This window comes from Mauremys mutica, chromosome 11 (genome assembly GCF_020497125.1).
Source record: "Mauremys mutica isolate MM-2020 ecotype Southern chromosome 11, ASM2049712v1, whole genome shotgun sequence".
Lineage (NCBI taxonomy): Eukaryota > Metazoa > Chordata > Testudines > Geoemydidae > Mauremys > Mauremys mutica.
The window spans coordinates 15438991-15511079 of record NC_059082.1 but is presented as its reverse complement, the minus strand read 5'-3'; the positions used below and the strand labels follow the sequence as shown (position 1 = coordinate 15511079).

Sequence of the window (72089 nt, the reverse complement as noted above, 5' to 3'; positions counted from 1 at the left end):
CAGGCATGAGGCCTATTCAATGAACTACACTGCTCCAAAGAAACACCGTTTTGTATCACAACAGTCATAGAAAATGGTGAACCTCCTCAATGGAGACTTTCAATAACATTCTCATGACCCATATTCAGCGACTGAGTGGAGACAAGATGGAGACTCGACTCCACATCTGTGGGTTAGTGCAGGATGTCTAACTTAGTGTTGTGCAGTGGCCAAAGAGCAGCAAAGAAACCTGTTCCCACTACTGAGCACGGCACAGATTTCTCTGCCCTATAGCGAATCCGCTCACAGATACTTAATAAGCACTCCACTCTGAACATTTACACTTTGGCTTGTTTACAGTGCTGAGCAGACTTCAGGACTGAGCCCTTGGACCTGTACGAGAATTATGCATGTGCTTGCATCCTTGTATTAACTCTTTGTAGCTATGATTGCTTATCTGAGTTTAATTTTTATTCAGAGAACCTCCAGCTGCTCTAGTTTGTCAGGTTTCAGGTTTTGCCGTGTTAGTCTGTATCCGCAAAAAGAACAGGAGTGACTTTAGAGACTAATTTGTTTGAGCATAAGCAGTGGACAGGCTTGGCCTAGGAATCCATGGGTGTCCAGATCATCAGTTCAAGCCTCCTGAAGGGGGAGAATGGAACACCCACAGAACCTAGGAAACGGTGGCTCAATAGTTGCACCTTTGTAGTCTACGGGTGGAGGTTCCGTCTCACTCCTGCATCCATCCCATTTGTACTTAAACTACATCTGGGGACTATGGTTTGGTCTCAAGGCCCTTCCCACCCCATCTTCACTGCTCTTTTTAGCCACAGCTGCATTAAACAATCCCCGAGTGTTTAGTGTTAAACCGGAGCCTGTTCTAAGCCTTGAGAACAAGAAAGGAAGCCTAGTTCTTTCTAGTTTGTCAGTGCCCTTGAAACTTTCCATTAAGGATATTGGATATTATTCTTTTCTTATTTATTCTCTAATTCTGTTGGAAGTCTTGTAATTTCTAAGTGCCACACTTGCATTGGGCAGTCCTGCATAGCTCTCATTATTCTGCTCTGAACATAAGGGTCTATTAAGAATTCTGCCTTTTTAATTCACATCTTAGGAATGCAAATTTCTGCAAATTGGAAATTTTCTCTAATGTTCCGGTTTCTTTGATTTGCACAGAAACAAACTTTCTAGCAGTATACACTGTGACCTTATTCTAGCTCTGAATACTTGAAAAACTATTTAAATCACTTGAATTATTTTTCCTTGGGGCCAAATTTTTGTCACTTGCTTTTTACTGATAATAGTGAGGCCATAAATCTAGGTTTCGTGCATGCCTCAGAACCGCCTCAAAGGTAATCAGGAGAAACATAACAAAGGTGTCATGCTATATACACTACGAAACAGAATTATGTCTAGCCTGGGATACCACTGCTGCATTAATGACATTTGTTCCTTTAAATTTTCCTTGCTTTTCTCCCACTTTCCCCATTAAGCATCTCTGTTTAGGTCTCTACTACTTTAGGCAGAGTTTGCTCTGAAAGTAGCAAGGTGTTAATTGCAGACAAGCCAAACTGTCCAGCTTTTCTCACTCGTCTCAGCTAATTCTTGCTGGGCATATTGTGCAAAACTGCAGCTGCCAGCTGTCCAATCAATATGAAATACTTTGATACATCATTCATATGTCCAATGCTATGCTTGGTGGCATGTGGCAGGAAGAGATTGACTTTGCCTGTATCTTTTATTGCTAGAATTAATTTTTCTATGATACATTTCTTGAGCAATGTTTTTAAAACAACTCCAAAACATATTGAATCCTCCTCATTGCTTGGTGCTTTAAACATAAATAATTAAGTTACCCCACACTACCTACCTACTAGCTGTGAGGAATTGGAAACATAAGGTTAGAGGGCAAAAAAAGATGGAGAAAGTAAATATAGACATAATATAATTTTGCACAAAGCAATAATTTTCTTAGCCCTCAGTGCCTTCATTATTGCATAACTTCCTTTGAGCCAAACCTATACCATCACAATGCATGGATTATGGCACCAAGGATGTTTTGCTATTTAGAGTTTAGCAAATCTTCATAGCAAAATGAGTTTAGTTGCTTTTTCTGTTCAGAGGGCCCAATCGTCTACCACTGAAGTCTATGGAAATGTTGTTATTGGTTTCAGTGGTTGCAGGATCGGGTCCAGAATAGCCATGGGCAGGTTGCATTGACCTTGGAGTTATGTGAATGTACTCAGTGGATGTCATGTAGTAATTTTATGAAGGGGGGGGGGGGGAAATCCTTGCTCTTTGGATTGATTGCAAACAGGTTGCTACAGTACTGGATATATAAAACATGAGTTGTGCTTGTGAGCTACAAAAGTCGCATGTTTTAATTTTCTGCTCCCCTATTGTATGAGTGAACCTCAATTTGGAGGAGGGCTTGAAGAAACCACTGAGGCTTGAGATTTCTCAGAGAAAGGAGGCACTTTAGGGAGAGGAGGCTGATAAGCAGAAATAAGGATTATTTTTTGTGTGTGAACATTTTGAACTTCTTCCTTTCTGGGCCTCTCAAACCCGTCTGAAGCATCATTCCTAGAAAAATTAGACTATAGGATCCATTTCTTTAGTGCAGGGTTTTACATTTTCTCTTGTCACTTTCACACACTTACTGATCCCCTGTTGGGGACCCTATATGCAGATGGATCCCTATCAAAGAGTCTACATAGTGTGACGGGGCAAGGCCAGATGGCTACAGTAAAGTAGTGAGGAACAGGTATGTTAGCCCCAGGCTAAACAAATCCCTGGTACCATGGCAACCAAATGTCAGTTGCTCCAGGTTAATCAAGATACCCGGGGCCAATTAAGATTCTTCTAGAAGGCAGTGGAGATAGCTAGGTTGACTGGGACACCTGAAGCCAATCAAGGACTGGCTGGAACTAATTAAAAGCCTCCCAGTTAATCAGTGAGGCATGGGTGTCAGGAGCTATAGGAGGAAGCTGTGCTGTTGGAGGAACGAAGCAGTACAAATCCATATCAGGTGCAAGGAAGGAGGCCCTGAGGTAACAGTGAAGGAGATATTGAGTGGGGGCTGCTGTGGGGAAGTGGCCCAGGGAATTGTACACGTCCTATTTCCAAAGTCAGCTACCATAGCTGCTAATTTTAGGGTCCCTGGGCTGGAGCCCAGATTAGAGGGTGGGCCCGGGCTCCCCTATCCCCTCCCTGATTAATCACTGAGACTGGGAGACAACAGAGACTGTGCAAGGGAGGGATGCTTCTCCTTACCTCCCTTGCTGGCTTGTGATTAAAATGGCTCAGTAAGCTGTGACCCTTGCCTCTAGAGAGAGAAGGGCTACGTGGAGGGTCACAGCAAATCTCTGAGGCTAGCAAAATCTGCCAGGAAACACAGGACCCACGGAGACAAGGACAGAGCTTTGTCACAATAGAGACACATGTTCATCTGTAATAAGCTTACAGACTCGGGCTAAAATGTAGGCACAAGCCTAGCTGAGTAGCAGGTGGTCAGATTTTTACTTGCCTCAGTTAATTGCCTCTGGGATGTACATTCTGGTGAGAGGCATGGGGACTCCATGCATTGTCGATATGAAATATACAATTTCCAGCATCAGTAAATGCATCTGTGAGCTTGAATCTCAAATTTCACTTGAGCTGGTTGAGATTTATTTATTTCAGAACTTCAGTGAAGCTTAAGTGATGGAGTTTTGCTAGTGAAAAGTAGAGATGATTTGAAGAACATTTTACATACTTGTTTATCAAAAAAAATTTTCCCCCACTCTTTGGAAAAACTTCATCACTTACAAAATGTCGAAATATGAAACATTTCTTCCATCTCTCTTTCTGGTTGAGAAATTGGAATAATAATTTGGGGAAATGTGAAAGGTTTTCTTTTCTTTTTCATTTAAAAAAAAATCCACATATTTCATTGACATTTCAAATGTCAGACAGACACTTGGTGACATTTTCTTTCCAACTATAGAAATGCTTGAATTTTTTCAAATATCAACAGATTTCAACAACCAAAAGGAATGGAAAAAGTCAATAGAATTTTCTTCCATTTTTTGACCAAGTGCTACTTTCCACTATCAAATGTGACTGCTTGAAACTTCACAAAAAGCTACCAGAAAAGGGATGCAGTAATCACAAAGTACACTTTAAATTCAAGCAAATAATAATTGAAATAACCTTGTGGTATTTTCCCAGTGCTGACCTGGATTTTATTGACTGCAGAGTCTATAAGGAAATTCTGATTTACGTTCCAGCAATTTGTAAAGAGGAAACACAAAAGAATGTTTGTTTGCAATTGATTTTACTGAAGCTAGCATATAAAGCAGCAAAGATTAAACACTGGAGCACTTCATGTCTCCATGAAGGATTTTGGGAGTGGGTATTTATTTCCATTCTTTTTACTCATTTATGCCTGTTTACCTCAATCCTTCCTTCATTTGACGTCAAGAAGATTAGGACTTATGACTGCCTCTGTAGATACGGCCAATTGAGTTGATGAGTAGAAAGTTGAAAAGGCACCAGTATTTACCTGGGAGCAAGTCATGAAGGAACATAAATTGTTTTGTGTCTCTAATGAAGATCAGATTATTGGGTTTTTTTTGTATTTTAGGATTTTTGAGTGCGCTCTAGTTTCTTGGTTTCATGTAAATCTTGAAAAATCCTGTTCTCAGTTTAATACAATGTTTACAGTAGCTGTGAAGGCTTTGGGAAGTGTAGGGGGATGGGCAATCATTTGGGAGTTGGAAGTACATAAATCTGAAGACACTTCACTGTCATCCAGTCTAGGAAGGATCTTTTTAATAATGATTTGCTGTCAGTTCCATCTATAGTGGGTTGATTTACTTAGATTCACTGACACTTTCTCTGGCTCCATTGCAATATATTCTATGAATATTTAAGGATAAGAGATAATGAATAGTGTTGTTGTCTAAGAATTCTATCCCATGACAGAGCCCAATATAGCAAACCCTTACTTTCCCCAAGTCAGCCTTATTCATGAGTAGTTCCACAGAAATGAATGCATTACTCATGTGAGTAAGAACTACTTGGCTGAGTAAAGTTTTGTAGGATCAGACTCAGAATTAATACTGTGCGACAGAATTGCACATCATGGGTGAAATCTTGGCCTCCCTGCAGTCAATGGCAAAACTCCCATTGACTTCAACGGAGCCTGGATTTTACCCGCTATGAATTATGGGCCTGATTTGAAGCCTGATTAAATTCAATGGAAAGACTCCAGTTGATTTCAATCCTCTGTTTCAGTAGGGCCAGGATTTGTCCCGGAGCCTCTAACCCCACCACTTTCTCACTAAAGACTAACATCCCTTTTCCTGGGAGGTGATATGAAGCACTGAGTTACAAAAGGAACAGGAAAGGGGTAATTTACCACACATTTCATTTCTGGACTCTACTTAGGCAAATGATCCAAGGTAAAATGGTCACCTGTGTGTTACAGGATCCCAAACACATTAAAAATCACAAACCATTAGGTGCCCTGGCTGAGTTCTGAAAGCATTTGGAATTTTGAAACTGCTTTTGTAATGGAAATATAAAGCCAACACAAAGCAGAAGCAATTGAGGAATCTGACCATCTGCCCAGGGCTGATTGTACAGAGAAGGTAGTCTAAAGGAGAGGCAGCTGCAGCAGTTGGAAAGGAGAGAAGCTGAAGATGATGTGCGCAATGCTTGTTCAAACTACATGCAGTAAAAAGCACAATAACTATGAAATGCCTCAGAAGAAAAGTAGCGGTAACCTTTACCAGGAAGATGCATTGTAAAAGCATTAAAAATCATTGCCTACATATCTGACTTTTCTCCTGTTTTCACTGGCTTATTAATTTTTTTTAAATTCTGTAGTTCACTGTAATTCCAGTAACGCTATGTATGGGTTGTTGACACTTTTACTGAAACTGCCATATGTTTACTGGAATTGCCAAGTGGTTTTATATGTGCAGATGCTGACTGTTTTGAGTGACATTGTGCAATTCACTACAGTTGTAAAGTAGATTTTGGAAGACTGATTTAGGGTTAGATTGAACCAACCTCCTCTAGGGATGGTCAAAAAGCCCCCCAACCAGAAGTATTCCCTAGACAGCAGGCGGGTAAATTCTCTGTACTGATATTCTTCCAAGCACAGGGAATGCTCCCTCCTAGCTCATTCAGGAGTGGAAGACTGCCAGAAGAGAGAAGTCAGAGCCCTTGCCCCACCCCTATGCACAATGGCCAGCAGAGCTGGCTGAGTGCTCAGCAAGGAGTATACTACATCCCATCAAGGGCTGCAGCAATGGACATGCTACTGGGGAGATTTTGTATCCTACAGGACAGGGCACCGCCCACTCTCAAAGCAGCCAATATTTATAACTTGAGTAATTTTGAGTTGAAGTGGCAGGCATGCCGTAGCATTAGCCTTACACGGTAGCTGGGCGTGGCTTGTATGTTGCTCTCTGTTCAATTCCAGGAGACTGGGAAATGACGTAAGACTTCTGGTGTAATGTCTGTTTTACATGAGGTTTAGACAGACGTTTGACAGCAAAGAAATGTGTCCTCCTACATTGGAACTCCTTGTGATTTAACAGCACAATTCAAGTAGTGAAATTTATCCCTAATGGAGCTTCCCCAAACTATTCAATGAGAGCTCTGCAGTGTTGTTGAGTCAGGTGCACAGCTAAATATGCTGCAGCCCAAACACAACCAGCAGCATTTACTTTTAGAAAGTACAATGTCAATGATCCCAGCAGTAGTTCTTTGCAGGGAGGGATGCTGGTCTTTTATCTCGTTACACACTGTGCCACAATGCTAATCATTCTTTTGTGGTTTGCTACTGAAGCCAGGGTGGCACTGTAAATGGAGCCACATACAATCTGCACATCAAAAAGAGCAAATCCAACCCACCGTGCCAAGGGAACGTTAAGTCAAAAATGCTGCTTCACATGCCAGAGGCCTGATGCTACTGGCTTTTTTTTTTCCTTTCCATTGAAGTCAAAGGGGGGCGCAGGTTTGCCCATGTGGAATGCGTACATTAGCAGGAAATGTGGTAATGCACTAGTTCAAGCAAGACCTGGGTGGGGTCCCTCTCTCTCTCTCTCTCTCTCCCCCCTCCAAGATAGTTATTGGTACATGGAGGCTGCACTTTAATTTCTCATCACAGAAAGTCCACCCCTTTATACACTATCTGCCTCTTGTTTAATACTTGGATTTGGGGCAAGAATTGTCTTTGTTCTGTGCAGCACCTCGCCTGGGTGGGGTGCTGGTCATCACTAAGGCATCAGGGTGTTATGGTAATACAAATAATAAATTGTAACATAACAAATAACGGTGTGGTGGGCCTGAGGAGTAAGCTGCAACAAGCTGAGAACTTCCTCTGTTTCAAAAGACCCAGCTCGCTGGCTATATGCAGGAGGACACTATGTCTACTGACTAACAGCAATCGAGGAGAGGGATTGCATGAGTGTTTTGTCAAGTTTCAGAAAAGTATGGAAGAGGCTACAAACTATCAGTGCCACTGACATTCAGCTCTTTGCCTTGGCACTGTGGACTGTGCCGTTTTCTGCATGTGCTTGTGGCTGGGTGAAATGAGGACCTGAACGGAGAGCAGCTGGCTCAGAATCAAGCCAGGCTAAATAGCTAAGAGTTGGATAACAGAGGGGAGCATTTTGAAGTAATGGAAAATAAAAACCTGACCTCACCCTCCATGCAGGGCATCTGTCCACTGTTTGTCAGGATGATGTAGTCTTGGGGTCATGCTGCACTCACCTCTGTCCCTGGATGCCCAGGCAGCAGCTGTGGTCAGAGAACTTACAAGAAGTTGCTTGAATTTAAGTAAATTTGCACAATGTTTATGCTCCTTTAGTGTTCCCTGTTTGCAACTCTCCTAGCTACAGAGGGCCCAGATGTGGGCTGCTCATTCAGGGAGGCGTATGGTGCCCTGCTTCTCCCATGCACCAGCTACCCTCATTGAGGGAAGCAGACTCCACAGAGCAGTTTCTATCCCTGTTTTTTGGAGCTGGGTGGCAGGTGGATGGCCCTTTGGCTCCGATCCCTTCCCTGCTGCACCAGCATGCTGACAAACATAAGCTGGGCCAGGTTAGGGTTTGTGTAGAGAACATTTCTCCCTGAATAGGGGAGGAAGCCAGGAGACAGATTGTGACTGAGTTGCAATCTGCTTCCCAGGCTGCTCCTGAGACCACAGAATAGCATGCTACTGCCCCTGGCTAGAGTCTTGGGGAAAAGTCTAAGAGCATATTTGCACAAAGTCTATTTCAGATTCACAGCCATTGGTACTCAACCCAGCATCTTAGGGTATGTCTACACTGCATTTTAAAACCCAGGGCTGCAAGTCTTAGTCTCAAAACAGCAGTGTAGGTGTTGTAGCCTGGGCTCTGAGTCCGAACAGCTACACAACTTAGTAAGCCAGTGTCTGTAGACCCAGACTATGAGACTTGCAACCATGGATCTTAAAACACAGTGTAGACATATCCTTAGATGCCTGGTCGGAAACATGCCATGTGCTCAATCACTGTTCAAACATTTAACGTGTGAATACAGAACCCGGAAAGCAGTATTTGCAGCAACCAGTTCACAAGCAACCCAGTGGCTGCAATATGTTTACATAAAACACCCTTTGCACAAACTTGAATGCAATCCATGCAATCCATGGAAATAGATTATAGGTTTATGGACAATTCATAAACAGAGGTAAGAGCTATATTAACAAATAGTGCACTGTGAATAGTTCACCCACCTCTCTGTCAAAGGTATATTTTCCCATGGGCAGAGGGATAAGGAACTGTCAGAAGAGGACCTATGTACTGTGATCCATGCTCTTGCTACCTCCAGGCTATACTACTTTGCAGGGTGGCTCCAGGCCCCAGCACGCCAAGGCGTGCCTGTGGAGGGTCCGCTGGTCCTGCGGCTCCAGTGGACCTCCCGCAGGCATGCTTGGGGCAGCGAAATGTCTAGAGCCGCCCCTTCTACTTTGACATGTTATGCCTGGGGCTGACATTTAGCCACCCAGAAGCTGCAGCTGGTAAAGCATATAGTAGCCTACCTGCTAATTCACATGAGCTGAAGAAACACATTTGGTTCCTGTTCTGTTCAGTGTCCTTTTCAAGGCTCTGGTACTTCGTCTCTCCTGATTTGAAACAGCAGCTGTGATCAGCAGGAGCGGAACCTTATTTACTTAAAAAAGCTGACTGAGCTTCTCTCTGTTTCTGGATCCCTTATACTGGTTGTATAGAGGAAGCAAAACTCCAGGCTGCAAAGCCCAAAGGTTGTTTCTGTCCATTTGGGCACTTTCCATCACTGAGGGTCATTAAGTGTAACGAGGTACTTTTCCCCAATGAAACTGGCGTGTTGCTAAAATGGGAGCAGGCATTGTGCCATACTAACAGATGTGTTTGCATGTAGGCAAGCAAAGGCCATGTTTGAGCATCAGGCATAAAAGCTAGATTGAAATCAGGTTGGACATAAATAGTCATGATATCTATAAGGCAGTGTTTCCCAAACTTGGGATGCCACTTGTGTAGGGAAAGCCCCTGGCAGGCCGGGCCGGTTTGTTTACCTGCTGCATCTGCAGGTCCGGCCGATCGTGGCTCCCAGTGGCTGTAGTTTGCTGCTCCAGACCAATGGGAGCTCCTGGCAGCAGCAGCCAGTATGTCCCTCAGTCGGTCAGTCAGTTGGTGGGGGGAGGGATAGCTGAGTGGTTTGAGCATTGGCCTGCTAAACCCAGAGTTGGGAGTTTAATCCTTGAGGGGGCCACTTAGGGATCTAGAGCAAAAATCAGTACTTGGTCCTGCTAGTGAAGGCAGGGGACTGGACTAGACGCAATGACCCTCAAGGTTCTAGGAGATGGGTATATCTCCAATTATAACAATAACCTGACAGTGACAAAATCCCCAAAGTCAGCATCCCTATCTGATGTGCTAAACTTCTTCCAGGCTATCAAAGCAGATATGCCTCAAGCTATTTATTTGCAATAAGATGATAAGCCATGGCAAGTCTATAACCCATGCGGGCACAGTTGTTTGGGCTCTGTCTATAAATATCCATCAGTGCCAATGACTTATTGGCAGACAATCTCAGGAAAACAGTGATACCCTCAGGACAGTGGGCCCTTGTTGTTGTCTGTTACTCCAGCAAACAAACTGTCAAATGACTAATGTTAAGAGCTGTGTAGCGCTAACAGGAACTAAGGATGTAGCAGGTACTGCCACCTGTGCCCATCAAATCCTGGCTAAAATGATCTGTTGGGCAGCTGTGAAGAAGAGAATCTCATCTGGTGGGGAGGGGAGTAGATCGGAAACAGACTCAACTATAGAGCTTGTCATGGGTGTCCTACAGGCAATGTACGTCTCGTATACGGGGCACCTACTTGTGCCATCTTAAACTTCTGGGGTGTTTTTCTATCCTGAGGACATTGCACAGGATTCTCTTCTCCTAGAAAATCAAGGGCTTCTGCTTTTCCTTGAAATTGAATAATCCTTGAAAATAATCCTTAAAGTTAAATTAACGGGGGGAGGGAAATAAATGATCACGAATCAAAGTGAGTTTTGTGAACTCCCAAAATCATTTGCCCAGTCACCGCTGTGAAAGTCTGAGGCTTCCCATATTCCAGTTGATCAGAGGGAGATTCATGATGAGGAATTCACTTCATTTATCAAGGGCACCATGTATCATTCTCACTTTATGTACTGCTTACATGTGTTAATGTGACTTATTTTTGCGTCACTGGAATATTGGGGAGGATATATTAGGGATCCTGGTGGTACCATACATGTTACAAACACAGATAACTGTGGTTCTCTTCCACAAGGCACTGCAGGCCATCTCATCATCCCTCTTCCTGCTCCTCCTTTTCAGATAAATTGAAAGCGAATGCATTGCTTGCCTCCCACAGCTCTTCCCACGGCCTCTTTTATGCTGTGGCAGTGCTGATGAGATAACCAAGTGGAAGATGCATATTATGCTCCGTGTTATCGGAAGATGTCACAATAGAGGTGTGGTAAGCCGGCAGGTGGTCCCAAATGGTTCAAATCTCCAGTAAGCAGCACAGCTTTCACCAAAGGGAGTTACATTATGTCCCTAGAGAGAGAATTTGGCTCCAACTGCCCTTTCCTTTTGTCTGCCAGATATCCTGGGGCTTGAGCAAGCAGGCCTCCTTTTGCAAAAAGCTGCTTTTTAAAACAAACAAATAAACAGCAGTTGGGTTCAAAAACATGGAATTTCACTTCTGAACGTAGTGAAACTTGATTATTCATTGGTTTCTCAAGAAATACGTTTAATCAGTTATTGATGAAAGCTCTACAATCATGTCAGGGCAGAGACCCCTGGAAGAAGTACATTCATTACTGCAATGCCTAACAAAGCTTGCTTCTGTCTGAGATTTTTAGACCAAAAAGCATGCCCTTCCTGCAAGGGAATATGAACTGCCCTTACACTGGACATCCAGAACTTGATTCCAGGCTTGCAGGGTTACTCGCTTCCTGGAGCAGGTGAGCAACAGGTGGGCAGGAATTGGCAGGGTTGGGGTCAATCCCCTTTACTCAGTGGCTGATGTAACTGGCCCAAAAAGTGGGGGAGGTGAAGGTGGTAGCTTGTTGCTGGGCTATACCAGCAGTAAGTTACTACCCCCAGGGAGCAAGGTGAAAACAGGAGAGAAGCCATGTCTCAGAAGCTTCCAGGGGCTACTCCTGGGTAGGGGATGTTCACACACCACAGAACACAGCTTGGGCTCTGACCTGTTAATCTGCCGTTAGTGTGGTAGGGCTTGGCAGCACCACCACTTTCTCCCAACTCAGCTCTTTACAGAGATGAATCTAGTGAGCCGGGCAACTATTTAAAAATCTCCTCGTGGATTTCTGCACCTTCTGTAACCCGTCTGTAGCCCCTTGCTAGCTCTCTCACTTGAAGATTGCAGCTTGAGACTTCAGCAAAAATGTTGCTGCTTTGATTCTGCGTGGCCAGGATTTGGAACAGAGTCTCATAACTACAGACAATGTATGTCTCGTACACAGGGCACCTACTTGTGCCATCTTAAACTTCTTAAACTGCCATAGAGACAGATCACGCTAGGGCTGGCTTGGTCACTGTACGTGGCAATCTAGTACTCTACTTTCAAAGTGCCTCTCCATAGGGAATCTTGATTCTCAGAGATTGTTTAGCTCTGATAACACCTCAGACTCAAAACTGAAATGAAGTCATCCAGCACGGATATCTAGGTCTGGCAGCTCAGCATCAGCAAAATGTTGCTTAGTGGTAGTAAGCAATGACTGCTAAAGAAATTAACTATGCGACTAAAGTTTTCATTATTAAACTAACCCATTCAGAAGCTATAAATGTTACATTGCCCTTTTGACAACAGGAAGAAGAAAGGAAGCGGTAACAAATCTGAAAGGATGGATAAGTGGATGGAGGGCAAAAGGAAGAAACATGGAAGCCAGACCTTAAGGAGGATGAAGTGTGTTAAAAAGATACCCATTTGAGACTAGAGAAGATTAGGTTGGATTTGTCTTAAATGTGTGGGTTTAATATTGTCTTTGGATTTCCCTCCTGGCTTCCAGGGAAGTAGACGCCTCATGAATGACTACAAAGTCATTATCAAAGGTTACAGAAATGTCATCTAAGTGGCCACAGGAAAAATAAAAGACTGAGTGAGCAAATTACACTTTTTTTTCCCCAGCCACGGTGGGAGAAGGATATTGGTGGTGTGTGTATCTGCTGACATCTTGTAGCTGTGCCAAAAATATCTCACGAAGAGATGTTTCTAACAAAGCCTGAGCAATGTAACAACTGTGAGTGAAAGCTTTGGAAAAACAGAGCTTGGCAAACAAATCTGAAATTTAGATCCATTTGTCAAAAAAAAATATCTGACAATACTGCTGCCATTTTTTTTTAATCCAGTGCCAAATCACAGACCATGACAGACGGAGCATATGCAAAAAGGTCAGAGCTCTGTATCTGGTTCGGGGAGGTGAAGGGGCTCTACCACTTGGAGGTATGAGCCCTTCCTGTATATACAGTGGGCCAAAGGTTCAGTTATGTCACTAATTTCAACCAGCTGTGGATCTTGCCCCTGGGGTTGTGTCAGGGGGAGGGATAGCTCAGTGGTTTGAGCATTGGCCTACTAAACTCCGGGTTGTGGGTTCAATCCTTGAGGGGACCATTTAGGGATCTGGGGCAAAAATCTGTTGGGGGTTGGACTAGATGATCTCCTGAGGTCTTTTCTCACTCTGATATTCTATGATTACACATGTGTATGGAGGTGAGGTTGTCTTTCATAGTGAAAGTCAACAAATCTGAATCTCAACTGCTAAGAAGGACTTGAACTTAAACCTTAGGTCCACATAATCCTCTTGTGAGTAAACAGTTCAGTGAGTGAAAACATGCTCCAAAATATGGCAACAAACCACATCACAATGACTTCCTCATTTCTAGGTCCATCTGTCATGAGTAATAACAAGTTGGTTTGGTTTCATTTAACAGGGAAAGTCCAAAAAAGGAAACAGCAGTGATTCCCAACAGTAAAAACAGCTACCTTTGAATCTCCTGGACACCAAAAACACAGCAGAGTACAAATAGCTGTAGATGAGTTGGAAACACAGTTTAATCACATGAACCTGTTCAATTTAGAGCCTAGCCTAGCTGCACTGATGGCAGAATGATGTGCACCAGACAGGATCCGGCCCAAAGTCTGGTCTAAAAATAACAATGGTATGTTTAACATCAGATCTTGTAGAAGGTTTGCATATTTCAGACTTGGCTCCTCCAGGATGACTTGAGCCTGGGAAGCTTTGGACAAAGGGCTGGATCTTCATTTGGTGTGACTCAGCATAGCTTAATTGACTCCAGTGGAGCTACACTGATTTACACCTGCTGAGGAGCTGAAGTGTCTAAACCTTGCAGAGCTGCTGAGCCAAGAATTCCTGCTGCTAAGTACCAATGTATTTTGCATTAATGGTTAATGTAAGAGAATCTGGATTCCCAGTGGCATGGGAAAACCTTTTCCAGAAGTCTTAACTCTCCATACTTTAGCGGAAGAAATACTTTAAATCCTACTCTAAATGTGTTGTTGGGTGCTTATTGTTGGAAGGCAGGCTAATTACCTGTGGGTATTGTCCTTTAGAGTATCATTCTCGAGTACAGAATGTAATGTTTCTTTGATATTACAAGTCCCTATGGCACAGCCAATCATGGAGTGCTTTCCCCTGACAAGAGTTTCACAACTGCTAACTCCAAATACACAAGGATTCTAAATGGCATCTGTCAGGGTTTTCACGTATTCAAATTTGCAAAGCAAGGAGTATAAAAGTGGTGCTGGGCTCTTGAGGTCATGAAACCCTTCCGATGGTACTGTGCTCTCAGATAACTCGCAGAGGTGTCCTTACAGACTTACCAATTTAAGGGGGGAAACCATTGCAGAATCAAGGATTGTGTTAAATGGTTTGTTGCATTGTTTGTCCTTGCAGTCGTTTAGCTTGTTCCCACAGCTATCCTGTTGCTGGCAGAATTGTTCTGGTGCATGCACGCACCGCACTTCACAAAGCTGTTATACTGGTGCATTCTGGGAGTCCTGATGCTCCGACCCCATAGCGTGGCTGGGTATTGTGGAATGATCTCAGGAGGATCCGTGAATGGGCTTCATCTACAATGATTTTGTTAAAGCATTGAAAACTCAGTGGTTCAGTCAGACTTGGGTGTTGCAAGTTTCATGTTTATGAAACATGTGGGATGGCTGTCTTCTGCGGAAGCAAGACATACTGGTATTCCAGGTTCATGACATTCCAAGCAACGTGTGGGTCTCTGCTTCATGCACACACATCACTTTTTCACTGAAGCTAGGCAGTGCCTAATAGCACCAATATTAAAGGAGTTAATGTTGCAAAAGGAAGTCTTAATTGCTAACTCCAGAGTAACAAAGGGCCAAATTCTGAAATCCTTGTTCAGTCCCTACTTAAGTAAAACATGCACTGAATTCAGTGCATCCAATGGAAGCCTGAGTAATTGCAACTGAGCACCAGATTCTCATTTACCCTAAGTCCCCTTTACACAGCCAGGACACTGCTAGTTACACCCTAAAGTGGGTGTAAATATTTATAGCCCATGTAAAAGGGTCTTAGTGTAAATGAAAAATAGGTTTGGAATAAGAATGCCAAGTGTGAGGCCAATGACTGTACAGAGAACAATTGCTGTACCGAATACTCTCTCCCACCGCTGAGGGTTACCTCAGTGTATCACTAGATGTTAGTGATTCATTTTTGAATTCTTGTGCATGGAGTGTATGGGAACCAAAAGCCAATAACAAGAGCAGAAGAGATTATTAAACCAATATTAAAAAGTATTTAATCTTCCATGATGCCTTTTCCCTTCTGGGAGAAGTCCTATAAAGCCTAATAGAAAACAATAACCTTTCTATTGAGTGTTTTCCTATAAAGTGCAATAGAGCTGTATCACTGCTATAAAACTGTGTAGGATGGCTTAAAAAAAACTCAGTGGAAAGGATCTTTCTCTAGGCTTTTAGGATAATTTCAATGGAACCTTATTAAAATTCTACAGAACCCTACAGGTTTCATCCCTACTAAATTCTATGGGGTTTTTCCATAAAGAATATTCCTGGAACAGCCTCCCTGGTCTTTGTGGCAAATGACCATTATCTCCTGATCAGACCTTTAAATGAAGGGAAATAAAGCAAGGAAAAGACCCCCAAAGAGGCAGGGGGTACACACAATATTGTACAGATAGGCAACCTAAAACTACGTATAAAAAGCAGATGGCACCACTCTACTGAATTGCACTCCAAAGAGCTAACTTTTTGTGAATTCTTCTGCTTGTAGCAGTGATAATGAAAGTGATTAGCACAGCTTGACTAAATTCCCTGTAGGTTATCTTTTAGAAATAAAAGGTTGGAAATTGGAATTATCCTCTTTTTGTGATGTCTTTTGGGTTATACTGTCTGAGCTGTGTGTCTTAAATGTGTACAAGAATATTAACCCAGGAGAGCAGCTGTGGAGCTCCCGCATGTTATCTAACTTCTGGAATGGAATCCAATCTAACCTAACTTTCAACAGCTGATTTTGTTTCATAGGTTTAAAAAAAACCACCTTAGTTCCATTTGTTTCATAATCTCATGATATTGGAAGTGATATCAAGTGTAATTAGCCTCCTTCTCAGCACACTTCAGCGTCCTCATCCTCAGCAAAAGGTGGCTGAATTGATCTGAGCGCAGAGAGAAATATCTTGAAAAAGGGAGCGTTCCAAAGACTCAAAAGCAAGATCCTGCTCTGGCCACTCTGTACTGCTCTGGCTGTTTTGTATGGCATAGTGTCCCTAAAAGCCCCATGTCCAACTGGGGGATGCTTCCCTTGTGACAGGCACTGTGATGGATGGCAATAAGGCTGCCTTCTGAGGGTGTCTTCACAAACCCCAGCATAGGAGGCAGATCAGGTGTGGACTGAAGCATACAATGCTGAGGGGAGTCCAGGCAGAGCTGCAGACCTCGGGACAGCCCTGGAGAAGCTTAGATAGGCCCCCAGAGCTGATCTAGTTATACTGGGGGCCTTTCCAACACCTGGAGCAGCCCACGATCAGGAGGGCACAAGGTGTCTTAAAGCCATCCTAGCCCTCCTGCCTTCCAAGGTAAAGCAGAGAATCTCACTCTATGGCCTTGGTCCTATAATGAGCACTGCATGGGCGTACTCCTAAATGTGCAGGGAGTCCCACTGAAGTCACTGGAATTCTGTGCAGGCACAAGGGTCAACCCTCCCATGCAACCTCACTGACTTCAGTGCTCTGGCTCATTGCAGGGTCAAGGCCTTTCTAGATCAATAGTTTTGTGTTTGTGTCAATATTTCTGTCTCTGATGCACAGGGCTAGGGCAGTGACTAGTCCGGACTGATCAAAGATAAATTACAGTTGCAAACAATACATATTAGAACACAAATGGAACTTCAGGCATAAATGTAAAGAAGGCTAGCTCCTTCTGAGGGCCATGTTAGTTCTGGCGAGGAGGAGGTAATGTGCTATGATACCTCAGCATGCTTACACCATGTGACTGCAAAGACAGAAAGATTAATAGCTCTTCTTGTTCAGAGCTCTGGTGAAAAGCCTTGGTTCCGTATGTTTAGTTTGTTGTCCGCATTTGATTATCTTTTTCTCCGACTATAAACACAAGCGGACAAAAATTCCGCTTTTGTAACTAATTGCTGCTTTTATGGTATATAATTTGGACTCTTACTTGCAAACCTTTATTCATGTGGGCTAGTCCTGTTTTTGTCAGTGGCACTACTTGTATCAATCAAGACCTCACAGGAGAGAGGGTTTTGAGGTTCAAACTGAAGTTCTGATTCACACCTATCTGTATGTTCACCTTCTATTCCAGCTGAACTTCACCTGTGACAATTACTGCTTTCCCCTGGGGCACTCAGACTTCCTTCAGGCGGTTATTGCATTGGTTTCCTTTCTTCTAAATCCACATTCCAGGAAAAAATAAGTAATTACATAGTCCTGCATTATAGATCTAAATAACTTTGCAAGGTAAACAGAGGGATACCGGAGTACACTTCATACCATTAGCACTGGAAATTCTTCTCCAGTGTCGCTTGTAGACTGGTATATACTTACAGAACCTTCTATGCATGAAACAGAACTGTCTTAAACCCCAGATGGAGTCATTCTGCATAGTGGTGAGTTTTATACTGTAGGAATTATACATAATCCTTTTTTATTATAGTGGCCCTGTGCTGGATGCTGTGGTGATTGGAGCTGTGTAAGTACCTAGATTGTTAAAATAGGTCTCAGCATTTTCACTACACCTCCTGGCAAAAAAATCCATGTCTGGGTTGAAATGGAAAATACCACACTTTCCAACAACTGGCTGTGACTTAATCAGACAGCTCCCATTGGCTTTAACCCCCATTGGCTTTAATGGGAATTGTTCAGCTAAATCTTGTGCATCTTTTTGGACATGAAGGTGATACAATATTGTTTCTTTTTCTCCATTCCAGCTATTAATAGATGCTAATGTAACATTATATCCAATTAACATTCTTTGTACCAGATTTCCTTTGATCCCTAAACCAGCTGCTCAACAATAAAAATAATCCACCCAATAATATTTAAAGTGTGGTTTTGGAAAAATAACAGCATAAAAGTACTTTCTTACTCAGCTTTATTTCCTGCATGTATTCAGTCATATTTGTTCACTTCGGTGATTACTTTTTACTCCTATTAGCCCTGCATGGCAGTAACAGCTCAGGGAGAGAAGGGGCTGGATTCTATTTGTGAATGGACAGCAGCAGAAGAATTGTTTCCAGTTGGCTACAGCTGTGCAAGTCTGTTGATGGCAATGGTTATACAGGTGTCACTTGGCTTTTGATTTGAAAATCAGGGGCTGCACAGGTGTAACTGAGGGTCTGCAGAACCATTATTAATGGTGGTGAAGGACAAGAAGGAAAAAAGCCCTAGCTTGATTCTCAGATCCCAGACAGTGCCCTCCCTTCTGTTCAACCAGGTAGTTTGAGTACCCCTAATAACTGTAACTATGCTGGCAGAACATATGGAGGGAGGCCATCTGGGCATTAGAACTGGGCTACAATTAATTAAAAAGAAAAAGCTGTGAAAAGCAAAGTGAAACATGATACAGGGGCCAACTGTAGTTGACTTTAGCAGGAGTTAAGATTCTTAGAACCTCACAGGATTGAATTGTGCTCAGCCTGACTGTACATTAGCACAGGAGATTTCTAAATCTCTGCCCTTTAGCATGATGTGCACCGGAATACAATTGTAGCAACTCCAAAGATAATCTTTGCAGACAAGAAGACACACACACACTTATATAATGTATGTGTGTGGGGGGGGGATATGTTTCTGTCTTTTCCCCCACCTCAACCTAAACACATAATATGAATTTAGGATCATTTCTCATGCTTAACTTTGAGTGACATGGGTCTTTTATTTTGTGGTTTCCCTTTCCCAATTTTTAACTAAAATGGGGTCTATACCAAACCCCAAATCTACCTTCTAGGTGTCTTTGGAAAATGCAACCTGAATCTAGATTCTGAATTACTACCCCTATCTTTATATTGTGATCCAAATCAAATCTGCCCATCTGCCCCCTCTCCCAAAAAATCTGGATTATTCACAGTCTGGAGCCACAGTCAACACCATTTGAGTTGTTTGCACTGGTGCTTGTGTCCTAGAGGTGGGGGGGTGATAGCGGAGGGCTAGTGCTTTGGGCTGGCTGTGAATGCTGTCTTAACTTATGACCTCCTTACTTTATGATCAGTTGGTTTGAGGAAATAAAAACACTTGAGCAACGTTTATCCTAAATCAATGATGTTTTTGGTGGGGGAATTTAGAATGTCATAGGAGGGCACTGTAAGGTTCAAAGGCATTAAAAACTTTATCCTGGTGCCACTCAATTCAGCCTTCAAATTGTGCCGGTGCGTAGGTCCCTTGTGCATGGGAACCCACCCTTTGTTCCCTACTCTGCTGCACAGGGTATGATAAACAACGATGAAAATAAAACATTGATTTTTCTGACGCACCTTTCCTCAATAAAAATATGATATGCTTTATTTCCTTGGCAACTTTATTACATCAACTAAAACTTTCAGATGAATCCAGCAGCAGCAAAATCAAACCTTTCCTTCTGTGCACAAAAGCCAAATGGAAGGGTTAACCTCCGAAAATCCCACCATGCTGAATAACCAGTGTTTCCCAAACTTGGGATGCCGCTTGTGTAGGGAAAGCCCCTGGTGGGCCGGGCCGGTTTGTTTACCTGCTGCGTCTGCAGGTCCGGCCAATCGCGGCTCCCACTGGCCGCGGTTCGCCGCTCCAGGCCAATGGGAGCTGCTGAATGCGGCGGCCAGTACGTCCCTCAGCCTGCGCCACTTCCAGCAGCCCCCATTGGCCTGGAGCAGCGAACCGTGGCCAGTGGGAGCTGCAATCAGCCGAACCTGCAGATGCGGCAGGTAAACAAACCGGCCCAGCCCACCAGGGGCTTTCCCTACACAAGCGGCACCCCAAATTTGGGAAACACTATACTAGACCATTTTTATTCTCTATCTTAATCTCTTCCAGATTATTTCCTATAGATCTTTTAATATTTCAGCAACTAGTATAGTGTCTTCCATAAACACAATGGGCCAAGCACATCCTGGTGAAACCCACTGAAATCAATTGAGTTAGACCAGGTATATATTTGACTTGTGGATTTCTTTAAACATACAATAGCCAATCTTATCTTTTTTTTACACATGCTGCAGTTGCACGGAATATGCTTTTTCTGCTAAGCAACCTTCAGCAGCGTAGCTTTTGCTAATGCAAATCTTGAAATGCTTTGTTGCAGTAATGGAGTCAAAATATATAAATATTTGATACACAGATGCTTTCATCAGAACATTTAAATGTTGTGTTAGTGATATTTAAATTTTACTAGCTTGCAACCTTCAGCTGGGAGGATACTGTCCATGGGGCCTGATTCCGCCCCCCTCACCCCCGCTCTTATTCACATGCATGAGCCCACCTTGTGTCAATGGCACTGCTGGCCTGAATAAAGGCTGCAGAATCAGACCCTGTAAGTGTAAACTGTTTGAAGACTTCAATAAAATGTTACCCTGAAGGATCTCAGGGTGCTGTAGAAACTCTTGGTTCAAGCCTGCAAGTGTTCATTGGTGTACATAAGGGCCATAGGCTCAAGACCTGTATATCATAAATTAGAATTCACTTCCGCTCCCACTGAAATGATTCCCCCAATACAGCAACTGTTTCCATAGCTCTTAGCAACTTCATACAATACGTCAAGACAGGAAGTGAATATTATATCCATTGAACTGCAGAAAAATGTTAGGTAGAAAAATGTACTTATGCAAATTGAAATCTGGTCAGGACTATGGGGCTAATCCCCCATCTCTCCTGAAAAGTGCTGCTCTGTGCAATCCTAAAGGGTTTCAGTTCTTCAGTGCTCATGAAAACCTTTCCCTTGGTTTTGATCCACAACTAGCGTTCCCAGGACACGTTTTGTGCTGAGTTTGAATTCATTTGAGTGATGATTTGCTCAAACCCAGAAACGCAAAGTAACTCAATTGAAACTGCTGAGCTCATGAGTCAGTCATGCAAAAGCATCTCAAATTCACTTAAAACAACAACTAAGGGCGTGAACCAAAGTCTAATGAAGTTAGTGGAAAGAATTCCAGGCCTAAATTTATAATGAACTCCAAACCCAGGCAAGTGAGACCTGCTCTCTGGAGATGAGCTGGCTCACTGGGTTAATGTCCTGAAGCACTTAGATCAGTGGTTCTCAAATTGTGGGTCAGGACCCCAAAGAGGGTCACAACCCCATTTTAATGGAGTCACCAGGGCTGGCGTTAGATTTGCAGGGCTGAAGCCAAAGCACAAGCCCCACTGCCAGTGGCTGAAGCTCAAGGGCTGAAGCCTGCGTGGCGGGGCTCAGGTTACAGGTCCCTGCACCTGGGGCTGAAGCCCTTGGGCTTTGGCTTTGGGCCCCCCCCACACTTTGAAAAGAGGGGCTCGGGCTTTGGATTTTCCCCCTCCCCCCCGGCCCAGGCAGTGGGACTCGGGCGGGTTGAGGCTTCGGTCCCCACTCCTGGGGTCATGTAGTCATTTTTGTTGTCAGAAAGGGGTCGTGGTGCAATGAAGTTTTGAGAACCCCTGGCCACAGGCGCCAACTTTCCTTGGCTCTGATGGGTGCTCGGCCCTGCCCCTGGCCCCACCCCGACTCCGCCCCCTCCCTGCCCCATTGGACCCTTCCCCAAATCCCCACCCTGGCCCCGCCTCTTCCCTGAGTGCGCTGCATTCCTCCTCCTCCTCCCCTTCCCTCTCACTACTTGCTGCGTGAAACAGCTGTTTCGCGGTGCAAGCGCTGGGCGGGAGGGCGGAGAAACAGGACGCGGCGGCACACTCAAGGAGGAGGCAGAGCAGAGGCAGAGGTGAGCTGGGGCAGGGGGTGGTGTGGGGAGCTGCCGGTGGGTGCAGAGCACCCACCAATTTTTCTCCGTGGGTGCTCCAGCCCCAGAGCACCCATGGAGTCGGCGCCTATGCCCCTGGCTTAGATTGTACCACATACTTGTCTTTCCTCTCCTTACAGTCCTCACTATCAATATATACATAGGAAAAGTCAATACTGCTCAGAATGAATCATGCTGGTTCTAAGCCCCATCTTCTCCAAGTGAAGTCACTGCGAGTTTTGCCTCTCGCTTCAGTGGGACCAGAACAGAGTTTAAATAAATCCGTTCTGTGCTCTCTGATGTAGCTTTCTCTACACTTGCTTCTAAACCACACAAGGGAATCCAAATCTATTTGAATCACTCATAACGGATCTTCTAAGGCAGTTGAGCTGTCATCTTTGTCAAAACTGACATCAATAGTAATCTCCTGGTACAGGCTGAGCTGTTTCCAAGCTCTTGTATTATTTAGAAAGCCTGTAGCCATCCTGATGATGTGGTTGACTTTGGGAAATGGCAGGTCTGGGTCATTTTAGTAGCACTTGCTCACATTTATCCACGTTTCTAGGATGTATCACCAGTATTCATCAGAAGAGCAGTAACTTTTTTATTGTAATAAGTTGCCTTGATATATTCAAAGGAACAAGTGGGGAGTGGGGAAGAGAGGAAATCCTTAATATTTCAGGTATTCATTTTGTTACTCTCCATATGTGCCTGATAGGTTGTTTTTGTTTGTTTGTTTGAGTTGCTTGGCTGTAGACAATGGCCAGACAGTGAAATTTACAGTATAGAAATCCCACCTGTAGTGGTAAATGAAATACAGTCATTGGGGATCGACTGGTTCTGCTGTGATAGAGCAGAGATTACGAAGTCATTGAAGTCCTATGGGAAACATAGCAATCATTTGAGTGTGTGTCTTGGTGGGAGCAACCCAAACTATTTCTGCCATCTCTTTTGGTGGACTAACCTGGCTGGTGGTGATCATCTGAAGCTTGTCATAAAGGGCTTAGATTAGAGTTAGTGCAGGTCCTTCGTTAAATAGGCACCTGGAGCCAGGAGGAACTTGGACTCATAGACCATATTTATCTTCTTGACTGAGAACATGCAGAATGTAAATGAGGATGGGGGAATTTCTAGGCATTGGGTTGGTGGGTGGCTGAAAGCTTTCTCTAAAAGTCATCAGGGCTCCAGTATTATCCTTAAAGCTAGCTAACTCCTTATTTTACCTATGAAGAGATAATTGTTAATAGGTTTATCTCTTGCTGAATGTGCATGTGCCTGACTTGGGGCTGAAATCATCTCTCCTGTGCAGAGGTGAAAGTAACTTAAAAGACTTACCAGTACGCCAGAGTCCTGAGCCGAGGGCGTGGCCTCAACTGGAAATGACGGGGCCTTAAAATCCCCAGGCCCTTTACATCAAGATTTAAAGGGCCCAGGGCTCCGTCTGCAGTAGCGGCAGCTGGGAGCCCCAGGCCCTTTAAATCACCCCTGGAGCTACCAGCTGTAGAGGCAGCTGGGAGCCCTGAGACTAGGAGGCGATTTAAAGGGCCTGGGGCTCCAGCTGCCAGTACCACAATGGAGCCCTGGGCCCTTTAAATTTCAGATGGAGCCCCAGGCGCTCCCAGCTGCTGCCACTACCCTGGGCTCAGGGCTCTGGCAGAGATTTAAAGGGCCCGGGGCTCTGTTGCAGTAGCAGTGACCAGGAGCTCCTGGCCCTTTAAATCACCGCGACAGCTGCTACCGCTACCCCAGGGCTCCTGCAGTGGGGCTCAGGCAGTGATTTAAAGGGCCTGCGGCACTGACCACCACTACTGCCCTGGGCCCTTTAAATTGCCACCTGAGTCCCACTGCTGGAGCCCTGGAGTAGAGGCGGCGGGGCTCTGGCAGTGGTTTAAAGGACCTGGGGCTTCCAGCCCCCACTACCGCAGCAAAGCCCTGGGCCTTTAAATCTCCGCCAGAGCCCTGAGCCCCGGGGTAGAGGTGACAGCTGAGAGCACCCGGGGTTCCCATGGCGATTTAAAGGGCCCGGGGCTCTGCTGTGGTAGCGGCTGTCGGAGCCCCTGGCCCTTTAAATCACTGCCTGAGCCCTGGGCCGCCACCGCTGCTACCCTGGGGCTCTGGCAACAGGGCTCCAGTGGCAATTTAAAGGGCCTGGGGCTCCCCACAGTGGCCAGAGCCCCAGGCCCTTTAAATTACCACCCGAGCCCCACTGCCAGAGCCCCCAGGCCCCTTTAAATCACCGCCTGAGCCACCCAGGTGCTCTGGTGGCAATTTAAAGGGCCTGGAGCTCCAACCACTGCTGGGAGCTGCAGGCCCTTTAAATCGCCGGTCTGGGGAAGTTGGTTGAGTCCAGCACGGCATACCGGACCGGACCGGCTTACTCCCACCTCTGCTCCTGTGTGATAAGTGTGGGTATTTTTGAGCCACGTCCTGGATGCTGCATGCACAAGTATGAAAACCATTCAGCACTCTCAAAGCTTTTTATGTGCTGTAAACACTCTGTAGAGCTAACCTGTCCTTCCCACACCTTCCCCCTCCCCAACAGATCCATTATTTACATATTAGATTAAAAAATTTCACAAGTGCCTAAGTCCCACTGATTTTCAAGCAAGCTTATCCCAAATCTCTTTGGAAGATGGGACCCAGGCACTTCTGAAAATGTTACTTGTTGTGACAACAACATTGCTTTCATTTTATGCTAGTAATTGTTTCTTTTTTTAAAAAAAAATCCTAATTCCTTCCTGCTTTCCTTCAAATTTCTCGTGTTTCTCAAATAGTTTCCCAGACTTGTAATGTAATCACGCAGGTGCACTTCCCAGAGACAGCATTTAAGCGTTTTCATAGTTCAGAAATCCACATGTACTTTCTTTTTATAACTCACTATTCATGTGAACAGTCAGAATTAAGAACAATGAAATTGTAACAAATGTAGAACAGTCGTGCTGTTCTCTTAAACCATCTTACCAGAATAACTCTCATGGCTCTAAGGACCAATTAAGGCAAAAATCTTTAGGCTCTGTGGTGAGTGCTCTGAATTGGCCCCAAAGAGCAGTGTTATTGAGAAACCAAGGACCCAGTCCTCACTGGTGTGAACTGTCATTGCTCCATTGGCATCACTGAATCTATGCTGATTTACACCAGCTGAGGATCTGGCTCCAGAGATTATGCAGGAGAAGGGGGCAGGAGGAGAGCAATTCTATTAAATGAGAGAGGAGAGAATACATCTGTGGAAGAGGGTCCGGGAGAAAGAGTCAAGAAAGGAGAGCGGTCAGATGTCAGTCTAGGAGGCAGAGCCCTCTTGGGAGAATAGCATGCCCTACAAAGGCCTAGCCTTGGTGAGTATTGGTCCCATTTCATTTTTGTCTACTTCTGCAAAACTCAATAGACTTTTTCATGGAAAGTTTCATAGAAGTAAAATGGGAATTCAAATCCTTCCTTAGCTAAGAGGTCTAAGCCCATATGGCGCTCCTTAACAGAATGTGTTCCTCTGCTGTTTTGTGCTCATTAAATATGGGTTCCGATGCATGAGATATACATGTATAAAGAGGGACATGTTTCTTTGCCTTAGCCCAGTGATACTCAGACTGAGGCTCGGGAGCTGCACGTGGCTCTTTAATGGGTCTCCTGTGGCTCTTTGCAGCACATGATATTAAAACACTGTGATTTAATTATTAACCAGTCAGGATGCTTTTACTATGTTATTAACCAAGTGTACAATACTGGGTCAGTCATTTTGCTGTGAGAAATATATTAAATGAAACAATGAATTCATGCTACTGTGGCTCTTTTGGGTAATGCTGATGGCTAATTTGGCTCCTGAACCACTGAGGACTGAGTATCACTGCCTTAGATAGACAGACATGTTTTCTTCCTCTTCTCGTATGTCTTTTTCCTTCTGGGTATTCTGTCTAAAATCTTCCAGCACGTTCAGTTCTTCACTATCAACATTCAGTTCCACCAGCATCCTTAATCTCACCCCATTCTGCAAACAGATCACTGGCAGTTGATCACATTAATGGAAATAGAGGATGATTATGGGTTTCATTTATTAAAGTAATACTGCACATGCTTTTGCGAATGATTCATTTCTTATTTAAATTGCTGGGTGGAGAGGGGGTGATGAGTTGTTTATACTGGTTTAATATCAAGAATCATCACATTCAAAAAGCCTAACCTGTCTGTGTATGTATCAGTGACAAAATTATAAAATTAATACATAATGATCCTAATCCTTCTTATTAGATTTTAAAAGCTTGGGGAAGCTGTGCATTTCCCCAGGGATTTTTTTAAGCACTGCCGTATAGTATGGTACATCTGGAGTCCAGTTGTAATACACCATGACAATGTGAAGTAACAAAATAATAAAATGCCGGCTCTGCACTGGAAGTTTCATGCAGAGTATAATCTCTGCACTTGAAAAGCTTTCCAAACTGAAAAGGGCTAGGCACGCTAAGCAAGGGCCTGTTCATCACATTCAAATTATATTCATATTTCGAGTCTGAATGTTACTCCCAAAAAGCCTCTCCCCACCCCACCCACTGCTCGCTTCACAGGGAAGAGGTGAAGAAATATAAACTCCGTACAACTGTAACAATGCACCTTAATCCTGCCTTGAAATAACCCACCTATTCCACTCTTAATGCCTCTTGAGCTAAAGCTACAGATTATTTAGACACTACACCTCTACCCCGATATAATGCAACCCGATATAACATGAATTCGGATATAACGCGGTAAAGCGGTGCTCCAGGGTGGGGCGGGGCTGCGCACTCCCGCGGATCAAAGCAAGTTCGATATAATGCGGTTTCACCTAGAACGCGGTAAGATTTTTTTTTTTTTTTGGCTCCTGAGGACAGCGTTATATCGGAGTAGAGGTGTATTTGCTAGTTTGGGATTTGCAGACAAATATTCCCTAGAGACTAAAAATGTGTCCAAATCCAAAAAGTTGTTTTTCACTTTTAACTCTCAGCCCTGATAAGTGTCCCGGTCCTGCACCATTTGAGACACTTGGGGTGCAGTCTTGGCCTCATTAAAGTCATTGACAACACTTGCATTGACTATTTAGAGCAAGGTGTATAGCAAGGAGGAAGGGGATATAAACAGGAAAAATGGAAAATTGAGGCTGAATATGAGGAAAATATTCCTGAAAAGTCATCTTCTGTCTTTAATTTTACAACACTCAAGGGTGTGCTAGGCACTTCACCATAAAGGGTTAAGGTTCCCATCAGGAAGGTTAAAGTTGTCAGACATCTGACAGGACACAGCACAGTGTGTCAGTATGTTCCAATCTATGGTACTTTAAAATCACAAACCAGTTAATTTTATACACTGTATAATATTTCATACGTGCCTTCATAATATTGACGTCTCAGACTATCACACAGAGTTGCAGTCAGAGAATGGAGCCATGCTAGATTGCAGCAGCAGCGGCGGCAGCGCTGTTTACCCTATACATTATTTTTTCCTTGATCTTTTCCTTCTCTAATTCCTGTGTGTCTGTGGTACATGGAGCTTTACAAAGTATAACAGAAGCCAGAGTTCCTTCACTGAATCACTTGCAATCTAATTGGGGATGTTAGCATGTTAGTGATAATGTACCAGGTATACGCGACAGCACAGGGGGTGTTTGTGGCTTGAATCCAGTACTTTATGGCTAATTCCAGTTCAAAATTCAGCAGACATATCCTATTTCCACTTGATGGGGGAACCTTCAGGGAACTAAGCTTTATAGTGGCAGACCCCAGAAGAATGGGGAGTTTGAGGGGCGGGGGAAAGAGTGCATGGGCAAGCAAGGGTGTTGGTCTATGAACTGCACTGATCCATTGCATCTTGGCCAATCATAGCAGTTGCAGTGATCCATATGCTGCAATAATGACCATGGTTAGGTGTTGCATATGCATCGTGACTCACTCCCTGATTAGAATGCTCCATTGCCCTCAGCAATGGTCCGTCGCCTTTCACTTGGGCTTTAGCAGAGGACCTGGATGGAGGCAGAGATTACATTGTTAAATTCGGTTTCCAAGACTTCCTTCAGCTAGACAATAACTAGACATGTAATTTGTTCATTAAAATTCTACAAACGGAAAATATCTATGTAGCATCCCTTTGAATCCAGCCCCAAGCAGCAAGCAAAGCAAAGATTAAAATTATCAGTGGAGGGAATTAGTGGAAGTTTTCTCTTCTAGCACTACAAAAGCAAGCAACTTTTGTGTTTAAAAAAGACATTTCGTGATTGCAATCATCTGAGTTAGAAGTTCATAAGCTTTTATTAATGGCTAAAACTAGAAAATTCAAGTATGTGATTAGTCAGCATTATAAAGACAAGTTTGAAATGTTGGCTTTCCTACAATACCTAAGCAAGTAAGCTAAATCACCCATTTTGTGGTGGTGTCGTTTTTATTTTATTTTATTTGGAAATATAACACAGTAATACATATTGAATAGATCTAACTCGGCCAGACTAAGGCATCCTAATGTGTTCATGCTGCATGGCTAGAGAATGAGAAAGGTGGGGTTAGCTCAAAGAGAAACAACATCTCAGGGCTTCCCACCATGCTCCACAAATCCCCTTATTTAAGAATAAGGATAGTTAGATTAGTACCAGCCTTCTTGTTCCCACTTATTTGTGCTGGGACACTTATACCTGCTCAGCACACAAAAGCATAGTCAGCAATTTCTATCATAAGACGGGTCCCTGCAACACAGAACTGATTTCTTCAGTGATTTATTTATGAAATTCATAGAAAGGTGTTAGGCCTCCCCCACCCGCCCCAGCACAAATGGGTCTCAAACAAGCAGATGCAGATAGACAAGCTGGCTGAAAAATGAAAACCTATTTTCATTTTTAAAAAATAGCATTTTTGAAGCTTTCATTTCAAAAAGTTTGAAATGTTTTTCATTCATCTGCAATTTTTTTCACAGTTTTAAAAAATGATTTTAACCCATCAAAAATGTCACCAATATGCTATCAATATGTTTTGTTTACTGAAAACTCCATTTTAGTGAATGAAATATATCAATGTTTATGATAAACATTGATTTGTTTTTAGAAAGCACATTTTTCACGGGGAAAAATGAAACATTTTTATGGTATCAACAATTCTTCATATTTGTTAAATATAAATAAAACTAAAAAATAGCTTTTTGTAAAAATTTTCACTAGAAAAAATATGTAAATCATTCTGATAGCTTCTTGAAATCAATTCTTGAACCAATAATAGGCCTATACGTAATCCTAAAAAACAAGTGTTTTAATAGCTAAGAAATTTAGGCTTCAGATTCACAGTCTTGCATCTAAACAAACTGGCCCGGCCCGCCAGGGGGCTTACCCTGGCGGGCCGCATGCCAAAGGTTGCCGATCCCTGAACTAAACCGTAAGCCCTGAGTGAAGGGGAATTCTCAAGTGAAGACCATGTAAAAGCCTATATGAGGCAGCAGAGCTTCAACTTTTTGTTTTCACAAAATAAATTGATGGCATGAGTGAAAGGCATCAAACTGGACTTGAGGCTAGGTGTCTGCCCTCTTGGGTTTGGGAAGATGGGACAAACCTGTGGTAAGAGGAGAAACTGATGCAGGACACAGTTGAAACTAGCCAAGAGGGGATGCTCTGGGATGTTGAACTGGTAACAGTAACCTACAGGAAAAGATTTCTAGGAAGCCAGTCAGTCAAATTGCCAAATATTTACAGGTTTCTTCTCTGTTTCATAAGCTATAGAGAACATTAACATTCTGATGTCTTAGCCTCTGAGGATGGGAAACAATGAATTCTTCCTAAGTCGTGATCCCCAAAGATCTGTTTTTCCATCCCAACAAGTGTCTGGTAGTGCAACCATTTTATGTTCCTGAAACAGTAAAGGGCTCTGGAGTTTTCCACTTATCACTTAGGTGATGAAAATGACTTTTCCAATGCAACAGCCTTTTCTTAATGGCTATTATTAACTACTGAGATTATGCCTATCCAGTAATACCGGTAAGTTTTAGAGTGATTGGGCCAAATCTAAGATTGGTGTAAATGAGTGTGACTCCACTGTCTTCAAATTACTAGTATTGATTTCCTGAAGTTGGGCTTGCTTACACCAGCTCTCGGCTGGACCCAATTAATCCCTTGGGTAACTCCATTGATTTTTAATAGGGTTACACTAGAAGATGCATTTGGCCCACAGAATCGACTGATGATACAAATGGCATGAATTAGAAAAGCAAATGGAACCAGTCAACAGTGCAGAATCTCTTTAAGGCAATTGTTTTTACTACATTACCTCATTGTCATTTTCTTCTCTAATTGGGCCATGCTGATATGGACTCCGGGGGTGTTTCAGGTCTGCTAAGTATAGCTATGGAAATAAAAAAGAATCTGTTTTTAGTCCTACTATTAGAAGAGAAAAGTTAAAAGGGGATATTGAAGAGAAGGCTGGAGGATGGTAAGAGATGTGCCCATACAGCTCCTTCCTCTCAACCTGCCCTAAGCAACACTGAACCAGGGCCATTGAGCTATCAAAAAAATTCCTGCCCCCACTTAGAACATGACTAAGGATAAACCATTAAGAATGACCAGTTTGTTAATGCAGCTGGTTTTCATTTGAGAGAGAGCGAGATACGATATTAGGCCTTGAATGATGAACAGATCAAACAAAGAACTACAGGGAAAGCAGTGGGACACAGTGTTACTAATTCCACTTATTGACATGAAGTTGCAATGTACAAACCAGCCCTATCGGCATGAGAAGTATTTTTAATTGCTGTAGTTCTGCATATACATAACAGAAATTGAGGGCTGGGTTCTAATATTCTAATATGATTCATGTGGGTACCACTTCACTCCACAAGTAGTTCCATTGACTTCAGCGTGAATATTTGTTGAACAAAGTGATATTCAAAATAAGAGTATGTGGCCCTTAAAGCCTTACAAAGTGCATGGCTGATCTCATCCTCTGCATTTTCACATGGTTTGCAAGTTCACTGGAAGAGCATAGCTTCCAATACGCTACTTATTACTTAGCTCTAATTATGAGCAATATAAAAATATGGCTGGTTCTGAGGGCAATAGTGGCTAAGTATTGCCTGGTGGTGATGGAAAGTGTTTCCTGAGACTGTAGCAGATTGGCTCTGAGCAAAATTTCACCATCAAATTAACTATTTGTACCCAAGGGCAATTTATTTTTTAAAACCTGTGATTGCACCCAGAAATAGGATGTTCTTTGTTTTACTGTCAGTTTGAGATTTCTCCCACCACTAGCAGCTTAAGTTTGGGGTGAAGGTGCAGATTTTAGGAGGATACTTTTAGGGGGATGCTGTAGTACTAGCTTTTGAAGGTAGTTCTGAAGAAATTCTACACCTCCTCCCCATTACAAGAGAGAAGTGGGCTAAGAGAGTGATAGCAAGCTCTGGGGCCTTTTCCGAAACTCTCATACTAGCCCAGATACAGAGTCCAGGGGAGAGGGCAGGGAAAATCCTAGCAACATCTCCTGTAATCAGGCACTTCAGCAATAAATGGCTTCTCTTGAGAGCATTGTATAGCTCCTGCCATGGTGGGACATGTCAGGTCTGGGTGTCAGTGGAGGGAGCATCAGAAGCTTATCTTAGCTAGTGTCAGCTCTCTACAGCTGCTGTCACAATCCTTTCTCCTGAACATATTGGACATCATTGTCATCTTATACCCTCAGCATGCCCAAGTTGTCTGCTTGGGAGGAAGGGCAATAGTGTGTGTCTAGATTTTTCATTTGTGACCACCTCTTACCAAAACTATCTCAGTGGGGAAAATAGCCCCAAAAGTTAATAAACAACACAACGCATTGGTAGGGTTTGTGTATGTGTATGTGTTTGTTTAAGATCTCAATATCGCTACCATCTGTGGGCTGAAATCACAGAAAGATAGGGCAGAAAGGGACCTCAAGAGGTCATCTAGTCCATTCCCTGCACACGCACACTGATGTAGAACTATATATATCTAGACCAGGGATTGGCAACCTTTGGCACATTGCTTGCCAGGGTGCTTACCAGGCCGGTTTGCTTACCTGCCACGTCAGCAGGTTCAGCTGATTACGGCTCCCACTGGCCACGGTTCACCGCTCCAGGCCAACGGGGGCTGCAGGAAGCGGCAGCCAGCACATCCCTCAGCTGGCGCCAACCTTAGTCATCTTTTCTCAAGACTAAACATGTCCAGTTTTGTATCTTTCCTCATCGGTCAGGTTTTCTTAAACCTTTTATCATTTTTGCTGCTCTCCTCCGGACTCTCTCCAGTTTGCCTACATCTTTCTTAAAGAAATACCATGAGAAATTAATCTCAAGAGATTTTGGCTCATGTACTAACTGGAGCTGGAAATAAGGACCCTAGAAACAAAACCACAGGGGTGGGTTGGATCCAGGGGCTCCAAATGGAGTACCACCAAAAGTTTGGAAGACGGTTTCCAAATGTGGAATTGTGGCTCCATCCCAACCTTTGGGATTTTTTTGGTGGATTTCTTAGATTGAGTCATTCAAAAGTACATTATGGGACCTTTCTGTGGATCTTTTATATGTACGTCTGGGTACCTCAGAAGTGATTGACTCCATAATGAAAATCGGTGTGTAGGTGCTTGTGCAGAATGCAATGTTTAACAGGTTCAGCAATGTGGTCGTAGGCAGTAGGCTTCATTTCAGAAGCCTCTTTCAAACGCTGTTCCAAAGAACACACTAGAGATATCACTCACAAAAATTAAGAGTTATACTAGAGAAACTTGCTACCTGGAAATTTCCCTGAAGAAGTTGCCTGCTGACTTAACTTTCAGTGCATTCCTGTGCAATCAAGCCTGCCTTTGGGACCTCTACTTCTGATGCATGTACATTGGTAAGTGCTTTTCTTTAGAAAAGTACTGTTTATGTCACCCTTAGTTTCAAAGCAACAAGATAAGGCAGTTTTTGTGCAACAAGATAATGCAGGAGGAATGGAGCCCTGAAGCTGGATCCTCCAGATCTGCCTAGAGAGGCCTCTCCAGAGCAGCCATCTTGGAAAATACCGAGACCTGGCCCTTGAAGAGCTAACAACAGCCAGTCAGAACCCAGCACACTCAGATAAAAGGAGCTTCAAGTCCATAGCAGGGCAGACCCCGGCTTGGACCAGAAGAGCAGGGAAGACTGCTTCCCTCTGGCCACATGAGCCAGAGGATTAGCCAGGCCTTCTCATTGGCTACACTTGCATAGCTGGGTTTGCAGGGAGAGAGGGACCTGAGAACTTTGGCCCTGAGCTAAGAGTGAAGATAAAGGAGCAGGTTGAAGGAGACCCAAGAAAGCAGCAGCAATTAATTGAATTGAGCAGTACGTGGTTGCTGTTTATAGGGTCCCTGGGTTGGAACCCAGAGTAGTAGGCAGACCCAGGTTTCCCCACCGGTCATCAGCAAAGTGGCATAAACCCTGAGAAGGGGAGAAGCGTAACGTAAGCTCTGCCAGAGGGACGAGATATAGACAACAGTTAGAGACAGGGAGATGGCTTATCGAGGATGCCAGGAGAGGGGAAAGGACTGCAATACTGCATCCAACGGCAAAGAGGCAGTGTGAATACGTGTAAAGTGGATTTCCTTCAGAAATACCTTGAAGTGAGGGGGCATGTAAATTCTTCTCCTCCAAAGCCTCTGAAGATATGCCCTGGGGAGAGAGACCCTTTGTATACTAACTACCTCCATCTGGAAACTCCAGCTCAAAGACCCCTGAACTGTATAAAAAGGGAACTGAACATGTTCTGGGTTGAAGCTCTGAAGAACTTGTACCCACAAGGAAGCCATAGGGTTGGGTATTAAAAGAGTGCACTCGCCGGAGCCCATGTGAGAGCTGGGATGAACTCTGGTAAGCTTATGAGAGTCATGCAGGTTTTATTGTTTTTAATGTGTGTTCTCTGTGATGCTTTGTACCGTAAGAATAAAGTAGGCTTGCTGAGAAAGAACCATGTGGGAACTTTTATCTGTAGCAATTACACTGTTCTGTCTCTGAAGAGGAAAGTAAGCAGGTGTCCTTGGACAGTGGCTCTCAACCTTCCAGACTTTCAGGAGTCTGAATTTGTCTTGTGCACCCCTAAGTTTCACTTCTCTTAAAAACTACTTGCTTACAAAATCACACAGAAAAATACAAAAGTGTCCCCACACAGTACTACTCAAAAATTGCTTACGGGCTCATTTTACCATATAATTATAAAATAAATCAATTGGAATATAAATGTTGTACTAACACTTTAGTGTATATAGATCAGTATAAAAAAGTCACTGGCAGTATGAAATTTTAGTTTGTACTGACTTCCCTAATGCTTTCTATGTAGCCTGCTGTAAAACTAGGCAAATATCTAAATGACTTGATGTACCCCCTGGAAGATCTCTGCATATCCCCAGGGGTATACATACCCCTAGTTGAGAACCACTGTCCTAGGACAACCTGTCTGTGCAAGGAATGACAGCATAGGGAACTGTCCATCCTGGGAAGGCCTCGGTTAGAAGGGAGAGAGCCATACGTCTCCACCCAAGAAAGGCAAGAGTTGGAAGCCAGAGTGTGGGAGCCCTTACTGATCTACTGAGGGTCAATCCAAGTGCAGTTGCCCTGAACTGTGATAGCTCCTTTTCTATCTAAAATCCTAATGTACTTCTAGCAAAACAGCAGTTACTGCCAATTCAGCATCTACTGTGATGTTACTATAAGTAACATATGCTGTTCATGTTACAGTAGGGGAATGTAATCTTTCCTCACGGGTCGTAAGCAATGCTTGTTGTTCCCGTCTCCTTTGCCGAGCTTTCCCTATGCTGTTCAGTCAGTGACTGCTTTATGATTGCTGCAGCCAGGTACTGTGGAGTCTGGGTTGTGCTATTGCTTCTGCTGCATTCCTGCTGCAGGGACATAGCGTTGCTAATGTGCAAAATCCACTCCTCCTGCACCACTCCCTCCCCATGATATTAAGAGACAAAGACTTTAATGCTCAACTGTATTTTGAAAGTGTCATTGATGCAAAATGCAAGAAGGAAAGCACCACTTTTTAATATGTGGTGTTCAAGAGGGTACTTGGGATTTTGCTGTATAATTAAACAATGCAACTAGGCATCAGGTCAACATGAGATCCCAATATAAGAACCTGTTTATTAAAATGCCTTTTCCTGATCATTAAGAAAAGTGAGTGCAGTGCAAATCTGCCTCTTTTGGTATGCTTTTAACACAATGTATTTTGTGGCATGTCTCATGAAATGAATTGCATTGCTTTTGGTAAGGATTCATTTTACAAGTAAAATGACATCATATGCCCAGTAGGGTTTTGTTTAAAATGAAATCCATATTGCAGTATTAATGAAGCATGAGTTCAGCTGAATTAACAGAATGGAAATGGCAATCATGCAGCCATTTTATTTGCTTTTACACATTCTTTCAGGGTAGTGAAGTCCTATCATGCACTGTTGGGATACTCCAGCTTTGCTGTCTACTTGCATACGTGCTGCTAACTCTGTTACTGCGTTCATGTGGGTCTCAGTCCAGCAAAATGAATAACCACATACTTAACTTTAAGCATAGGAGCAATCTCTTTGACGTCAACAGGACTGCTTGTGCTTACAGGTAAGCACATGCTTAAGTGCTTTGCTCAGTAAGGGCCGGGGCCTGAGAAAGAGCAATAGTCATGGAAAGAGGCAAAAGGCATGTTTGCTTGACTAGCCTATTTTCCTTTTTTTTGACCAGAACATGCCCATTGCATGGTTTTCAAAAAGGTTTTGTCCCTACAGCTGTTCTTTCATTTTCATTTGTGCAATGGCTTGAAGTTCTGTACAGTGTAAACCAGAATGAGCGATTGGTCATTCAGGAAGGTCAAGTACTGAGGAAGGCCGGACTAACCCTCTTAACCCTAAAGCTTCTGTATTAGGGGGGTAGGTTAGTATAAAGAAGTTTGCATTGCTGCTGTCTGGACTTTACCTGCTTTGTGACTAAACATAGCACTTCAGTTTCCAGTATGGTGATTTGGGCACCTCTCAAGCAGCAAATTTCACTTCCTTTAGGAGGATTCTCCTAAAGGAAGGTATTTACGGTAAAATTATGTGTCACATTTCTCTCCTTTTACTCCATGTTCTAAATGCCAAACATGGATCCTGCTTGAACAAAGCAAAATGATTCTTCTCCACTTGCTTCTTTGCTTTCTCTAGTTATTTGATAGTCCGTAAACTATTCTTGCTTTACAGCAGGAACACCTGCATTGCTACTGATAGACTATTAAAGTTAGTATTAGTCATGTCAGAGAGCCAAAGACATGAGAGGGGGATACCCCAATGAATGATTTTACATATTCAGTCCACATTTATCCTCTAGAAAAGGAGCCTGACAGGTTACTTGGCAGGGATCATTTTAAAAAAGAAAAACAAATCTCAGAAATATCCCACACTAGGGAAGTTTTCCTTAGTCTGCCCTGACACAAATGTATCTTTTTCCCTCTTGAATGGCCAGTAGGTTTATCTAGTAAGGGAGACAGCTGATCCAAAGTTGAGAGAGACATTTTCTATTACTACAGAAAATTGGAGAAACTAGTGTTGTACCAGAACATACAAAAATATAGTAAAATGAAGACCGTTTTCAAAAGACAGTCAAGTGATTTTGCTGAACAAAGAAAACCACTCAAAGGAAAGACCTGCTGGCAAATGAAAAACTTTAAATAGACAATGGCTGTATGAACGAGAGAGAGAGATGGATGGTCTCAAATAAAATTGCTTTATTATTTGGGGGAACCTAGCATCAGCCGCAGCAATCTTAATCTTATTCTATATTTACATTTCAAGTACTTGTATGTTGCTTATAAATCACTGCTACTGTATATCTGCCTTTCCTTGTAGTCTTTATACACAGGCTGATATTTATCCATTGCATACATAACATCTCATAAAGAGTGTCAAACACGTTTCCAACTGAAGCTATAATCATTCTTTTCAGGGGCTCCAAGACTTCCTACTCCATAGGCATTTTGACTTAGTGCATTGACCTTTTTCCAGTGTCATAATCAAATTCACAGTAACTGCTTCCCTCTATCAACAACCAGTTCCTGAGATGAAATATATTTGTAAATCTATGAGGAAACAAGGATAGAGCAATTGTGTAGTGCAATAAAATTTGTATTTAGTTAAAATGATTGTTGTTATGAGGAAACAAGAATAGGATAACTTCATCAGTTTTCAAATGACATAGTTGATATGTTCACACTCCATTTTAACAAGGGGGGGATAGCTCAGTGGTTTGAGCATTGGTCTGCTAAATCCAGGATTGTGAGGGGGCCGCTTAAGGATCTGGGGCAAAAATTGGTCCTGCTAGTGAAGGCAGGGGGTTGGACTCAATGACTTTTCAAGGTCCCTTCCAGTTCTAGGAGATTGGTATATCTCCAATTATTACCTTTAACTTAATTGTTATTAATAAGTTCCCTACATTTCACATAATAAAAGAGAGAGCTATACAGGGCCAACTTCTGCTCTCAATTATACTAGTGAAAAATCCAATTGATTAATTCACTGATGAAACTAAGAATTTTGGGGAAAACATGTTTGTGATATCACCACTGAGCAGCACTGTTTTTACATTGAGAGTTAAGTGTGGGTAGAACTTGGCCAAAAAAATCACTAAGAGAAAGCTACTGTCTGAGGGTCTTCTCCAACTGCCATTGAAGTCAACAGGACTCATTCCATTGTCTCCTAAGAGTGTGGGTCTGGTGCCAGTCTCTATGATTCTATGCCACACATGTAAAGAACCATAGGACTGAAAGGGACCTCGAGAGGTCATTTAGTCCAGTCACCTACACTCATGGCAGACTAAGTATTCTCTAGACCAGTGTTTCCCAAACTTGGGACGCCGCTTCTGTAGAGAAAGCCCCTGGCAGGCTGGGCCAGTTTGTTTACCTGCCGTGTCAGCAGGTCTGGCCGATCGTGGCTCCCACTGGCCGCAGTTCGCTGCTCCAGGCCAATGGGAGCTGCTGGAAGCAGTGGCAAGTACATCTCTCGGCCCATGCCGCTTCCAGCAGCCCCCATTGGCCTGGCGCTGCGAACCGCAGCCGTGGGAGCCGTGATCAGCCAGACCTGCCAGGGGCTTTCCCTACACAAACGGCATCCCAAGTTCGGGAAACACTGATCTAGACCATCCCTGACAGGTGTTTGTCTAACTTGCTCTTCAAAATCTCCAATGATGGAGATTCCACAACCTCCCTAGGCAATTTATTCCAGTGCTTAACCACCCTGACAGTTACAAACTTTTTCCTAATGTCCAATCTAAACCTCCCTTGCTGCAATTTACGCCCATTGCTCCTTGTCCTACCTTCAGAGGTTAAGAAGAACAATTCTTCTCCTTCCTCCTTGTAACAACCTTTTTATGTACTTGAAAACTGTTATCATGTCCCTCTCAGTCTTTGCTTTTCCAGACTAAACCCAAAATTTTCAATCTTCCCTCATAGGTCAGGTTTTCTAGACCTTTAATTGTTTTTGTTGCTCTTCTCTGCACTTTCTCCAATTTGTCCACATCTTTCCTGAAATGTGGCACCCAGAACTGGGCACAATACTCCAGTTGAGCCCTAATCAGCGTGGAGTAGAGCAGAATAATTACTTCTCATGTCTTGCTTACAACACTCCTGCTAAAACATCCCAGAGTGATGTTCACTTTTTTTTTTTTGCAACAGTATTACACTGTTGACTCATATTTAGCTTGTGATCCACTATAATCCCTAGATTCCTTTCTGCAGTACTCCTTCCTAGGCAGTCATTTCCTATTTTATATTAGTGCAATTGATTGTTCCTTCTTAAGTGGAGTACTTTGCATTTGTCCTTATTGAATTTCATCCGATTTATTTCAGACCATTTCTCCAGTTTGTTCAGATCATTTTGAATTATAATCCTATCCTCCAAGGCACTTGCAACCCCTCCCATCTTGGTATTGTGCACAAACTTTATAAGTGTACTCTCTCTGCCATTATTTAAGAATTGATGAAGACAGAACCAGACCCAAAACTGATCCCTGTGGGACGCCACTTGTTATGCCCTTCCAGCATCACTGTGAACCACTGATAACTACTCTCTGGGAATGGTTTTCCAACCAGTTTTTCACCCACCTTATAGTAGCTCCATCTAGGTTGCATTTCCCTAGTTTGTTCATGAGAAGGTCATGCGAGACAATATCAAAAGCTTTACTAAAGTCAAGATATACCACATTTACTACTTTCCCCACATCCACAAGGCTTGTTATCCTGTCAAAGAAAGCTATCAGGTTGGTCTGACACAATTTGTTCTTGACAAATCCATGCTGATTGTTACTTATCATCTTATTATCTTCTAGATGTTTGCAAATTGATTGCTTAATTATTTGCTCCATTATCTTTCTGGGTACAGAACTTAAGCTGACTGGTCTGTAATTCCCCGGGTCGTCCTTATTTCCCTTTTTATAGATGGGCACTAGATTTGCCCTTTTCCAGTCTTCTGGAATCTCTCCCATCTTCCATGTCTTTTCAAAGATAATCGCTAATAATACCTCCATACCATTGTTCTTCTCTGCCAAGCAGGAAACACTGGGAGAAATCCTGGCCCCACTGCAGTCAATGGAAGTTTTGCCACTATCTTCTGTCGGAAATTAGGCAGAGGAAGTTAAACAGGCCCTAATGTTACTATTTTAGTGATATTTTCCCATTTCAATGATTTCTTCTTTGACCTAAAGACCCCAGTTGCTTTTTAGCAAGAGATGGGAGAAAAATCAATAAATATTAGAATTAAGAAACATCAGCGTAGAAAAAGGTTACTAATTGCAATGAAGCAAGGTTAATTATAGGTTTTGGGGTTACGGTAACATCTCATGCCCAAGATATACACACAAACACATGTTCTACAATACAGAGACCAACTTAAGCCACAGCCGTTCACTGATCCTTCTTATGTACAAAGTAGCAACTGTAGCCTGGGCTTAATAAACCCAGAGACTGAGGGCTGAGGTGGTGTTAGCTGCACATATGGTTATGGTCTCTATTCCTCTGTATAGGCTTCTCCCTTGGATAACTACAAGGGGCCAGATCTAAATCAGCCTAGCTCCACTGAAATCAATGAAACGTTACCAGTTTATGCCAACTGAAGATCGGGCCTACTATTTTTTGTTTATATCATGTTTCAAAGCTGTGATTTCCCAGGGGAAACAATAATGGAGACAGAAATATGATCTGTACTGTACAGCTAAATCCCACTGTTCTGCAGGGGGGGAAGGATGGGCAGAAGTGACGCTCTGAGTTATGTCCAGCTCTCATTGACTTCAGTGATATCAAACATATTCCTGAAGGAGGAATTATGAGGCAAGAGGTGTTTGTGCCTAAACAAAACTTTCCTTTTCATAAGTTTCATGGCTCTATTTCCCCTGGCTTTTTGTTGTTGTTCCAGCTCACATAACTTTTTAAGTTGTTCTGCCACCACACCAGGGAATAAGATGCTGTGTCAAGAATCTCTCTGTTGCTAGCAAATAGCTTGAAAAATTCTTCGCATGAGGGCAAATCAGAGCAGAGGGATTATAATAGCCAGTGAGGAGAGATTTGCATATTCAGAAGAATGTAATTGAGGAATAATAATACTGTAATTATGCAAATCTCTGCACTCTGATTGGTTAAGAATGATTGTGTGACAGAAATCTGCATATGGCATAGTTACTGACAAATGACCAAAGAATGATTAGGCAGTGCACATGACCATACTCAGGGAGCAGAGAATCACATAAATGGGAGAAAACTGCACTGAAATTATCAGTTGCTATCTGTGCAGCATCCCTAAACTTTGAGTGGCTGGGACAATTCCTTTCCAGAACAACACTAACTCCATTTTGAGCTCTCAGTACTTTTTTGGGACTATTATGAGCTTCCAATCCTAGACCCATTCATTACTTGAAATGCCAGATCTGTGGGCCTTTCTGATTTCTAAAAACAATTACAAAAGTATTGCTTGTGACTGAGGAAAAATTACATATAGCTATATCAACGAAAACATCATCACCCTTTCTTTCATTACCAGAATGCGTTAAGCAATTATCGTTGTCTTTTTTTAAAAAAAAAACCCTTTCCACCTCCAGATCAGCAGAAGTGAGCCACATTAAGTGTATTCAGTACAACAGATTGAGTTTATATTTGTAAATTCCTTTTTCGAGATCAGCAAAAGTTATGGACATAAATCATGGTCTGAATCAGCATCTCTTGACTGTTTTTTTTGTTTTTTTTAAACATGGCAATTGCTGAAACATTTTTCACTAAGGTTACCCGAAAAGTTGCTGTGTATTCTGAAGTACTCAGGTAAAATCTATAATCTAGTAAAGATGATCTTTTTACACAAGACATGGCTGACCCTGTGCCAGCTATTTGTTGATGAGCAGCTAGCTACTCCATTCCATTGCTTCACACATAAGGATGTATCACTCACTTCCTACTGTAAGTACAAGTCTAAACATATGGGAGTGACTTTGTAATGAATTAGGACTGTACATTATTGCCACGATTAGCCAGATTTGTCAGGGCTGCCCAGAGGATTCAGGGGGCCTGGGGCAAAGCAATTTCGGGGGCCCCTTCCATTAAAAAAAAAAAGTTGCAATACTATAGAATACTATATTCTCGTGGGGGCCCCTGCAAATTGCCCCACTTGCCCCCCGCACCCTCCACCCCACCCCGGGCAGCCCTGGTATTTGTTACTCAACAGCTGTCTGGGTAGTAACACTCCCCGCACCCCGCCCGCCAACCCCAGAGTTCAGTATCCTGGGTTTTCCAATTCCCTGACAACTGATCCAAGATTTTCTTGTTCCTGCTGTGCTCTGATCCTGTGGCCCATAGCAGATGTTCGCTAATTGTCTATCTCGGTATTTATACCACACTCACCATCCTGGGATCTACGCAGCTAAGATACTGAGCACTGCACTTCGTCCTTTCTTTTCTTTTATCCTCGGCTAAAATATTTTCTGTCCCCTTCATTATGCTTAGTGCTATTGAAACACTTTTGACATACACCTGGGATGAATTTGGCTCTGTAACATTACCGGCACCAATGGAGTTATGCCTGAGATGAATTAGGCCCATTGTTGTTGTAATTAATCATTGTTTGTATTATGGTAGTATCAAGAGGCCCCAGTGGAGATCTGGGCTCTAGTGTGTTAGGCCCTGTACAAACACTTAGGGCGAGACAGTCATTGCCCTAAAGAGTTTATAGTCTAAACAGACAAATGGTGGAATAACTGGCAGGGGCCTGAGGCCCAGAGAGATTGTGCTTTGCCCAGACCCTTTGTCTATGGCAGAGCCTTTAGTACCTTAACACAACATTATCTCTCCTCCACTTCTACCTTTCCCATCTATGGGTGACTTATTTTTATCCACTAGTGCTTTCCAGTGAAGGCAGAAAAAAATGTCATTGTCACTGACATGGTTTCTGCCCCTGGGAAGACACATGAGGTAGATGTTTCAGTGTATAGGGTTTCTCTTTAAACTACTCTTTTTCCATGTATGTGCTTCTATGGAGACTGCCGTGACTTATTGTGTTGTTGAGTTGTGGTATCGAGCAAGCAAGATGGTGATTATGGTGTTTGAGCCTATTTGACTGTACCGTACAGTTAGTCTGCGGCGTAATACAGTTTAATAGGTGCACACTCACCTGCCAGGCAGTGGATACATTTCAGTTGTTTGACACTTCATCTCCTTTCTTTGAGTCCCAAGTGATCAGATATCATCTTATAAACCCCTTGGAATATTGTACAAGAATATGTGACCACTGAGTTACTTCTGGCTATCAAACAAAGCCTTTCAGAAGAAGGAAAACATCATAAGATATCTCCTGAATTCCCATCTCTGCTCTTGGAAAAATATTCCCCAGAAGCTTCTGATCTCTTCAAACTGCAGAAAAGCAAACATGCTTAATTTATTATGAGTTTCCAACCCTAGATCCATTCATTACTTGAAATGCCAAATCTGTGGGCCTTTCTGATTTCTAAAAATGATTACAAATATTAATTAAACCTATAAAATGAGCCAGCTTAATTTTTTTGCTGAGCACAAACTAAACTATAGAGCTAACTGCAGGTAATTTCACTCATTTGAGCACTGATAAAATTCTTCAGCAGCTTCGAAACTTCATGTCACATCCTGTGTAACTCACGTGGTAATATCTGTGCCTATGCTAGCTCTCTATTGTCCACCAATAATTGCCCCATGGGCCACAGTTCAAGAACTGCAGTTTTAACCTATTGCATACAGAAGGACCGTCTGCCTTTGAAATTGTAGGTGAAATAACGTACAAAGAAACTGAAATCCTTCTATGAACCAGCTCCTAGTATCAGTATTTTAGAGGAGATATAGCTATCTTTCTCTCCGTGTATATATATCTATAGTATAGGTTCCTTTTTAATAGGCATCTATTATGTTCTTTAATGAATTGCCATTTCAAGGAATTAAATGTACAGTAAGGGTGAGAGAACACCAGGCTCTGTTTTCCTGAACAATCATTTGCCATAGTATAAACCTCACTTTGCAATAGCAAGACTGTGGCCCCAAACTGAATTTAATGCATGCAGACACATTTTCAGTGTAGTAATAATTTTTAGTGATGCAATTTTACAAGCCTCTTAAAAGGTAACAATCTCAAAAAATGAGTTATAGGAAAGGCTGATTAAAGTTCAACAGCAATAATTCATTATGAGGTCAAGGAAAGAAGAGCTATAACTCAGATTACTTGCTTGGTTCTTTTCCTCCCTCTCCGCGTAGGTTAAAAAACACTCACCAGAACAAAGATTTGTTTTATTGCAGCAAGTGTGTCGGCACTGTAGGAAGCCAGATCAAAAGATTTTCAACATAAGCAGAGATTTAGTTGCCACTAAAGCAGAGTTTGCAGCAAACCTTGTCCGCAAAGACTGGCCATCCCTTCTCCCCTGACATTTTTTGCAGATCTGTGCAGGTTCCTTGGCATTTCTTGGGTACTATTTGTGAGTTTGCCTGTCTCATGATGGACATTTTCCATTTCTTCACTCGCAGTAAAACAAAGGGAAAAGACTAAGCTAATGTCTGTTGTTTATAATGAAAGTGAGGTAAAATCCTGCCCTGTCCAGAGAGGCATAAGAGGGCCCTATGCACCACTTACCTGCTCAAAATCTGAGGCTTGAGAACGGTTACCAACTCTCACCATTTTATCACACATCTAGTGCTGTTTGCTGTTAAAGGCCCAGCTGTTGGAATCACAGCATTACCTGAGAATCTCAACTTTTGTTTTTTAAATAGGGTAACTTTCTAGCCCTCCTGCTTGTGGAGAAAAGCCTGAAAATGTGAGCCCTAAATACTCCAACACCAGACAGCAAATAGAAAGAACCCGCAATTTGTTTATAAATCTCATGATTTCTCAGGCAGTCTCTTGATTTCTGGGGTCTGACTCATGCTTTTTGAATGCTTGCTGTTGGCGATACTGCATGAGTGACATATAGGCCTTGTGCCTGTGCAGAGTTTTGACCCATGGCCAAGGGCTGAACATTTAGGATATATCTACATACAACAATGAGACGCCCGCGGTTGGCCTGCGCCAGCCGACTCGCGCTCGGGCTGCAAGGCTGTTTCAGTGCTGTGTGGACTGCCAGGCTTGGGCTGGAGCCTAGGACCACGGAGCCTGAGCCCCACACGCCCGAATCAGCTGCAGATTTTTCTTCACTATGTAGACATACCCTTACAGCTTGTCCCAAAACAGAATTCTCCCCTCACCTTCCATACGACACATTTTCACTCTGGGAAACCTGTATTCCTTTTGGGGACTGGCAGGATTTCACCCTTGACCAAATATCTACGGACCAGAGCAACGCCTCCAGAACAGGCCTGGGGCCTGCCCACAAACCTGCATCTCCTGTGGTGTACAACCGGAGACCAGGCCCTTCTGCACAAAGTCCTTTGCCTCCATACTTCTCCCCAGCTGCCTCTCTCCGCTCCCAGGAAGTGATGTTGTCCCCACGGCCCTCTCTCCTCTAACTTCAGAGGTTCCCCACAGTTAAGCGAGAGAATGGAAATGAAACGCAGCCCAATGCAGTAGCATGTGTCTAGGGCAACCTCTATGAACCCATTGGGGAACCATGTGCATCTAACCCCATCTTGTGCCTCTGCTACTTGGATACTTGGACCCATAAAGAGTCCTTCAGTGGATCTGAGTGGAAAGGACATCCCTTGTTGCAGAGATGGCTCCCTAACCCACAGCATGGGGAGATCTATGAAGCTCTGGGTCCCCTTTGTGCATGGATCTTGGGGCATGATTGTTACAAAAGTCTGAAGGCCTGGGGCAAATGAACCAACCTACTTTCACTTTCCAAACAGGTCTGGGCCGATTTAATAGAAGCTGCAGTAAAGCCACACAAGGTCTAACAAAAAGCTGCATGCAGGGTGAAATTTTCAAAGCTAAGGGATTTGGACACCCGTTCCAGTAATTAAGCAGTGTCAATAAAAATAACGCCTAGCTCTTATACAGAGCTTTTCATCCGTAGATCTCAAAGTGCTTTAGAAATATCAATATGAGGCACAGAAAGATTGTAAGTGATTTGCCCAAGGTCACTCAGCAGCCTGAAGGTAGAGCTGGGAATAGAACCTAGATCTCCAGAGTCACCATCCAGCGCACTAGCCACTAGACCACATTCCACCTCTACCTGTAAAAAGGCATAAGCCAGGATTGCTTTTGGATCATCTGGCTCATGCCTCTGGCTCTCATAGTCATGGCTTATGCTGAAAAATGGCGATCTCTGATTCTGGGGGGGAATTAAAAAATGGGGGACTTGCCTGTTGGAAGAGCATGACTGAGACTTGCATGGAGACCGTTCGCTTCTCTCTCCTTGAGCGTTTGGCGCCAGGTACTAGGCAGAGTAGAGGTGTGGCTATGGCATGTGTACATGGCAGCCTACCGTGAGCTAGGAGTCCATATTTCCGATCATGAATCAAAGCAATCATGCTGGTTTTACAGTTAACGCTCCAGCAATACTGTAAGATTTAACATTCTATCCTGCGAAGACAACAAAGAGAAAATTAACTGAAAGCAAGTGCCCCTTCAGAAAAACTCCCAGAGATGCTTGTCTTTCTTTAAAGTGTACACTGATGAAACTGACCTTTACTTTGTACAGGAACATGTGGTAGACAATTCAGCAGGCTGGGGGCTAAATTTTGTCCTCGGATGTGTGAATTCAATGGGAAGCAGTTACAGGAGCACATGAAAGGGCAAGATCTGGCCCTACGATCCAGTACTTTGCTTGTGACTCTTTTATGAGTTACACTTTTTCTGAATATCCCTTTATATCTGAAATAAAGTGTGTGTTCATGCAGAACAATTGATTTCTATGAACAATACATTCAAAGAAGTGCAAAATCCATAGGATTGTGTCTTTGGCACAGATGCGCTATTGCAGGTGGCATCTTCTCCCACACTACGTGAGAATCAGTGGCACTACTAAAATCTGATAGCTGCAGTAGGCTCCATAGCATAGCGTCCTTTGAATGGGGATTTAAATCAGGGTAGCTCCCCTCAAACATCTTCCCACTCTGTACAAATGTGCAGTGTGGCCAACTTTTGTGATTGTTTTTATCATGATGCTTCTGATATTTGATGTTTTCTTAAAGCTCCAGCCCCTGGATTCATGTGATTGTATGAGAATCTCAACCTTAATTATTTTTTTTTAAAAGTAAGTTTTTAGCCATTGTGGTTACAGAGAAAAACCTGAAAACATAATCTGGGTTCACCTTAATGGCTAAAAAAACACCAGTAAAATGACTCTGAAGTTATTTTATAAAAATAAGATGATTTTTCAAATCAATCTCATTTTTTAGAAATAGTGAATGCAGCCCTGTGCTGTACATGGAACTCGCCACATCTTGCTCTCCCATTCTCTCCCCCCATGCCAGTTCTGCTGCCCTTCAGGCTGCGTGCAATCACTGGAAGGAAGGGGCAGGATCTGCCCCCATTACAATAGGTGAAATGATACAATTTATTTCTTCTAGTGTTGAAGTGAAGGATTTCAGGCCTGATTCTCCAGGGTGCTAAGCACCACCTTCACTGTAATGTACACTCTCCACACTGTGACTTTCCTGGGAGTTGAGGGGCCTCAGCATCTGCAGGATTAGGCCCTGAATGAGATGCAAAGATGGGAAAGAAATTGAATACATTCCACCACACCAGTAACCTCCATCCTGCACCAGATTTGTAAGACAATGTTTTTTTAATGGATCTCTCAGGAGTTTTTTCTGAAGACTCTGCTGCTACCAGGCTAAGCTAATTTGGAAATTAGCCTTCAAAGAGGGTATTTTGTTAAAGAGGAGGTGGCCAAGATCTTATGCTATGTTTTAATTTCAACTTTGTCAGGTATCTTTTGAAGTTCCTCTCAACAATGTGGTGCAGCACTGTCTTTTATCTCTTTAAAACCAGGTAATCTTAAACATCCAGGTTTAATTAAAAAGTCCCACAGCATTTAAGACTCTATAGAGATCCTAAACAAATTGCCTGCTGATATGTGTATGCAGTGTCGTCGTAGCTGTGTCGGTCCCAGGACATTAGAGGGACAAAGTGGGTGAGGTAATATCTTTCATTGGACTAACTTCTGTTGGTGAGAGCAATAAGCTTTTTAGCTTACACAGAATTCTTCAGTTACTGATATGTGAGTATTTATATGCTACAGGTATGCATTAATGCTTACGACAGGCAGTATCTGCAAAAATGTACATGGGGAGTAGATACCAAAATATTAATTATGACCCTGTTAAAATAATTGATGATATGGCATAACTCAGTCATGAAATAACCTATCAAATGAAATATTATTAGAGTCAGAGAGCTAATAATCTCCCATAAACCCTGGGAATTTTATGCAAAGGAGCTATTATTTTAAATTAATTTTTCATCATCTTTTGCCATCTTCTTATTTCATAAGCGAGAAATCCATTAAAAAGCCTGCCAAAAACTATATGGAATGTTTAGTTATCTAGCGCTGAGACTTTCACACCATGGGAGCATCTTGGTGTCCCTGGGGGAAAAAAGGAAAAGTGACATAATGATCAAATATTATTTCTATATTTCATTAAGACTTAGAAGGACACTTGTAATGTTCACATTTATTTTGTGTTATATTTAAATGAACCAAAAGGCAACATTGTACAATAATTTTATAAAAGAAAATCATTTGTTACATGTTACATTAAGCAAATGCCCCATTTTTTAAAAAGAAAACCCTATAAACTTTACTGCGGGCAGATCCTGCGCTCTCTCCTTACTCACATGAGTAATACAGCTGACTTCAGTGGGACTCTTTTGCCTGAGTAAGAGGAGCAGGATTATCCCCCAGAATGTAATTTCTTTTATATTACTTGCAGTTTCATTTCATAATGTATATAACAATTTTATTTATAAGGCATAAATACGAAAAACAGCTCAATATGTTCATTGTTATTTTAATTGAGTAACACTGTCTAGTACACTTTATTCAGTTACACCAAGGATTACAATGTACCTATATCTTTAATTATTTTTAATACAAAAGGTCTATCATATAGTATACAGTATATACTAGTGTGGTAACTGGTTCACAAGATTGACCACAATATTCTTGCAGGTCAGTATGGTCAAAATTTCACCTAATGTATAGTCTCTGTGTAGGACTGTATGGATCCACCTGCCATGAATTGCTGTACTTACAGACTCGGATGCCAGGTAAAACATGTCAGGGCTCATTGCATTATGTTAACTATTTTAAGACAATAGCTCTTAGCCAGATTTGTAACAGTGCTGGTAATACTGTTACAAATGCTGTGGTTTCTAAATTATCACTTTTTATAATGTGAATCTCTAAAGTTTAGATACCACCCAATGAAAAATGCAGCCCTCTGTTACCACACTGTCTCCATCCCTGCAACATCTTAGTCCAAGGAGAAAGCTTGATATTGGAAAAGGGCCCAAACAAGAAAATTTGGATCATGATCTGCACTCCTGCAAAATTCAGGGTTGTGCAGATCCAAGATTAAGATTAGGGGCTGATCTTTATAAAATATACATGGATGTGACATCCAATCATATTAAGAAGTTAGTTGGTTTTTTTTGCTGAAAGATCAATGGTGACTGATGTCTATTATCCATAAATAAAGCACAGTGCATGAATAGTTCTCCAACGAGGGGGAGGAACTGATGCAAATTTAAAATGGTCATATATCTTCCCTTGCCACTCACCTTTACATTTGCTTTTTTTCAACCACCAAAGGTGAAAAGTGAGGGAGTGGCACACCTGAAATACCCACCGGCAGTGAGCAATATGAGTTTCGCACATCTGCATAACCAGGTTGGGAACTGCTTCTAAATAAATCAAAGTAACCTATTTAAGGGTGTTCATTAAGAAAAGTTTCCTTTTTTAAAAATAGGAAGGGCAAGATCATGTTATTTCCTGAAAAGAGCTTTTAAAATTTCTTATTTATTCCTGTCTGACTCAAGAGAAATATTGTACAGCTATTTGTTTTCTTTAGGCATGGGTTAAATAGGCTATTTAGGTCATAATTTGAGTCTTCCCTTAACCTGTAGCCCAGATTCAGGCTAAAACATTAAATCAATGTTTCTGGCAGGACATGCTGACCGAGTAGACCGCTTGCTGTACAATAGAGTCACAATGTTATTCTTTAAGTGCATTATTAATACTGAAGCTAAGTAACCCCTATGTAGAATGTATTGCATTAATAGCAAGTTTCCACTAGTGCTGAAAAACTGTGCCCTTAATATAAGTGCTCAGTCGTCTGCTATTTGGTAAGCACTCAAAACTGTAAAGAAGGCGTGTTGAAAATAATCCACATTGGTTACCTACTATGCTGTGATTTTATGTTATGGATTAAAAATATCAAAATTAAACAATTCTATTAATCTACATTCTAAAAGGCACAAAGACTTGTGACAAAATTAGAACTGTTCAGATTACATTCGCAAGAACCGCAACAGAGCAATAGGTGTCACTTGGATTTGCCAGTTCAGTTGGCTGGAAGAAGTGAAATCAAGACATTTGCATTGTCTGTAGAGGTAAAGAATACCCTTTTGCCAGGGAGCATTTGCCAACTCTTCACAAATGTTATTCCAATGTAAGCCACTGAAACCCCTGTTGATTGCTTTAAAACATAATCTTTTTGGTCTGCAGCACATGGCACTTCACCTAAGTACTCAGTGATAATAAAACAGGTCTCAGGGCAAGATCAGGTAATAAAGAGCCCTCGTTGAATCTGAACATAGGAATGAGCTGCTTTCATGATCACACAATCTGTTTTCAATCAAATGATCACGGAATACTTGAATACTACAAAACAAATAAAATACATTCATAGTTTTTCACATTGTAGAGAGCTTTAATATTGCCCTTGGCTCCCTAATGAAATGCATATAGAACATTCCCCTCTATACAGTGCAACTGCCAAGTATCCATATCTTCATTAAATGCCACATGGCTGAGACAACTTTCCTCTTTTGCCTGGATCCTCATCAGTTTCCAATTTTGTAAAATGGTATATTGATTCTTTAGGGGAGAAAAAACCTCACTATTAAAATTTGAAATGAGTTACCATAACTCTGCCAGGTGTTTTGTTATTTAAAAGAATACTCTTCAAAAATGTATCTTTGTCTTTTACACTATTCACCAGATATCTCAGCACATTCTTCCCCAGCAAATTGTTACAATTTTGCCACAAGGTGTTTAAAATACAGAATGAGATATCTGGAATGTACATACACAGTTGGAATTCACGGAGCTGTCCACAGATTCATGATTTCATAGTACAAATGGGAACTACAATGACCAGGATAACTGTACAAGCTGCAGCCGCAATCAGAGCAGCTATCTTGCAGACTTTTGCTCTTCTGAACTCAGCTTCTTTGCGTTTTAATAAGGAATCATAGCCTGGAGTATAAATGTCTTCCATCCAGTATTCTAAGTTGTTTGGATTTAAAGATTCTTGAGTCTAAAAGTCAAAAGGAAAAAAAATTAATTCTCTGGCTCTGTCAAAATAATTCAGGCAGGACTGAAGCTTTCCAAAGTTGGTTATGTGTCTACTGTAGAGATAAAGTCAGGTTAATGCTGCTGTCTCAATGTCACAAACTTTCCTTCTGCCAACTTCATGAACTCACTGAAACAGATGACAACATATTGCCAAGTAAGAACAACACCCCATGGCTCCAAAGTCTCTTGTGTATTACTGGGTTCCTGGAAACTTTGTTGGGTGTAAGTAAAACCTCTTCAATCCATTGAATAATGGAGGTGGTCGTTAGTCCATTATCATTTGTGAGATTATTAAAACCCACTTGATGGGAAAACTTTTCTTAACAGGCTCATAAACTCAGTTTTACAAAGATAACCATAACCTCATTGCTAGGACCTGCATGACAAGAGCGGTCTCCTCATCTTCCTCAGACAATTTCTTGCATGGCTATTCTCTAGAGGTGAATAGTGCATTGTACATAATGGTGCAAGTAAGGTAGGAGTTTTTGTGCGTGTTTATGTTAAGATCTCATATTTTTCTCTTCTCCTTTAAAGCCCAATGATCCCCTTTACAGATAGAAACCCACAGGATGTACCAAACAAAGACAAAAATTACCACAGAAACCCCAGCTTAATGTCTAGTGTTGGACTACCAATCATGTGAACCTTCGGAACCATGGCCAAGCCCAGTCAGACCACTAGGACAGGGTTTCTCAAACTGGGGTCTCCGTTTCTGTAGGGAAAGCCCCTGGCGGGCTGGGCTAGTGTGTTTACCTGCCCCGTCCACAGGTCCGGCCGATCGCGGTTCCCACTGGCTGCGGTTCGCTGCTCCAGGCCAATGGGAGCTGCTGGAAGCGGCACGGGCCGAGGGACATACTGGCCGCCGCTTCCAGCAGCTCCCATTGGCCTGGAGCTCCGCCAGTGGGAGCAGCGATTGGCCAGACCTGTGGACAGGGTAGGTAAACACACCAGCCCGGCCTGCCAGGGGCTTTCCCTACAGAAGCGGCGACCCCTGTTTGAGAAACCCTGCACTAGGAGAACTCAGAGCATCTCCACAAAAGATGAGCCTCTTTCATGTGATTTTTCAGGCCCCTCCCCCAACCATGACTGTACATTTGGCTTAGGGGCCATGCTGCATTAGCCCTCCAGTTCACAGATGCAGACTGCTTCCCCCTTGCAAGATCTGAATATATAACACTGCAACTATCAGGAGAAATTTGAAACAAGTACCATGGGTTTTCCATGTGATCATGCAGGGCAAAGTGGCTACTTCCCAGCTTCTACCTTTTCTGCCCAGCTACATCCTCCAAAATTATGTAAACACACAACTATACTGGTGCTCACTATGAGTTTCCACATGCTTGGTGGTGAGGGGAGGAAAAGTGGCCATGCAGCATACATTCTACTTCCATGTATCATACCCTCATATTCAGAATTTCACCATCAACATGCATGGATGCCTTTTTGTGCCCCAGTATTTGATCCTTAGGGCACAATCTGAATGTTTCACTGGCAGTAATATACAGTGTTGATTGCTCATGTTTTAATGGTTTGATTTCCATTATGCTTCACACTATTCTAATAGTACATTTAAAAACTAATAGACTTTGCCATTGAACCATTCAGGGTATGTTTACACTGCAGTTAGACAACCGTAGCAAGCCCATGCCAGCAGATTTGGGCTCGGGGGGCTTGGGCTTCAGGGCTGTTTTATTGCATTGGAGACTTCCAGGCTTGGGCTGCAGGTTTTCAATTGCAGTGTAAACATACTCACAGTTTCTTCTAAATGCAATATGATTAAATGAAAAGATGTGAGCTAGAGCTGGCTGAAAAACAGAAAACAATTTTATGAAAAATTGCAAAATTCCAGAGGGGTTTCCATTTTGCAAGGTTCAACATGGAACAATGTTTGGTGTTTATTAAGATATATAATTTGTTCATATATATATGTATATAAACAAATCTGAATTTTCTTTTTTCCCCTTCCTCTCCTTTTTGCTAATGAGTGCAATAAAATGTGTCATGTCCAGGTTTCTTGGTGGTGTGTGGGGGGGGCACCTACTTTGTCACTTTTCTTTTTGCCACACTGTAACTTTTTCCAAAGTTGAGGAAGCTTTGAAAAGTTACAAAGTGGCAAAAGGAAAAAGTGGAGAAAGCCCTAGACATCATTCCTTCTATAACACTCAACCGCAAAAAGGAATAAAGGAAAAAAGGGCTGGAAATAGAAAACACAACAAATTTCAATATTTGAAATTTAAAACTATTTTGCTGAAAAATTGAACATTTTTTTTTAAAATGAAAGCTTTTTGCAAAAGTTTTAAGTTTTGAAAAAGGCCTCTTTTGTTGATTGATAAACAAATAAATAATGCTTTACAAATTTCTAATGAGATCATTGTGTTATAGCTGTATCAGGTTTTGTTCTCCATTATAGGCCTGATCCAAAGCTCATTGAACTTAACAGAAAGACTCCTATGGACTTCAATGGACTTTGGATCAAGCCCTTCATTGGCTAATTCAGGTATTGTAGCTACTGTCTGGAAACTTGCTCCTCCCATTTACTTCATGCACTGAGTTATTTTAGTCTGTGGAAAAAGTGATTTTACAGCTATTATAGCAACACTTAGATCTCCATTAAACAATGTTAACTGTTACTTGATTCTAATTGTCTATCTCCCAATGCCACTCAGCCAAAAATCAGACTATTGGTGTAGTTTGAGTTTGCACATGCGTATTGTTTCTCTGCTTTGCCTATTCCATTCTTCTGAACATAGAGGATATTGAAAAATAAATGTGACTTGTTCTTTGAAAGCTTCAGAAAGTAGGATTCTTGTAACCTGGTTCCTCATAAGAATTGCAGAGCAGTGGGATCTCATGGACACCTAACATATATGACATATAGGATGTACATATGTTCCCCATTGTAGTTTGAAAACAGTCTTGTGAGTGGGTCACCCAGCTGAGAATATTCACCTAGAGAATGCTAAAGCCTTCATTTTGTAGAGGGAAGAGGACTGACGGGTTTATAAAGCTCTGAAAGGCATGTTAAATTAAAACAAAACTGAGCTGTACTTTCAAGGCAACTAGTTTTCGACCTACCAACCTTGATATTGACCTGTTACTGACCTCAGGAGGAAGAAGCATTAGTTAAAAAAAAAAAAGCCCATTACTGTTAATCAGCTCTTTTCCCATTTCATTGCCAGCCATAAGAATGTTCATTAAAGTATAATGTATTTACATTCAGTTCTAATAAAGTCAGTCGCTGGGAAGAAAACACACATTAGTGTGTGTCTGTTTCCAGGTTAAGTTTGTCAGTAAGCTTCATTATAGGGTCTAGACATGGGCTTTGCAGAGCAGACGTAGTAATCTGACAGTTCTTTGGAGGTGGAGGAGCAAGTTGTCGCTATTGCGTCATGGAAATACAAAGTACACATGACCGTCAAAATATACTGGCTGGTTTCCCTGGTCTGCTAAGATCACTTAAGTAGCCTTAAAATGGCCAGACAGCTGATGGAGAACCCTCTTTGCATAGGGGAAACTCTCTGATAGCAGAGTCAGGTCTTGTGGCAGCTGACACTGTCCTTTCCTCCCCCAGAACAGTGGGAGGAGGGCTCATGTCAGGGATATTCTGGGGTGGGAGTGTGGTGCTGGGGACTTCCGCTATGCCTGATCCTCTACTAGTGTAAAGTCTGTATGCCATCTTTATGCCAGTGGTGGAAATTCAGTGGTCCCCTGATGCTTTAAATTCCACAAGGGCCAGGCAGCCAAGGATCAGGGAAACACAACCAGCTCCCCACAGCCATCATTGTCCACTAAAGCACAACTCAGACACAGCGGCGAATTGGAGCTGTCTAACTCTTGATGTCAGATTGTGTAAGGTACATGAAGTGATGCTGGTGGCCCTCTTAGCCCTGCAGTGCTCCATATGGGGAAACAATCCATATTTTGGTCTAAAACATGCTTATCCCACATTCTACACTCATGAAATCCAAGCTGATTTCTCATGTAACAGTCTGTCTTGTGTTTTGTCACCAAATGTTAGTCTCTGTGTGACTGCCTTAGCATGGTTTGAATGGCATTTTATACATTTCTCTGTGAAATTAATGGTCAAACATTTTCTTGCTAATTACATTTCAGTCCTTTTTTCACTGGAGGTGGGATCAAAATTTGGATCCAGGTTTAGACTATCCCAAAGTTTGGGAATGCTCAGTACTATAGTCAGTCTGCTATGAAGGTAGGGACCATGTGCCATGCAGGTTCGGATTTCAAACACCCCAGGGTCTGAGAATGTTTGGATCCATGTTTGGGTTTTGGACCCATGGCCTTCAATAATTCACCCTGCTCTGTTTGTTGCAAGTACACAAGTCCGGAGTTCATGCTGGTAGTTCTCTAGCAAGATCTAGAAAGCAGTTCGTCATGAGACTATTGTTCTTGTATTCACTCCAGAAACCATAACAACAATGTTCAATTTAAAAAAAGTTTTTAAAATGTGTTCTGTAATTATTTTTAGTGATTTTCATGCTTGTGAAGAGGGCTAGACTGACAGCCCTACATACTCATTCTCTATGTACAACAAGTACAGTATAAGCAGCAGCAGCGCCAGCTTCTCTGCCCCACCCAACCTTACTAATGCACATCAAAACTGAACTAGAATAACCACCATTTGGGGGATAAATGCTCAGTTCATTCCCTATGTCCATTCATTCCTTAACCCCTCTTGTGAGATGTCTAACGAGGTTCCAACAGTGGTGGTGGTGGTTTTATAGGCCACTGTCCGCTAGGAAATGGACTGAGACCACCAACTATTTCAAAGGTCACAGAACAGTGATAGAACATCAACAGTTGTTCTTCACCACTGGCCTGGGATGGATGGAGCCAGCAATCTAAAAGTTGAAAGCTCAACTTCCTGAGCTATCCAAATCCCCCATTAAATGAACATTCTGGTAAACATCCTTCACAATCATGTCACTAAAATGAAACAAACGGGACTCACTTGTAGATCCAAAGCTGCAAGCTTGCCTTTATCTCCTGAGTTCCTGGTATATTCTTCTATGGTCCATGATGGCTGGGCACGTTTAACTTCAGCCAGTTCTGTCAACCTCATGTCTGTGTAGAGTGGGTTGCTTTTCATATGTGACTTGAGTGATGCAGGGTAGGGATGAGGACTAAAGACTTGTTCAATCAAGAAAGCATCTTTTGGTTGTTTAGAGAGTCTATGTGGCTGTGGGATTTCATATTGCCTGTCTGCCTGCAACGAGGTTCAAAAGAGTTTCAGAGAAGAAAGAGGACTTGTGGGGGTGGAGGAGGGAGTTTAAATATGAGAGTGGGGAGAGATTATTTTCACTTCTACAGTTCGAGACTGCCTAAGCCATGATAACAAACCCACAAACCGGAGCCAAGAATTCAGCTGGCCTTAATCCAATCTACATCCTTGCGCTCACCAACAGACTGTGATTTTTTACAAGCACAAACCTGCATTCGCACTATTGTGGGCACAAAATTAGAGGTAGCAGCTGAAAATCTGGTCCTAGTACTGTTACAGGTTAGATAAATCTCTCTGGGATGCTTTTGCTATAGAGAAGACAAGCTGGTTTGGAAAGCCTTTGGACTAGAGGCTGTTTGAAGACACACATTTACCGAGGGAACTCTGCTCCCTGCACTGACACTGAATGGAAGGGGAGCCATACTTTCTATACACAAACAGTTACCTTTATACCAGACTTTCCACAATGCTATTCCAGTGTTAGAGATGTTCATTTGATCACATTCTAATTGGTGATCAGGGAATTTCTAAAGGTCCATAGGGTCACACTGGCTCTGATAAACCTATGAAAGTTTGGATGCTTCAAATTACTGAGGGTTCCTCTCCACCATGTTTCTATAACCTTCCAATAAATCTTTGGCTTCTTCTCCCTCATTTCACACACATCCACTAAACCCCTGGTTCTCCCTTCTCTCCAGGAAGTCTCTGACCCTTCCATCCCCTCCAAGAACTCCTCCTTCACAGGCCACAGCACACCCTGCAATGTGTTCCTGACTTCTGAAGAAATGTTGCAATACCTAGCAGCCCTGTCTATTGGGCCCTAATCTCAGTGAAATACAAATTGCTCAGTATAGGAGCCAAGATGTAAACTGAGCAGCAATCAGAGGGGCTGCTGCAGCAGTGATAGACTTTCCAAAGGTGGGAGTGGTTAGTTGTAGGGAGGGAGGAACCGAGTCCTCCTGGGTAATTGAAAGAGAACCGCAGCAATGTTTCAGTCTAGACAATGGAGATTTAAAATACATGTTACGAGAGATGTAAATGACTGTGAAAGTCAGAGGAAAAAGGAAGCGTAATAACAGTTTGTATTTTAGTGTACGCAAACTAGGATTTTTTCTTAGGAGAGTCAGAGCAAGTCGTATCTTTTTGTGGTTCTTTTAACTATATAATTTTTGATACAAGATACCCAAATGGACTTTTTACTATATCCCTTTAAAAAAAGAGAGAGTATTTCAGACGGTCACAATTTTCCTTATGCTCTTTTCACTTATTTAATTATTCCGTGTCCGTATACCGCCAGTGATCATGATATGAATGACATTCTCTCCTGAAACTGTCATTCAAATCCGTCCCTTTCTAAAGAGCAGGTTGCTTTCAGGAACAGCTTGACCATTTCGTGCTGTGCTATTGCCAGGGAAGTATAGGCAAGAAATCATTCAATTATGATAACTGTGAAGACTAGCATAATACAGTAGGCAGATATTACCAAGCCCTGAAGCTTCATATAGCACCAAAGACAGTCATAGCTAGAGTAGTTATTTTTTTAAAGCTTATTATATAAGTTTAAATAGAAATTACCTCTTTGGATTTCCTGTGCCAGTCCTTATTTTCAACTCCACTTCTGTCTTTCTTCTCCTCTTCTGTCATGCCAACCTGGTTGGTATATGTGATAGCTCTCCAGTCTCGTGGAGAGTTGGAAATACTTGCTATTTTGGATTCAGTGGCGCTGTTCTCCTCAGTCAGTGATCGTGAGGACCTCCTGGTAAATAAACTTTTTTTTAAGGCTTTTACCCGAAGACTTTCGCTGTTACTTCCGCTGGCATCAGAACAGCACCAGTCCGGGTTATTCTCCAGCTTGCCTCCATGAGAAGCATTATGACACTGAAATACCCGTGGAGAGGTGCTCTCATCTGACTGAACCTCACTCGTCAGGGAATTAAGATCTATTTGTACATTGACCTTCTCAGGCTGCTGAATTTTTTCATCCAACTTATTTAGTTTTCCCAGGACTTGGGAGATTTCTTCTCTGACACCTGACAGAGATTCTAGTTTCTTTTCTATTTCACCAATCCTGAGAACTAACTTGCAGACACTAGTTTTTAGCTCATCATCTGTATTGTTGATATCTGACCGGACCACTTTATCTAGCTTGTTACTAGAATTCCCATTGGTTATTTTAGTTAAATTGTGTTCAGGAGAGCTTTCACAGTCAGATTTACGTATCTGAGACAGTGACCCAGTGCTGTTGTAACAGGAGGATTGCATAATTCCTGTAGATCCACAGATGCTCATATCATCCAGAAATCGAAAAATGTCACTGATATCATCACTCACAATTTCAGAGTCATCATCTGATTGCTTTAGAGAATGCCTCTCTCCATACTTAGTTTGACTTGGAGCGCACAACTCCTTGCATTTTTTGTGTTCCAACCCTTGCTGCTCTGTTTGTGTCCCAACGCTGGTGGTTTTGTCAATGCCTAGCAGCTGAACAGAAGTGCAGTTAATGCTTTTATCCCTAAACTTTTTGATTGGCTCGTGTTTCTCTATGTCTATGATGGAGGGAATTTCCTTGGGTTTGTGTCCATTTTGTTTCATGGCATAGTTAGCCTGCATAATCGGTGTTTGATCCTTGGGATTGAGATAGGTTTGGTGCCTGTCTGCTGCAGGAAAACTTGGTGACTGGCTGTTTGAACTCTGATATCGCTGCTTCTCTTCAGCTTGCTTCCTACTGAAAAAGGATCTTTCAAAATCAGGTACCTCCTCCGTGTTTAAGCTCCAGCTTTTTGCTGGCCATGCTGTTTGTTTACTCGGTTTTCCTGCCCATCTTTTTGTATCTTGGGACCCAAGTACAGTGGTTGGGCCAAAGTATGTAGAAGCTTGGAGATCATCTAAGCTTTCGTGTTTGACTCGTCTTTTGTCTGGTATAGGAGAATAAACTGGATTCAAGTACTGGCTGCTGTATGGCATTTCAAAACTGTGGTTGAAGAAACCCTGTTTGGAGGTTTCTTTCCTGTTCTGAGGCTCTCTATGTCCATCTTCTGGCTTTTTATTGGGTGGCATTAAATTGGGAGATATTGTGATAAGATTATGAAAATCTTCCTTGAATATGTTTCTTTTCTGTACACATGATTGCAACACAAACGGCTCATCATTCGAAATAAAAGTCTCTTTTATAGTTGCATTGATAGGCAATGAGTCCTGGTCAGAGATTGATTCGTTCTCAATGTTCATTGGGAAGTATGTGCTCTGCATTTCACAGGGTGGAGAGTTAACAATGGAATAGGATGCTAGTGCCTGCAGCCTATCAAGCGAGGCAGCTCGGCCTTTCATTTCCTTATTAACGCCAAGCAAAAAGTTAGGTTCTGAAGCAGGTACAAATTGTTGACAATCTTTACAATCCACCTTCCTGCATTTGGAAGACCTTCTAACTGAGTAGCCCCTGTTAAACTCTCTGTCTCTCAGCTCGCAATTAGTCACACAATCCACCACGTTGCAAATTTCTGTGTCAGACCTGCAGGACTCAACTGATTCTTTCTTCCTCATTTTTTGTCGTGCAACAGGGAGTTTTTCCTTGGCCACTCCCCCGTTCATTTGTATGAGGTTGAATATCGTTACTATATCTGCTGCAACCATGATTTTCTTTGATTGCTGATTGTTTACAGTGCATCTCATTTTGTCTTTGAACAAAGTTGCTGGGAAATTAGGATCCAGGCAAGCCGTGTAAAAGAGCACACTTCTGAGCTTGGCCAGCTGGGACAAATCAAACCTTGCACACAGTGACTTGCAGAGATCCTGATAAGAAACTGTGTTTTGCTTGGTATCCAACTCTTCCAGAATCTTCACCAGGAAGAGCGAGGATTCCTGGTTGGTCTCCATGCTTGAGGCGTGCTAAGTTTTCCTGTTTAGCCTGAAAATGGTACTCCAGTTCTGCAGTTCACACAACAGCAAACAAAAAAGATGGTAAATCACCTGTAGATCGAATCCAGGACATTCTTTCAACCCCACATAGAATTTGACTAACCAGCCATACAAATTTAGGGCTAGGTTGTGCAACCTGTCTTCATGTTGGTGAGCACTTATACACACACACACACACACCCAAAGGGTGAAATCCTGGCCCCATAGAAGTAAATGGGAGGTTTGCCATTGAAGTCAGTGGGACCAGGATTTCACCCAAAGAATCTCATTTACATCAATGGGTGTGCTCATGTGTGAGCAATCACCACATGCACAATCTATCCCTAAAATATCAACACAAGCTACACAGAGATGAAAGAGCTGCTGACATAAAATCTTAACATACTTGCTAATGGACTTTCTCAAAATGGCTTATGAATCAACATCCTCTTACAGAAAGGTCCAGATGTGGCTACAATTCCAGTACCTCACTCTTAAACCAAAAAGCAGCCACCACATTACGTGAAGCACAGATATTTCCACATCTGATTTTCCAGCGACACTCAGGAAGACTCAGGTAAACAAGCTATGATTTGTTGGGAGGAGTTAGCTGAATAGTTTACTTGAGCAAATAATTCCTGACATTGAATTATATTTTTTTTATCAGCTCTTTTGGTGCTTTGCAGAAATGGGTTTTCCTAACTTTGAGACTCAAGGACTATGAGCTTAAGGTAACTTGTAAGCCTAGGAGAAGCTCACTTCAGGAATAAAATGTGAAATAATATTAGAAAGGGGAAGAAATAGTTTAAAAATATATTCCCACTAGATCTTGAAACCCATCCAGGAAATGAGAGATGGCTGACTGCCAATCAGCTTAGATTTGAAGAATGGGCTATTTCAAGGGCAGAGAATATCCTCTACTATGACATACTACCAGAGAAACATGGGGAATGGAGCCCCATTTGCCATCCATAAACGGCAGGAGAATGGTGGAAATGGACACTTATATGGATAACCAGAATAACCAGACTTGTAGTACATAAAACTAACAAGCATGCTGGAAGGGATATAAAGCCTTGTGCTTTCAGGTCCTAAGCCAATTTCTAACTATTAGGGATTAGGATGAGATCTTCATGGGGGGGCAGATTATTCCACATCTGCCTCCTCTTTGGTTTCTTGCACCTTCATCTGACTGTTTTGTGCTGACATACTGGACTAGGTGGACCATGGATGGGTTTGATCCACTCTGGCAATTTCTGTGTTTGGTCACAATCTTTGTATTCTTCTTCTTTACAGGAATGGCAAAAATCGTACCCCAAAGTGCTGTAGTATCTCCCCATTCTTTCTCCTCTCTAGACCAGCCCTTAAAACTATTCTCCCCGCCATATAAACTGCTGTGTATCTACCCAAATGGCAAAGCTATGAAGTCAGGTTTGTGGTATTTTTCTTTTAAATCATCTATAAGAAAGTCATTTCCCAGTCAGAAATGTCTGGACTTTTGAGTGCTGCTCTAGAACATGGGATTCCTTTTCAGTGCATTGCAGCCTTTCATCTTGAACTGATATTACACACTAGTGATCCACTGTCAGCCTCAGAAGCCAGCATATGTCAGCATCGGTAGCAAATGCCACAGCAGCATCTTCCAAAGGAAGAATGTAGGTTGCCTTTATGAATCGAGTCTACATTCAGACTTGCTTGTTGATTTAAGAAGCACCTTCCAGCTGGCCCCATATGTTAGAAATTGGGCAGCTGCAGTACATGCCGGCAGTCCTACCAAACACAAACCCTACTTTCAGAGACCAATAGACCTGGGGATTCTCCCGGGCTCCTAGTGTTTGTATGTTTTGCTTTTAAGAGCTAGGTGGCAAGAGAGCAGCGCTGAAAGTAACACTTCAGCTCTGCGCCACAAATGAAGTGTGTGTAGGCAGGCATAACTGTACTAGCTTTCATTTAGCAGATGTGGGTAACAATGGTAGTGAGGAAGCGGCAGTATGGGGTTCACCATGGCCTAGCTATCTATCCCACAAGCCTGCCAGGGACACTAGGTATGTACTCAGGTTGCTGGCCCATGCTCGGGTCCCTACTGGCACTTTGTTACCATGCTAGCTAGATTAAAGCTACAATGACACATTCATTTGGGGTGTAGACATACCCTTTGGGCTACAGGAGAATGGGTACGTCCCTTTTCTCTTCATTAGTGTGTGCTCCATGGCACAACCTCTTCATCAACACTTCTTTGTAGTCCTCTGATGGGTCACCATTTGAAAGTGAGACTTCCATGAAGTGCTGGGCCCAAATAATTCTAACTGCCAGCAAAAATACAACATACTTGGAGAGTTTACTTCTCATGTAACAGTTCGGGGGCGGGGGAGGTGTGCGGGCACGGGGAATGTAATCCCCAGTGGAAAGCTGCCTCTTTAAGAGGCCATGGGGACGCCTGGTGTTGAAAGTCAAATATGGCCACACTGCTCTGCCAGCCCTACCAAGAGACTTGAAATGTGCTATTTTCACCACCAACATGCAAAAGGCCAGAAAAGGCAAAAACTTGCCTTCAATAAGTCTTCACAGATTCTCTCAAGCCCTCATGTGGATATGCATTTTCATATTTAAATACACAGAATACCCCCGTTATGCCACTGCCTTCTCTCCATACAGGCCCCTGCTACCGGCTCATTTCCTTCCCAATGCGTGCAAACAGTGAGTCACCAATGGCAAGTTGCTTGAAAGTCTCATTCCATTCACTCCTCTAGTTCTGAATACATCCTGTGTACTCTGTCTTGAGGAATAAGGTATTCAGTGTAGCGACTGGCTCTATTTTGTGTTGTGGGCTACACAGCACAAAACTGGCACTTGCCTTGGTTCTATTCTAATAATAGTTATTGGTTTCCTCTATCCAGATGACCAAAGCCAAAATTTGGCCCCCAAACCATCCTTCTGCATATAAGCGGAGGCAGTGTGTCCTAGTAGATAGAGCATCTGACTGGGACCCAGGACACACCTGTTCTATTTCCAGCTGTGCTGTTGGGTGATGTTGGGCAAGTCACTTTACCCCTCTGTGGTTCAGTTTCCACATCTGTAAAACTGAAGTAATGATAGTGGCCTCATCTGTAAAATGCTTTGTGATCTACTGACAAAAATTGCTATAAGTATTATATTATTAATAAAATCAAAGTTTGGCCTGATTTTCATACTTCCACTGAGTTCACTGGGAGGTCTCAGTGTTCAACACCTATGATAATCAGAATACTGGTTTTTTAGGGGGTTGGTACAGATTAAGGAGCCTAGCTTTAGACATTCAAGTAATAACATTCTGGTGTAAAAGACAGGCTGCAAAATCTGACTGAGGCTTTCCATAAATGTGCACTGTCTAGGAGCTAGAACACGTTCTCCTTTGCCCGTTCTCTGTGCAGCCATATGAATGGCCTTCTGGTGTGTGTGTAACAGAGCTGCATTGCGATGGCTCATCCGGTGTTAATTTGGGTAAATTGTTTATCTTGTGTAGTGATCCTCATAATATACAGACTTCATCGGAGGTACTAAAATGACTACAGAATCTGTGAGCTTGTGCCAGAAGAATGTTATCAGTACAGTCATCCTTGCTAGAAAGACCATCACTGGCAGACTCTGACAATGAAAATAATGTTTCAAGTCCCGTGTAAAATAGCATATTCTGTGCCCATTTTTCACATTGTCTGAGATAATAAAACCAGGCAAAAGAATTTGGGCATAAACCACATCTTTAGTTGGTGTTCACACGTTTTAACAGCATGTTAGCTAACGTGTGGTCTCTGTCAAGGCAAAACCCACCAGTAACTGCCCGTAGCCCCCGAGACAGATGCTTTCTGGAATGACACCCAGTAAGCTGTCAAATCCAAGTAACCAAGCATTTGTCCACATATTGTCTTGGTTGTTCGTTCGTTCATTCATTCTGTCTCAAGGCAGGATGTGGAAAACAATTGTATAATGTGTATATGTTTATATGTGTGTGTGTATAGTATAACTGTATAAGGTACATTTACATGCAGCAATGTAAAGGATCCAAAATATGGATAAGAAGATATCTTAGACTGGTGCACAAGGGTTATGGATCAGTTGAAGCCTCTCTGGTGAATCTACATGTATGGTCGATCAGAGAGGTAGATGGTTTTTGTAGCTTGTTTTTTGCCATATGGCCTCTGACCAAACGAGCTACTTAACATTTAATCTTTTATGACTTGATTATATTAACACCGGAAGGGTCACTTTGACCTAGAGAGCTTTCTCTCCTAAGAGTCGGTTTTCTCAACTCTAATAGCACAACTATACCGTCGCATAGATACATATAGTATCATATGGCACCGCTGGTCGATGGGGGCTGAGTCTCAATGTGTTCAAATGAGCTACAAGCTTACCACAGATCAATCCTTTCTTACCCTATATGGAGTAACACTGAACATTTCTCCCATGTTAATGTGAGAAAAATTTAACCCATTGTTGAAGAAGCAGTCCTGGAGTATTAACTTTCCATCTTTCATTCCCAAGACTACTTTCTGTTCTGCAATGGGCATGTTCTGCCTATTTTCTAGTTGTGGTAGGACTTAACTCCTCTACGTGATATCTCTCCTCTGACTTCCTCCCTTGTGGGAAATCTTTGTCCTTCCCCTTGGAGGAACCAGAATATATTTCTCTTCTTCCTCATCTCCCAAATAAGTACTCAGACTCAGATTTTGCTGACTTATCTACACTAGGAATTCAAAATCTCCAACAGATTGTTTTACCAGAACCGCTGCTGCTTCTGCCACTACATTCAGCAGCACCCACATGTGTAAACAAATCTGCCCTCTGTTACGCCTGTAAAAGCCCATGTCCATTGTGTGAGAGCTTTGCTGTGGCAGATGAATCTCACATGTGACTTGACACAGAGTCCCACCACTGTACTTTCATGAATAATGATCCGATAGGAGGGATCCTTAGCTGAGCCTGAATTATGGTCACTGACTGACAATCCACATATTCTTCTTCAGCTCTTTCCTTCCTTCTTATTTGTGCTTCTGACATTCACTCTGCCCCTTTCCCACTATCCACAGCAGGTGCAGCTAATACACAGATGCAGTTGCTACAGTCATCATTTCCCTCTGCCTTTGATTTGCTGATAGAAAAACAGCCCTCTCTGCTTTTTTATAGTGACTAATGGGCCACCCTATAATACTACTGCAGAGGTGATAGATCGATAGAGAGCTAGACATAAATTCACACACATTGAGCTAATTACTTCAGTGCTGAAGAACATTAATTCAACCCCCCACCACCCCCTCTCCCACTATGCTGTTTCACTATTAATCTGAACTCATAAATCTTCAGTTTGTCCGACTGGTGCCGGATATAAGCCACACTGACGTCGCCCTCACACAGAATGTTGAAATGGACTGTAGTTTTCTTTCTCTCTTGTGCTCACAAACCCATCTTCATGTCACAGCATTCAGAAACCTCACACACAAAGCATCTCAAGCTGCTTTTTTTGGCTCCTACCCCACCGGCTCTCAGGATCTGGTACTCTGGAAACAATGCCTTATTGCCTCACTCTTCGGCTCTTTTCTAGCCCAGTCCATGCTATTCGTAGTTGCTCCTTTCTTCCATTCCCTCACAAGCCCAAGTCCTGCTCACAACCAGCCTCTCTGACACATTGGTCTCATTTAGACTGTCACCTTGTGATTTCAGCGGCTGTGGTGACTCCCACCCTCCGGGGCAGGTATGAAATTCGATGCTGGCAGCGTGCCTCAGCAGAGCAATTTTTATTCACTCCTCAAGAATCTAAGTGTGAATGCCATAGAGCCTGGGGCTTTTTCACTAGCTCTGGCCAAGGGCTTTCTGTAATTCTGCATATAATAAAGCATGCTTTGTGCTCTGTGATACATAGAGCATCCTCTCTACGAATCTAAGCTGGGGTTGGTATTGTTTTGGTTTTTTAGATGGGCTTGGAAAGAAGTTGCCGTTTCTTGGCTCTTGTGTATGAAACAAGCCTTATAAACTACTCCATTTACAAACCTGGCTGCCCAAAGAAAGCAGGATGTGCTGTTTTATGGATGTTGTACACTCGGCACTCAGTCAACAACTCCAACAAAATTCAGCACCTACTGAAGTCCACCAGTGCATAAATTAAGTTTGAACTTGCAAATAAAGCCAGCATTTTCTCATGGCTGTGTCACAGCTCAAGTTGAACAATGTTTGCCATTTGATACAGGATTTTCCTTACACAATAATGCTCAGATTCACACTTTCATTATTGAGTTATGTAACTGAAACCCTGCATTCAGATCCTCGGTGTGACATGGAAAAGTGCAAGTTATCATTCTAAAACTGGAATGAATTACTTGATTTATTACTGCATCACTCCTTGTGGTTATTATTCAGCAATCATTGGCAGCATACACACATGGAATTTCTGTCCTGTCAATAACATATTAGAACTCCTCCAAGTTAATTTTTTTTCCCCTGGTGATTTGCACATAACAAGGCATCCTTGCAAACTGTGACAGACACTGAAATAGCAAATCAAGTTAAAAACGAGCCCCAGAATATTTCACCCTGTCTCTGGCCAGCCTAGGTTTTGCTTTTCCATTTTGCAAGGCACAGAGCTAACAGAGCCGACTTTCCACAAATTGGTTTGCAGATCCAGTGGTCTCTGCTTCTCTAGCCAGGGGACTAGTTATGTCCCCCCCCTTCGCCTCCCGCCACCCCCAAACCCCCATTATTTCCAATCCTGCTGAGCTCCCTGGGGCTAGGTACAGTGGCACCTGGGAAAAGGCAAAGTGGTTGGAACGTTATTCCCTCCATTTCTCGGTAGCCTGATTTGTGCGGGTGTCGAAGTGGCGCTGTCCCCAAAGTCACCGGATGAGTTTCAACATTCCGACTCTCCCTTTCCCCTACAAGGCTGCAAAGGGAAACGATGCCTGAAATGCTCCAGGGAGACTGCAGGGCTTGTTACTTAGCCTTCGGGCTTCATGTGCTATTGATCCCAAGCAGGGGAACAGGAGGGGGAGGGGGTCAAGGTAGACCCTGGGGACTACCCCCCCCCCGAAACCCTCACCCCCACTTGAAAACATCTCCCCTGGCCCTGCCCCCACGAAATGAGAGCTGGCTACGTTCCTATGAGCTGGAAATAGCAGGGATCAGCCTGGCTGTGCAATGGGGTGCCATGGGGGGGGCTCAGCTTTTGGACCCCTATTTTTTTTTTACTGGTAAGTCCCTCTCCCCTCAATCCCCTGCAAATAAACCCTCTTCCCTCGCCTGGCAGCACGTCCCACAGCGCCCAGGACTCCAGGCTCGTACCAAGCAACAGCCCCGGCCGGCCGGCGCATCGCTTACCTTGAAGTTGCCACCTGTCTTTTGTTTGTGGGTGTGTGTGTGTGTTTTCCGCTTCATGTCAGGCTTGTCTGCTGCAGCAGAGACTTTCCAGCAGGGAGGAGGAGGAGGAGGAACAGCTTTAGCTGGAAGGCACCGCAGGGTCCCATGGTGCCAGGCTGAGATTGCAAAGGCGGCAGCAGGTTGGCACTGGGGGGCGGCTGCACTGGCCAAGCGCCCCCCCCCACCCCCACCCCTTCCCTGCACAGCGCTCCACTGCAGGCAGCTCCGGACGCTGCTGCTGCTGCTGCTGCTGCTCCTGCCGCTGCCTTGGTGTGGAAGACGTCAGCGGCTCAGGACCTTCCTCAGCTAGGAGGGCCCGGGAGCCGGAGCATCGCGGGCAGAGCAAGGGGGGAGGACGCAGCCCGCTCCCCCCTCCAGCTCCCGGAGCTCAGCCGGGCAAGCGGGGCTGGGCTGGGGCAGAGATCCGCTGCCAAGGAAGCGCCGGGCTGAGTTTGAACAAAGCCCAAGGGGCAGAGGGGCAGCTACAGGGGATGCGGCATCCAGGCTGCTGCCCTCAAAGCGCCGAATGAGCCCCCGGCCTCGGGGGCTTGTCCGCGGGCAGCGCGGACCCGCACGCACAGAACGATCCCGGTCACTTACACCGTGTGTGTAAGGTGCAAGCGGGGGGGGGGGGGAGGGGAGAAATCCTCGTTTGTCTGGCTAGACCCAACTCCCTTTGCAGCCCGTAGGGATCTGCAGCCAGCAGGGATGTCAGAGTGTATCGTCAGCTCGTCCAGAGCCCCCCCGCCCCCATCCTGTCTGGAATCCCCCAGGCAAACTGAGTCTGAATCCTCCTGGCAGCCCCTAGAGTTTTCATTGGTACCCGGGTTGCATGGAGAGTCTGTCACGTGACCACAAGATTCCCCCCACCAATGTGCAGGGCAGGCCGAATTGATTTCCAAGGAAGAGCCAGTATGTTAGGCCAGTGAAGCTGACTGTCAATCACGCGGCTCTGTGCAGCACCCACCCAGACCGATCTATCTCTGTAGCTGGCATCCAAAGACCTTTGAAGAAGTGTCATGGACCATATAATAACGAGTCTCTTAATCCATTGACCCCAGAATATTTTGAACCTAGTTTAATTGTAATCTCAGAGACCAGCAGCACTCCATTTAGCTGTGCAAACAGACAAAACCCCTGGCCATCCAAAGAACAATGACACTCTACAGAACTGCATCCTTTTGCACACCTGTTTTCATATTCCTTCCCAGTCTTTCCCAGTGAGTGCAGCTGCTTGCTTGTAAGTGAACTTTTGCTGATTTCTCAAATCAGTGAATACAGCAACAATTAATGGGCAGTGAATATTTACACATCTAGAGCATCAGGAATCAGACTGTGCATTTGCACTGTAAAACTACATATTGTGGGTCTGATTCACCCATCACTCACAGTGGTGGGAATTACACGTCACTCCACTGATGTCAATGGGCCTCATTCTCCACTGTCCAGTAAAAGATATTATTTCACCCACCTTGTCTCTCTAATCTCCTGGGACTGACATGGCTACGGCAGGACTGCACTGCATTGCACTAGTGTAGTTATTGCCACCAAGTGCAGATTGGATATGCGCTACATTTTCTTGCCTCCCTATCACAGTGACTGGCTATTAAGAATAGGACCAATTTTTGCAGTCCCTTGAGCAGTGGTTCCCAAACTTCTTACTAAGGCGACCCACCAGCTGCATCTTTTTTTTTTTTTTGTGACCCACCCTGCACCTGTGTCCCCTGTGGGATGAGTGTGAGGCAGGCTCGTTCTCCAACTTCCCCATGTGGGGCCTCCCCTCTGCACTGGGCCAAGAGAAGTGTACATTTACCTTAGCCAGGGCATATTTATGGGTTAATCTGGCCCTGGATGTGGTGACGCATCTAGAGCCTTCCTGTGACCCACTAGTGATTTGGGACCCACCATTTGGGAACCAGTGCTCTAGAGAACCGTGATGATAATGGTGCAAAAAGACATTGTGCTTAGAGCATGGCTCTGGGAATCAGCAGCTCTGGGTTCTATAGCCAACACTGACACCACTGTGTGATCTGGGAGAAATCACTTAGCCTCTCTAAACAGTATCCTTATCTGTAAAATGAGGATAATTATTGTGACGTTCTGTACCTTGAGGGAGCACCCTGTAACTCCCCACATTCCTCTTCTATATATAATTGTGATATTACCTTTAAAGCATGCCTTGTAAGGTATCAGGGGAAAGGTTATGATCTTTGAATGTCATTTCTCTATCCAAAAATATATATAATTAATGTATGTGAAGTTATGAGAATTGTGTTGTATGGTTGTCGCTAAAACATGCTGTAAATTGGGGAATCAGCCAGATATTAGCTCCCCAAAGGAAAGTAGCCAACATCCGGGTGGGGTGTGAAACAACCCATCAACAACCATTGTCCAGCAAGGCAGCTACAATTCAATTAGGCCACACTAGGGGGATTGCTCAACTTTGCCTGGAGACTCAGCAGTGCCCCCCAGACATGCCTGGACTTGTGTTCTACAAGCACATGGAGTGGATTGAGGGTATAAAACTGAACACAGGGGGCCCAGGTTTGGCCCTTCTCCATCCCCCATCTACCCTGCAAGCAACTAAGACACTAAGAAGGAGACAAGACTCCAACAGAGGAGATTGGCCCTAAGGACTGCAATCTCCAGTGGGGTGAGAAACTGCTTAATCTAGTTGTTGCCCAGTCTAACAGGGTTGAGAGTTTAGATCACGTGGTTATGTTTTATTTCTTTTGGTAACTAACTCTGACTTTTTGCCTATCACTTAATATCACTTAAAATCTATCTTTTATAGTAAATACACTTGTTTAACTGTTTATCTTTACCAGTGAGTTTGTATGAAGTGTGGGGCAAATCTGCTCAGGGTACAAAGTCTGATGTAGCTCCACTTCCCATTGATGAAGTGGTGAACCAATTAATAAATTTGCAGTGCTCGTCTTGAGCAATGCAAGATGATATATTCCTGGGTGACAGTGCTGGGAACTGGGGGGATTTGGCTCTGGTGCCTTTCTCTGTGTGATTTATGCGTGGCTGTGAGAGCATTCATGCAATCTAGCTGGGTGTGGGGTCTCCACATGTGGTTGTCCTGAGTGAGAACAGCACCTGAAGGGGATGTGGCTGGTCACAAGCAAGGCATTGTGAGAGAAAGCCCAGGCTGGAGAGAGTTCAAGGGGCACAGTGGTCCCATGATCCCAGGCTGACCCCAGGAGGATCCCGTCACAATTATTATTATTTATTTGCACTGTAGTAGCATTTAGGAGCCCCAGTCATGGACCAGGACTCCATTGCGCTAGATGCTGTGCAAACACGGAACAAAAGGACTGTTCCTGTCCCAAAGAGCTCACAGTCAAAATGGATGTCACAGCTACGGTAATACTTACACACGTTCATAAAGCACTTATGAGACCCGTGGATGAAAAGCTTTGTACAGAAGTGAAAAGCATTATGTCTTTGTTGCCAGCCCAAAAGGCCTGAGGCAGCAAACAGTGATTCGTTGCCCGGTGTGCTTCGCTCCAATAAACACACCAAGGTGGAGAAGCAGTTAAAGTTTATTTGAGCCCAAATAAGGTGCAAGGGAGACATAGCAATCTCAAATCCTGCACACACATACAAGTTGTTTCTTCCTCTTTATACCTGATTTCAGCTAGGCATTCTCATTACCCCCCACTATTCTCCTCCCCCTCCTTTACTTCCCTCCTATATAGTAGACACATTGTATAGCTAGCAATTACTCTAAGCAGGTTAAATTATTCTTGACAGCAAACAATTCATCTCGTTAGTAACTTTTCAAGGCTGTTAGCTTGTTTCAGGGTATTTGATTTGTTTATTCTGCCCTCCTCAGTCAGACACAAGTAGGCCTCTTTATTATCTCCTGGTGCCAGTGTTGCACTGATAAGGAGCAGTTACACATTCCATTCTTAATTCTGGCTTGTGAGGTCGATCAGAGTCCAACATGGAAGTGGTTTGGGCAAACATAGCACCAAGCTGGGCTCATTCAGGCCTGGCACAGAAAGGCCTCATTAACACTGTGGTTTTCCACCCTCCTGAGTTACCTAGGGTTATGCCTAATGACATCAACATCTTTGTCATGGGACCCAGACAATCACATCTCTTTTTATTGGAAGGGATGTGAGTTGAGTAAAATTCTAGTAGTTAAAGGATGAGCCTTTTTTTATGGCAATGTTTTAAAACATGTTCCATCTTTACTGCCTTTTAGTTTGAAACTTGAATACTGAGCTTCCTCTCTCCCAACACACGCACACACAGTATATTAAAAGGGATGTCCAGAGAGAGAGAGATTCTACAGATGTTTTTGGACAATCTGGTGTAAAATTACTAATTTAGTATATTCTGATTTAATCTTTGTTTTCATCTTTCTGCTTTCCAAATAATAAGAAAGCTATGGGCTCTGATCTGAAGCCCGCTGAAGTCTATGGGGTCTTTCCATTGCCTCCAGCCTTTGAAACAGGCACATAGTACATATGATATCTACAAAGATGATTATGCACAATGAAACGAACAGTGTTAGGGGAAAATAAAAGCTAGAATAAGTCTTTACAGTCAGAGAAAAGGGTATTAATTAGATATTAGTTATCACCATCCATTAAAATCATTATAAAGGGAATTTCTGCATCCTTGGCCCCATTTTA

At 43.0% G+C, this 72089-nt stretch overlaps 1 protein-coding gene across 1 annotated transcript; it reads right to left on the bottom strand.

Annotated features, from left to right (window-relative positions):
• Positions 1–48027: 48027 nt before the first annotated feature.
• Positions 48028–67517, bottom strand: MINAR1 (membrane integral NOTCH2 associated receptor 1). The gene is made up of 4 exons (XM_044980324.1): positions 67402–67517; positions 57739–60087; positions 55894–56148; positions 48028–50886 (listed from the first exon to the last, which is right to left on the bottom strand). Exons 2-4 carry the CDS (start codon positions 60034–60036, stop codon positions 50689–50691), a joined length of 2751 nt encoding a protein of 916 aa, XP_044836259.1. The 5' UTR covers positions 60037–60087; positions 67402–67517; the 3' UTR covers positions 48028–50688.
• Between the last annotated feature and the right edge of the window lie 4572 nt (positions 67518–72089).

What these genes read in the sequence shown, in the direction of transcription:
- MINAR1 (XM_044980324.1), bottom strand. Translation starts at nt 60,036, where the DNA reads ATGGAGACCAACCAGGAATCCTCGCTCTTCCTGGTGAAGATTCTGGAA. An exon ending in GGCACAGGAAATCCAAAGAG is followed by an intron (nt 56,149 to 57,738) that starts GTAATTTCTATT and finishes ACCTCGTTGCAG; the next exon opens with GCAGACAGGCAATATGAAAT. An exon ending in TTGCAGCTTTGGATCTACAA is followed by an intron (nt 50,887 to 55,893) that starts GTGAGTCCCGTT and finishes TTTGACTTTTAG; the next exon opens with ACTCAAGAATCTTTAAATCC.